Source organism: Salmo salar, chromosome 06 (genome assembly GCF_965601325.2).
Source record: "Salmo salar chromosome 06, fSalSal1, whole genome shotgun sequence".
NCBI classification, from domain to species: Eukaryota; Metazoa; Chordata; class Actinopteri; order Salmoniformes; family Salmonidae; genus Salmo; species Salmo salar.
The window spans coordinates 78,933,180-79,005,268 of record NC_138296.1 but is presented as its reverse complement, the minus strand read 5'-3'; the positions used below and the strand labels follow the sequence as shown (position 1 = coordinate 79,005,268).

General features: G+C 43.2%; 2 protein-coding genes across 3 annotated transcripts in view; one reads left to right on the top strand and one right to left on the bottom strand.

The window, feature by feature from the left end:
• The window catches only part of LOC145850239 (uncharacterized), an 11,546-nt gene extending 1,240 nt beyond the window's left edge, over nucleotides 1-10,306 (top strand). Inside the window, exons 2-9 of the mRNA XM_082976995.1 lie at nucleotides 1-92; nucleotides 227-321; nucleotides 426-471; nucleotides 5,183-5,365; nucleotides 5,573-5,684; nucleotides 5,816-5,962; nucleotides 6,646-6,798; nucleotides 7,041-10,306. The exon at nucleotides 1-92 is cut by the window's left edge and continues 807 nt beyond it. Coding sequence (XP_082833121.1) covers nucleotides 1-92; nucleotides 227-321; nucleotides 426-471; nucleotides 5,183-5,365; nucleotides 5,573-5,684; nucleotides 5,816-5,962; nucleotides 6,646-6,798; nucleotides 7,041-8,590 — 2,378 coding nt within the window. The 3' untranslated portion in view covers nucleotides 8,591-10,306. The remainder of the gene's footprint in view (nucleotides 93-226; nucleotides 322-425; nucleotides 472-5,182; nucleotides 5,366-5,572; nucleotides 5,685-5,815; nucleotides 5,963-6,645; nucleotides 6,799-7,040) is intronic.
• A 32,681-nt stretch (nucleotides 10,307-42,987) lies between these two features.
• On the bottom strand, nucleotides 42,988-55,132 carry LOC106608077 (uncharacterized). 2 transcript variants are annotated; one of them, XM_082976993.1, is made up of 4 exons: nucleotides 52,970-53,933; nucleotides 52,780-52,868; nucleotides 52,332-52,503; nucleotides 42,988-43,608 (listed from the first exon to the last, which is right to left on the bottom strand). In XM_082976993.1, the coding sequence occupies exons 1-4, from the start codon at nucleotides 53,894-53,896 to the stop codon at nucleotides 43,450-43,452; spliced, it is 1,347 nt and encodes a 448-aa protein (XP_082833119.1). In that variant the 5' UTR covers nucleotides 53,897-53,933; the 3' UTR covers nucleotides 42,988-43,449. The 2 variants fall into 2 exon arrangements, with proteins under 2 accessions (XP_082833119.1, XP_082833120.1); XM_082976994.1 differs by lacking the exon at nucleotides 42,988-43,608 and adding an exon at nucleotides 53,952-55,132 and having other exon boundaries at nucleotides 52,377-52,503; nucleotides 52,970-53,662.
• Nucleotides 55,133-72,089: the final 16,957 nt, after the last annotated feature.

Genomic DNA, 72,089 nt, shown 5'->3' with positions numbered 1-72,089 from the left:
GACATCCTGATTTTAAGGTCGAGGACTCTGATTCGGACAACTCGGAAGACTCCTCGCATGACTCGGATTCCGACAGTGATGAATATGCCAATGTAAGCGAGCTTAATCTTTGATGGTTTGATTTTAGTATTTTTTTTTATTCTGTGTGTAAACGTTCAGTGTAGTTGCACTTGGTTGGGTTGTGGTGTAGTGTTTTGTAAAGCCAGATTGTTGTCTCTCACCCCAGGAGGACGAGGAGGAAGCAGTGGACATCGAGACGGTGGAGGAGAAGAGACAGGGAATCACCATCGCTCAGATGAGGGCCGCTGCCAAACACACACAGTAAGACTGGAGTGTGTGTGTGTAGGCTATTTAGCTGTATGATTTTTTTGTGATACTATCTCAAGGAAGCTGGGGTTAATACAATTAATATTTTTTCCTAACAGAAAAACCAATCAGGATGGGGAAACGGCACTAAAACCAAAAGAAAAGGTAAGACTTCTCCCATCGGTCCATTATAACTGCAGAGCAACATCTTGTTTTGTAGTAGTCTTAGGCCCTCTTACGGAGCTGTCTAGTTAAGGTCTTAGCTCTCATGTATTGTTTAAAAGGGAATGAAAGCACTAGGCTTTAGAACACCAGCTAACTGGAATTGTAAATTGGCATTGTTGCATCACTGGCAGGATTTTCCAAAAATGGCTGAATCCCAAAAGTGTCTGAAAGACCATGAACACTGCGTGCGTTAATGAGCAAAATTGACTGGTTTCCAATCATAAATGAAAACATCACAGCAACGGCGGCTGAATGTCTGGGGCGGAAGTTGGTTGGAGTTGTCAACAAAGCAGCATGACAGAAAATAAGATGCCAAGTTTTCAAACTACTGATTGTTTCTTTAAGATATGTAGAGCGATCTGTGCATTTTTCAAATCACATTTTATTGGTCACATACACATGGTGAGCAGATGTTAATGTGAGTGTAGCGAAATGCTTGTGCTTCTAGTTCTGACCATGCAGAAATATCTAACAAGTAATCCAACAATTTCACAACAACTACCTTTTACACACAAGTGTAAAGGAATGAAAAAGAATATGTACATATAAATATATGGATGAGCGATGGCCGAACGGCATAGGCAAGATGCAGTAGATGGTATAGAGTACAGTATATACATATGAGATGAGTAATGTAGGGTATGTAAACATTATATAAAGTGGCATTGTTTAAAGTGACGAGTGATACATTTATTACATTACATTTTTTATTATTAAGTGGCTAGAGATTTGAGTCAGTATGTTGGCAGCAGCCACTCAATGTTAGTGATGGCTGTTTAACAGTCTGATGGCCTTGAGACTGAAAAACAGCTTCTGTCTCTCGGTCCCCGCTTTGATGCACCTGTACTGACTAGAGGTCTACCAATTAGGATTTTTCAACGCCGATACCGATATTGGAGGACCAAAAAAAGCTGATACCGATTAATCGGCCAACTTTATTTATTTATTTGTAATAATGACAATTACAACAATACTGAATGAACACTTATTTTAACTTAATATAATACATCAATAAAATCAATTTAGCCTCAAATAAATAATGAAACCTGTTCAATTTGGTTTAAATAATGCAAAACAAAGTGTTGGAGAAGAAAGTAAAAGTGCAATATGTGCCATGTAAGAAAGCTAACGTTTAAGTGCCATGCTCAGAACATGAGAACATATGAAAGCTGGTGGTTCCTTTTAACATGAGTCTTCAATATTCCCAGGTAAGAAGTTTTAGGTTGTAGTTATTATAGGACTATTTCTCTCAATATGATTTGTATTTCATATACCTTTGACTATTGGATGTTCTTATAGGCACTTTAGTATTGCCAGTGTAACAGTATAGCTTCCGTCCCTCTCCTCGCTCCTACCTGGGCTCGAACCAGGAACACATCGACAACAGCCACCCTCGAAGCAGCGTTACCCATGCAGAGCAAGGGGAACAACTACTCCAAGTCTCAGAGCGAGTGACGTTTGAAACGCTATTAGCGCGCACCCACTAACTAGCTAGCCATTTCACATCGGTTACACCTGCCTAATCTCTGGGGTTGATAGGCTTGAAGGTGTGGGTAGAATTTTTGTAACGTTCCAACAGGAATCTGTTCCAAAAAACGTAAAGTAAAAGGTTGCCAACCAACAACGCATACAAAGTAGCAACGCATACAAACCTAGCTAACTAGCTGCCGAATAGGCATCAACTCACCACGTAGCTTATTCTTAATGTTTGTCCATAGGCAACCAGAGAGAGGACAGACATTTTTCGGAATAAACGTTGATGAGTGAAAAACGCAATGAAATAGACCACTCCCTACCCGGTATCTTGTTCTGCCGCTATATGACTTTGTATGTGTTGTTTTTTGGCAACCTTGTTATTTACGAAGTTTTTGGAATAGATTCCTGTTGGAACGTTCCACAAATTATACCCACCCGGCTTGAAGTCATAAACAGCTTGAAGCACAGCGAAGAGCTGCTGGCAAAACGCACGAAAGTGCTGTTTGAATGAATGCTTACGAGCCCGCTGCTGCCTACCACCGCTCAGTCAGACTGCTCTATCAAATATCAAATCAAAGACTTAATTATAATATAATAAACACACAGAAATACGAGCCTTAGGTCATTAATATGGTAGAATCCGGAAACTATCATCTCAAACAAAACATTTTTTATTTCAGTGAAATATGGAACCGTTCCGTATTTTATCTAACGGGTGGCATCTAAGTCTAAATATTCCTGTTACATTGCACAACCTTCAATGTTATGTCATAATTACGTAAAATTCTGGCAAATTAGTTCGCAACGAGCCAGGCGGCCCAAACTGTTGCATATACCCTGACTCTGCGTGCAATGAATGCTAGAGATGTGACACAATTTCATGTTAGCAGGCAATATTAACAAAATATGCAGGTTTAAAAATATATACTTGTGTATTGATTTTAAAGAAAGGCATTGATGTTTATGGTTGGGTACATTGGTGCAACGACAGTGTTTTTTTCGCAAATGCGCTTGTTAAGTCATCACCCGTTTGTCGATGTAGGCTGTGATTCAATGACAAATTAACAGGCACCGCATTGAGTATATGCAACGCAGGACACGTTAGATAACTACACATGGTTGATGATATTACTACTTTAACTAGTGATTATGTGAAGATTGTTTTTTATAAGATAATTAAAAAAAAATCGGCAAATCGGTGGCCAAAAATACCGATTGTTATGAAAACTTGAAATCGGCCCTAATTAATCGGCCATTACGATTAATCAGTCGACCTCTTGTACTGACCTCGCCTTCTGGATGATAGCGGGGTGAACAGGCAGTGGCTCGGGTGGTTGTTGTCCTTGATGATATTTTTGGCCTTCCTGTGACATCGGGTGGTGTTGGTGTCCTGGAGGGCAGGTAGTTTGCCCCCGGTGATGCGTTTTGCAGACCTCACTACCCTCTGGAGTGCCTTACGGTTGTGGGCGGAGCAGTTGCCGTTTAACAGCATAAATACACCTGTTTCATTTTTGCATGTCGAAAACCGAATGACCAGTGCTGCACATCCTGCCACTTTTGAACAGATTAGATTCTACTATTTAGAATGAGCAGCCAGCTCACGAAAGAATGTAAATGTCGAAGATTTTACTGAGTTATAGTTCATATAAGGAAATCAGTCAATTGAAATATATTCATTAGGCCCTAATCTATGGATTTCACATGAATGGGAATACAGATATGCATTTGTTGGTCACAGAACTTTTTTATTAAAGTAGCGGCGTGGATCAGAAAACCAGTCAGTATCTTGTGTGACCACCATTTGCCTCATGCAGCGCGACACATCCTCTTCACATAGAGTTGATCAGGCTGTTGATTGTGTCCTGTGGAATGTTGTCCCACTCCTCTTCAATGGCTGTGCGAAGTTGCTGGATATTGGCGGGAACTGGAATAACCTGTCGTACACGTCGGCCCAGAGCATCCCAAACATGCTCAATGGGTGACATGTCTGGTGAGTATGCAGGCAATGGAAGAACTGGGACATTCTCAGCTTCCAGTAATTGTGTACAGATGTAGACATGGGACCTTGCATTATCATGCTGAAACATGAGGTGATGGCGGCAGATGAATGGCACGACAATGGGCCTCAGGACCTCTTCACGATATCTCTGTGCATTCAAATTTCCATCGATAAAATGCAAATGTGTTCGTTGTCTGTAGCTTATCCCTGCCCATACCATAACCCCAACGCCATCATGGGGCACTCTGTTCACAACGTTGACACCAGCAAACCGCTCACCCACACAGCGCCACACACGCTTTCAGCCTGGTATTGTTGAAAAGGGGATTGATCTGTGAAGAGCACATTTCTCCAGTGTGCCAGTGACCATTGAAGGTGAGCATTTGCCCACTGCAGTCAGTTACAATGCCAAACTACAGGTCAAGACCCTGGTGAGCATTCCTGAGACGGTTTCTGACAGTTTGTGCAGAAATTCTTCGCTTGTGCAAACCCAGTTTCATCAGCTGTCCGGGTGGCTGGTCTCAGACGATCCCACAGGTGACGAAGCTGAATGTGGAGGTCCTGGGCTGGCATGGTTACAAATTGTCAATATGATAATTGTATTTTGTACAGTTACATCAAAAAGACAAGATGGGGGCTAAATCAAGTAGTAGCTAGCTACCTTGCTTTGTTTTAGCTGACTGTCTACTTGGCTTGTTGTCAAGTCACATACTCATCAATCGGAAAAAATACTCTAAAATGTACAAATTATTGGATACAATTTCTTACCTTAATATTGTTTCCTGATCTCAATGACAAGCTGTCAAAAGTTGTGAGAACCCTTTCAGGTCCAGTGGAGGCGAGTCGCCTTCAGGTGGCAACATTCACTTTCAGTCCCCTGCCAAAACTCACAATTTGCCCCATCCTGCCAATGACGCGTTTGCATCAGTCGCTACTATGGCAATTCAAGATGGCGCTACCCATAACTCTAATAAACATTGTTCAATATCAAAATCCTAAAAATAGAGGTGTATATGTTAAATGCACATGTTTATTAGTGGATGGAATAAATCTCTTTGCTTAGTTTTACTTCCTAAAGTGTTTCCATTTCCCTTTGAGGTCTAAGAATACCTTGGAATACCCAATAGAATGCTCAATAACTCTCAACCTTTAACCTTTGACTCCTGTTCCCTGCAGCATCAGACGGATATGAGAGAGGAGGAGGGGTCTGGGTCTGGTGAGGGAGGGGGTCGTAAGAACCGCACCCTGACCGAGAGGCTGCGTCGCGGCGAGCACCAGAAGCTCTTCACCAGACTCAAACAGGTGCTGTTCATGGAAGAACTGGACCCCAAGGTCTCCAAGCTACACCTCCTCTCACAGGTATGGGACAGTATGTTATGTGGCTGTGTAACCGGCTATTTGTTTTGGTTAATTTTGTGCTGTACTGTGGAAGACACAATAACTATACATTTATTTTCATATCCTTTTTAATGAATAAACTCAACTTTTTCATGGTGGCATTTTTTGGTATAGATGGTTAATAATACAGGTATATAAAAGGGATTTTAACATGTATTATTTCATCAGGCTCTGAAGGAGATTCGTACCCTGTCGGTGGACTCGGAGTCTCTGGAGGAGAAGAAGAGGATGCTGACTGAGATCCAGACTGTCTATGTCAAGGAGATCGCATACATGTCTGGTGCGTCTGACTGGAGCTACTTATTTCATCACTTTCTTACTTAAACATTACTTACTTGAGATACTTGTATTATGTGATTGCAAGAAGCATATTAATGTGAACTCTGGTGTGTTTTTTAATTTGTATTGTAGGAAAGCCAGAGGAGCTGATCAAGGCCAAGCTGAAGGAGATCTGGGAGAAGAAACGGACTCTAGCTGCCCAGAGGAGAGCAGCTGTCCCCCCTACCTCTAGCCCCACCTCGTCCTCTACTTCCACCCCTAGTCCCAACACCACGACAGGTAATAATAACCTGCTTCTTATGTCTGACAACAGGAGGTATAGCACTAAGCTGGATCAATGAATTAGCCAGCTAACTTAAATAAACATTCAGATACAGCTTTGTATTTGTGACACCTTTTTAATAATGATCATTTTAATGCTGTTGGCTAAATCAGGGTCACACAGAGTGATTCTTGGTAGTCTTAGACAAATCTACGTTGAAACTAAAGTATAAACATCACAGACATGGTTATGGTCTTAAATAAAGTAGACACCTGTACCATGTCAGATATAGAGTTGAAATGTATTACATTTTGAGTTTTCATCCCAATATTACACTTTCTATACATCACAGAAGACTGAAATATAACACAAGCGTTTGACATAGAAACACCAGATTTTCTGCATGTTTTTGGAATAATGTTGATTAATAATGTTCCATCCATGAGGCCACTAGAGGGCAATTTGGTCATTTGACTGCAAGAAAGGCTATGAGGTATGGCCATGCCAGCCCCCCTAGATAGCTAGTGTCTGCAGGCTTTTGTACCATCCCTACACCTATGCACCTGATTCACCTTTTTCTGTGTCCCAGTGTCCCAAGGGAGTATGGACACTAAGCAGGATCAATGAGTTAGCCAGCTAACTTTGATAAACCATTTAGATACAGCTCTTATTTATAAATATATTTATCTGTATATCCCAGTGTCCCAGGTGTCTCAAGCTAGCTCTCTGGGTCAGGCAGGAGCAGCTAGTGGCTCTGTGAAACCAGTGGCTGCTGTTTTACGCACCAAGAGCGGCAAGATCATACTTCCTGCTTCCATGCTTCCCCCTTCCATGCTTCGTGCTTCCAAACCAGGTGAGCGCATACAGGAACAGGACACCCATATTTGGTCTCGCACTCTTGTTTAATTGGTTATGCATGTTCTATATCTAGATATGAAATATCAACGATGCTGATTTGGAAGAGCGTAAGAGATGTTTTGAGGTCCACTATATGAGTAAAATGTTCCAAGGGTTATGATTGTTAGACTGGCATTCTGACTAGAATATGTTGTTGTGAGTCTCATTCTAATGGTTGAGTATTTCCTTTATCCACAGCAGGAAGATCGGTCTACACAGTGAAAGTTATGAAGAGACCAACAGTCACCTCCCTCTCAACCCCCACCTCCTCAGCAGCCAAGGAGGTTGTGGAGAAGGAGAGAGCTGCCTCTGGCCCTGAGAAGGACCAGGGGACAGTGTCTGGGGAGGCTGAGCAGCCCTCCGACAGCCCAGCAGCAGAGAGGCCAGAACTAGGTAAGGAGGAACCACAGGCCCCTGTCTGTAATGGATCCATGGAAGAAGAGACTTCCACAGAGAAGGATAACGGCTCAACTCCAAAAAAGAAGTCACTAATCAATAAAAACTCAATCAAGAGGCTTTCTGGTATGAAGTGTCCCCTTGTGGAGATGGCTCCCCTAAACAGTGCCATCTGGAGGCCGTTGGAGGAACCGCAGATGGGGGGTGAGAGTGATGCTGGAGGCTGGGGCCTGTCTCTGACCAAGGGAGAGGCAGCCATACTGGTCAAGGCGCTCTCTGAACACAAGGGCATAGTAGTGGGGCGGAAGGGCAAGGATAGCCCGGTCCAACACAATGGAAAGAAGAGCTCTGTGACACTGAAGGGCAAGGATAGCTCAGAACTACAAAAAGAACAGGATAGCACGGTGTCACAGAAAGAAGCTGATAGCCTGGTCCCACAAAAAGGAGAGGATAGCTCGGTCACACCAAAGGAAAATGATAGCTCGATCATTCAGAAGGCAGAGGTTGGCTTGGTGACATCAAAGGAAAAGGATGGTTTGTTGACACAAAAGGGAGAGGGAGGCTCGACAGACAGCTCAGATGCTCAACTACTGAAGAGGAAACGGGGAAGGCCTCGCTTGGACATAAAAACATCACAAACTGAAGATATCACTACTAACCCTGCTCCGCGGGGTCGGCCCCGTAAAGCATCACGGATTGGGGTGAATAGCCCTGTGGTAACGACCGGTGACAACGACCAGGCCAACGTGACACAAACTGCAGGTAGTGCTAGTATCCCTACCTTAGTCACAAGAATACCCCCAGGTCGAGACACTAACACTGGGGGTGGTGAAATCCAGCTAACACCAAGGGAACGTAGCCTAAGCCCTACGAGGCGGGGTAGACGGCCTAAAGTATCTCAGGTTGGGGGTACTACTAGCCCTGTGGTGACAACTGGGCCTGGGGGTAGTACCCCTACCCCAGTGACTCAAGCAGGGGGTAGGCCTGTGAAGAGTGCTGCCGGTAGCCCTACAACTTGGGGTAGGCCACCCAAGGTGCGGAGAGCTGGAGAGGGTTCTAGTCCGGCCAAGATGACAAGGGTTGCGGTTACTAGCCCTGTAACTCGGGCTGGGTTAAACCCGGCGAGGTGGACTCGTGCTGGGGGGGGTGTCCCTGTGGTGAAGACGGAGGGCAGCCCAACCAAACTACCACGAGGAGGGGCTGGGGTTACTAGCCCTGTAGCGACGACTAAAGGAAGCCCAGGTAAAACGCCACAGGCTGTGGGTCGGCCTGGAACACGACATGTGACCCGCGCTGTATCGGTGAAGGGCCTTGTCAGTGGGAAGAGGACAACAAGGTCTGATAAGGCCTAGTGAAACTGAGACTACGGCTGCATTTCCACACTGTTTCCATTGGTGCATCTCGATACTGTAGTAGTCTAAAATGGCTTCCACAACTTGTTTTCTCTCCTCCCACTCCGATGCCACTGCATTTCAGCCTAGCTCTAACCAGAGGAGCAAGAGAATCATACTCCTAACAGACCTGCCATTAACTGTCATTTAAAGCTAGAATCCTTAGTTGCTGCATCCATTGATTCTTGAAGAATATAACTTATAATTAAATGCCTCATGAGCTTAGTTCAACTGTCATACCTCATCAGAACCCCAAATATAAGCTTGTTTTACTCCAGTGTTTGTAAAAAGTAAATGTAAACCAACGCTGTATAGCCTCAACGTGGTAAACATGTTTTATATCTTGGATGGTTAGTCATTGCATCCATAGCTTTTTCTATGAATTTGAGTGGTTACATTTCTCCAGGCCCGTCCCTCAGCTGCTTTTTATTTTTTTTACAAAACAGAGGCGGGGAATCGCTTTGTTATTGTTTCAATTAAGGATTCAAGCTTTAATTTGTGGAAAGAGGTCCTGAAATCCCATTGAGACCACCGCATGTGCCTGTTCACAAATCCAAAGGACCCTGGACAGTTATGCCTGTGTGAGTTAACCCTCTCTTAGCTTTAGCACTCATCTGCCTTCTCTGGAACACAACAAAGTAGACAATAACTTACACCTAAAGGACAGTCCATTTTCCCAACATCCTAAGTCTTTGAGCAAAACATTAAATTAATGTACTGTATGAATGTACTGCAGGTTTGACTGCTGTTTGAGCCGTTGTACAGGTACATAGGACGTTAGCCCCATATTGGGGTGAATGTGACACGTCATGCATTTTTGATGAAGTCTTGTTATTATGTTCTAGAAAGTTGATTTCTTGTTATTTAATCATCAAACCACTAATTTTTGAAGATTACGGTATAGGGAAGGTCTGTATTTTTTTTCTCTTCAGTATCACGGTTTGTTCATGACTTCACTCCCTGTGTCTTTATTAATGTAGGGGTGTGTGTTTTCTTCGATTTAACTTACAAAATAATGGACATGCATGAACATGACAACAAAACAGATCAATTACTTTCTGGCCCAATTGGCCATGATCAATAGGCCCTGAAAATCATTCATTTGAGATGTACAACATTCATGTTTGTTCATGTCAAAAACACTGTAAATGTTCTTTCTATGCCACTGTAAAGACTTTTTGTATTATAGCTGTGGTTGGTGCGTCCAGTCTTTCAATTACACTCTTGGTTCCCAGGCCTATGAATTAAAAAAAATCTGAATTAGCACTTTAAATCTTCTATAACTTCTACACTGTCACAACCATGTTGAATGTTTTGGTTTACCTTATGGATTGCTTCCCCATCTGTTTTCCAATGGTACTCATTTTTCAATGATTCTTATGTCTGATTTTTGAGGAACTTATGCATAACGTAAAAAAAACACCAAAAAAACAGTATTTGTAGTCAATACATTTGTATTTCAACCTTGTGTGTGTGCCTCATCATGACTTAATCTAAGCTATATTGTAATCTATGAAAATAACCTTTGTAAATATGTGTTTTATTTTTTATATAAGTCTGTCTTGTTGTATAATGTTCCTCTTTCCTTTTTTTGTAAAGAAATGACCGTTTTACTTAAGTCACTCAGATGTGCTGGCAAGATACTGTGGCCTTTAAAGGAATAAACCTGTACATGCATTTCTTTGCCGTGGCAGTTGTCTTAACCTCCATGAAACCCAACCACTTCACAATGTGATGGTGTAGAATATTATAGAAAAGTCATAATTTGACTAGTCATTCTAGCTGTAATTATTGCAGTTATAGGAATTAATTATTGTTTTGTTATTGGTTCTAATGGCACAAAGCTTAAACTGATATTTTAACTGTTTTAAACGTCTGTTACACTGGCGAATACGGGTAATGATTGCATTATAACACAGATTATCCATTATATTGACCAGATATTCAAGTGGCCGCTCTAACAATGAAAAGTAATTAAAAAAATGGAAATCAGTCGGGAGGAGGCAAGATCAGGTGGGATCATTCTAGCCAATTTTATTTGAATTTCACCTTTATTTAACCAGATAGGCCATTTGAGAACAAGTTCTCATTTACAACTGTGACCTGGCCAAGATAAAGCAAAGCAGTGCGACAACAACACACAGAGTTACACATGGGATAAACAAACGTACAGTCAATAACACAATATAAAAGTCTATATACAGTGTGTGTGCAAATGAAGTAAGATCAGGGAGGTAAGGCATTAAATAGGCCGTAGTGGTGAAATAAGAGTGATGGAGTGATGTGCAGAAGATGAATGTGCAAGTATAGATACTGGGGTGCAAAGGAGCAAAAAAAAGATATACAGTGAGGGGAAAAAAGTATTTGATCCCCTGCTGATTTTGTACGTTTGCCCACTGATAAAGAAATGATCAGTCTATAATTTTAATGGTAGGTTTATTTGAACAGTGAGAGCAGAATAACAACAGAAAAATCCAGAAAAACGCATGTCAAAAATGATTAAATTGATTTGCATTTTAATGAGGGAAATAAGTATTTGACCCCCTCTCAATCAGAAAGATTTCTGGCTCCCAGGTGTATTTTATACAGGTAACGAGCTGAGATTAGGAGCACATTTTCAAAGGGAGTGCTCCTAATCTCAGCTTGTTACCTGTATAAAAGACACCTGTCCACAGAAGCAATCAATCAGATTCCAAACTCTCCAACATGGCCAAGACCAAAGAGCTCTCCAAGGATGTCAGGGACAAGATTGTAGACCTACACAAGGCTGGAATGGGCTACAAGACCATCGCCAAGCAGCTTGGTGAGAAGGTGACAACAGTTGGTGCGATTATTCGCAAATGGAAGAAACACAAAAGAACTGTCAATCTCCCTCGGCCTGGGGCCCCATGCAAGGTCTCACCTCGTGGAGTTGCAATGATCATGAGAACGGTGAGGAATCAGCCCAGAACTACACGGGAGGATCTTGTCAATGATCTCAAGGCAGCTGGGACCATAGTCACCGAGAAAACAATTGGTAACACACTACGCCGTGAAGGACTGAAATCCTGCAGCGCCCGCAAGGTCCCCCTGCTCAAGAAAGCACATATACATGCCCGTCTGAAGTTTGCCAATGAACATCTGAATGATTCAGAGGACAACTGGGTGAATGTGTTGTGGTCAGATGAGACCAAAATGGAGCTCTTTGGCATCAACTAAACTCGCCGTGTTTGGAGGAAGAGGAATGCTGCCTATGACCCCAAGAACACCATCAAACATGGAGGTGGAAACATTATGCTTTGGGAGTGTTTTTCTGCTAAGGGGACAGGACAACTTCACCGCATCAAAGGGACGATGGACGGGGCCATGTACCGTCAAATCTTGGGTGAGAACCTCCTTCCCTCAGCCAGGGCATTGAAAATGGGTCGTGGATGGGTATTCCAGCATGACAATGACCCAAACACACGGCCAAGGCAACAAAGGAGTGGCTCAAGAAGAAGCACACTAAGGTCCTGGAGTGGCCTAGCCAGTCTCCAGACCTTAATCCCATAGAAAATCTGTGGAGGGAGCTGAAGGTTTGAGTTGCCAAACGTCAGCCTCGAAACCTTAATGACTTGGAGAAGATCTGCAAAGAGGAGTGGGACAAAATCCCTCCTGAGATGTGTGCAAACCTGGTGGCCAACTACAAGAAACGTCTGACCTCTGATATTTTGTAAATTACATCGCCGAAGTCAAGGATTGGCAGTCTAGTCAGTTTTACGAGGGTATATTTGGCAGCATGAGTGAAGGATGCTTCATTGTGAAATAGGAAGCCGATTCTAGATTTAATTTTGGATTAGAGATGCTTAATATGAGTCTGGAAGGAGAGTTTGCAGTCTTACCAGACACCTAGATATTTGTAGTTGTCCACATATTCTAAGTCAGAACCATCCAGAGTAGTGATGCTAGGCGGGCAGGCAGATGCGGGCGTTTAGTTTTACTTGCATTTAAGAGCAGTTGGAGGCCACGGAAAGAGAGTTGTATGGCATTGAAGCTCGTCTGGAGGGTAGTTAACACAGTGTCCAATGAGAGGTCAGATACGCGTGTGCACAACTTGGGTGTAAAGTGTTTTTCTCAAAGTTGTCACGTGTCCTACTTATATCAGTACACTCGTAACAACCAGGGATGGGCAACTGATAGGGGTGGGGCCACAAAAACAACGGAACTCATCATGGGGGGCCGCAGTGGGTCTGCGTACCCACACCATGCCTAACTTGCGAACAAAACATTTGAGTTTTAAAGTTAATTTCCTGAAATTCTACACATTTTGCCATGGGGTGGAGAGAGAATGTTGCAATTGTATAACTAATTTCATGCAATTCTACTTATTTTGCTATGGGAAGGAAAGAAAAATGTGCTGTTTTACAGCTAATTTCTTGCAATTCTACACATTTTGCCATATGGTGGAGGAAAATGTTTGCAGTTTTTAATATGATAACTGATGATCAATGGGCCCCACTTCAGTCGGTTTTACTAAAAGTTTACATAGCTGGCCGCTAGACTAACTTACCAATCAAACGTTAAAAATAATTGCTGACAATAATTTGTGACATATGCTAACTGAGTGACTGCTGTTGAACAAACAAATGTCGAAATTGCACCATGTGTATTCTATTATTCTAAGTCAACAGTAAATTTAGACCCCCACTGAGTGAAATTGCACCATGTGTATTCTATTATTCTAAGTCAACAGTAAATTTAGACCCCCACTGAGTGAAATTGCACCATGTGTATTCTATTATTCTAAGTCAACAGTAAATTGAGACCTGAGTGAAATTGGTCCACAGGCCTACAAAACGGGGTCTGCGAGCCGCCATTTGCCCGTCCCTGACCTAAGCATTACTAAACTTCTATTAGATCAAATAAGTGACATGTAGCAAAAAAGGTATTGCATTTCTTGTAAAACTAATTCGACACACTCATTGACCTCCATACAAAAACTCGCTTGGTGAGCAAAAAAAAAAAACTCTACCTGGGCCCAATTATCCCTTTCGCTTGGCCTCTTCCACTCTGATTAAAGGCCTTGTAGGCTACAGTGTTCAGTTGTAGGCTGACTTTAGTTGATCTACTAAATTCAATCATATTAATTGCACTTTCATATTAGATAAATAACATTTTATTTATTGCATGCAGATTATATTTCTATTGGGTGTCATTTTGGAAACATTTTAAAGCAACAATTTGCTTTAGTGTGGTATAAATGAACCCAGATAATAGAGTAACGTGGGGTAACTACCTCCCCCTAAGATTAGCGTCTTAAAATACATTTTGTAAATATTTGTTTGACATTTCTTTTGTAATGAACTACTAAAAGCTAAAGTCTAGGTATCTTATTTAAATTAAATCAAATAATCTCATTATTAATATCCTCACTATGGTGTTTTGCACCAAATCATGTCCAAATCATGCTAAAGTATCTAAAAAATGACTCTCAATGAAAAACAATTACTCTGTGTAACTACATTGGCTTCAGAAAGTATTCATACCCCTTGATTTAGTCCACGTTTGGTTGTATTACAGCATGAATTCAAAATAGATTAAATCGACAACTTGTAGACTTGTTTACGTGCTGCTGTGCGGTTTGTTGCTAACCTTCCTTTGCTACCTGCCAACTTTACGGTTTTAACTTTTTAATTACCGTTTATATTTGTAGTTTTTCCCTCGCTCGACTTTTTTCATTCAAGTTTTTCACCCCGGACGCTTTATCTGGACGTGGTTCGTCAGGAACTCCAACAGCCGAAGCTAAGTAGTAACATTAACATGATGCCTTCTAATTTTAGTCACTGTACTGATAATATACAGGAGAATGATCGCCTTAAGGCGAGGATAGCTCAGCTTCAGACGCAATCGTTAGGCACGGGTAATTTCAGTGTAGGAAAGGATGAAACAGCGTCTGTGCCACCAGTAAGTACAGATGGTAGTATAAATCCCCTCGCAGTCACCGCAGCCGGACAATTTTCTCATGGCTTCTGGAAGGAAATGCTGTAGGAATGCTCAACCGGTGTCGCTCATTCAGCCGACAGAAACTTTCAACCGGTTCTCCCCATTAAGCAACAGGTCGGAGTCAGAGGCCGAGCCTTCTCTGGTCTCTACTCCTCCCGTTACGGGCCGAAGCCTCCCACCATTAGCTCTGACAAATTGAAACCCCTAGTCATTGGCGACTCCATTACACACAGTTTTAGACTTAACACGAATCATCCAGCGATCATACAGTCTGGCCAAAAGTTTTGAGAATAACACAAATATTAATTTTCACAAAGTCTGCTGCCTCAGTTTGTATGATGGCAATTTGCATATACTCCAGAATGTTATGAAGAGTGATCAGATGAATTGCAATTAATTGCAAAGTCCCTCTTTGCCATGCAAATGAACTGAATCCCCCAAAAACATTTCCACTGCATTTCAGCCCTGCCACAAAAGGACCAGCTGACATCATGTCAGTGATTCTCTCGTTAACACAGGTGTGAGTGTTGACGAGGACAAGGCTGGAGATCACTCTGTCATGCTGATTGAGTTCGAATAACAGACTGGAAGCTTCAAAAGGAGGGTGGTGCTTGGAATCATTGTTCTTCCTCTGTCAACCATGGTTACCTACAAGGAAACACATGCCGTCATCATTGCTTTGCACAAAAAGGGCTTCACAGGCAAGGATATTGCTGCCAGTAAGATTTCACCTAAATCAACCATTTATCGGATCATCAAGAACTTCAAGGAGAGCGGTTCAATTGTTGTGAAGAAGGCTTCAGGGTGCCCAAGAAAGTCCAGCAAGCACCAGGACTGTCTCCTAAAGTTGATTCAGCTGCGGGATCGGGGCACCACCAGTACAGAGCTTGCTCAGGAATGGCAGCAGGCAGGTGTGAGTGCATCTGCATGCACAGTGAGGCGAAGACTTTTGGAGGATGGCCTGGTGTCAAGAAGGGCAGTAAAGAAGCCACTTCTCTCCAGGAAAAACATCAGGGACAGACTGATATTCTGCAAAAGGTACAGGGATTGGACTGCTGAGGACTGGGGTAAAGTCATTTCCTCTGACGAATCCCCTTTCCGATTGTTTGGGGCATCCGGTATAAAGCTTGTCCGGAGAAGACCTGTGCTGTGTCATGCCAACAGTAAAGCATCCTGAGACCATTCATGTGTTGCTTCTCAGCCAAGGTGTTACGGATACTTTCAACATGTGTATGTATCCTGTGTGTGTATTTCTTTTCTCTCCTTCGCCCCTCCTCACAGGTGGCAATCATCATTCCCCAATCAGTCACCAATCAGTCGCTAATCAGAAGACACCTGCTCCTTTTCCCCACCCAATCACATCCCCATTCCCTTTGTTTAAAAACCCAGTCAGTTGTTTTCTCTGGGGCTCGATCTCTCTCTGTCATTCAATCTCTGTGTCCCCATCGCTCTCTATGGATTGAGCTCACTTTTGTTTTTGCAACTACGTGTCACTTTGTCCGCCTGTGAGTATTGTTTTGTTATAGTATTTGACTGTTTGTTTGATGGTGGGAAAAGGGGGGTACCCAGACCAGTCGCCATGGGCCTACATTACCCGTTGGAATACTTTGTCTAAGTACCCTAGTTAGAACTGGGCGGACCACCCACTGTATTTTTGGTTAGTTAGCTGGCTGTTGTTGAAGCAGGTAGACTGGCTTAGGGGTGTTTTTGAATAATTATTATTTCTTTCCTTGGGTCTAGCTCAGCCCCTTTTCCCGCCCCCCTTTACCGTGTGTTTAACAATAACCCTATAGTGTTTGACGGTAGATTTAAGTTGTCTGTGGTTTTTGTTCTCACTGTTCGTTTTCACTGTTATAATTTGCATGAGTTATGTTACGGGTCTCGTTTCCATCCCCCCCCCCCCCCCCCCCCCCTAGACTGCAAGGCCAAAGGACTAAGAACACAGGACTAAGAACACAGCCATGAATAAAGAATGGTACCAACACATCCTCCGAGAGCAACTTCTCCCAACCATCCAGGAACAGTTTGGTGACGAACAATGCCTTTTCCAGCATGATGGAGCACCTTGCCATAAGGCAAAAGTGATAACTACGTGGCTCGGGGAACAAAACATTGATATTTTGGGTCCATGGCCAGGAAACTCCCCAGACCTTAATCCCATTGAGAACTTGTGGTCAATCCTCAAGAGGCGGGTGGACAAATTAAAACCCCACAAACTCCAAGCATTGATTATGCAAGAATTGGCTGCCATCAGTCAGGATGTGGCCCAGAAGTTAATTGACAGATTGCAGAGGTCTTTAAAAAGAAGGGTCAACACTGCAAATATTGACTCTGCATCAACTTCATGTATTTGTCAATAAAAGCCTTTGACACTTATGAAATGCTTGTAATTATACTTCAGTATTCCATAGTAATATCTGACAAAAATATCTTATAGTCAATTAACTAATCACTGATCATAATCTTGATGTGATTGGCCTGACTGACACATGGCTTAAGCCTGGAGACCATATCCCCCTGCATCCCGCAAAGGCGGTGTTGCTAACATTTACATTTTTTACATTTACATTTTAGTCATTTAGCAGACGCTCTTATCCAGGGCGACTTACAAATTGGTGCATTCACCTATAATATCCAGTGGAACAACCACTTTACAATAGTGCATCTAAATCTTTTAAGGGGGGGGTTAGAAGGATTACTTTATCCTATCCCAGGTATTCCTTGAAGAGGTGGGGTTTCAGGTGTCTCCGGAAGGTGGTGATTGACTCCGCTGTCCTGGCGTCGTGAGGGAGCTTGTTCCACCATTGGGGTGCCAGAGCAGCGAACAGTTTTGACTGGGCTGAGCGGGAACTGTGCTTCCTCAGAGGTAGGGAGGCGAGCAGGCCAGAGGTGGATGAACGGAGTGCCCTTGTTTGGGTGTAGGGCCTGATCAGAGCCTGAAGGTACGGAGGTGCCGTTCCCCTCACAGCTCCGTAGGCAAGCACCATGGTCTTGTAGCGGATGCGAGCTTCGACTGTAAGCCAGTGGAGAGAGCGGAGGAGCGGGGTGACGTGAGAGAACTTGGGAAGGTTGAACACCAGACGGGCTGCGGCGTTCTGGATGAGTTGTAGGGGTTTAATGGCACAGGCAGGGAGCCCAGCCAACAGTGAGTTGCAATAATCCAGACGGGAGATGACAAGTGCCTGGATTAGGACCTGCGCCGCTTCCTGTGTGAGGCAGGGTCGTACTCTGCGAATGTTGTAGAGCATGAACCTACAGGATCGGGTCACCGCCTTGATGTTGGTGGAGAACGACAGGGTGTTGTCCAGGGTCACGCCAAGGCTCTTAGCACTCTGGGAGGAGGACACAAGGGAGTTGTCAACCACGATAGCAAATTTCAATTTACAAAAAAACCCTGAATGTTTCGTCTTCTGAGGCTCTAGTCATGAAATCAATGCAGCTTACGCAAACACTTTTTATAGCTACTGTTTACAGGCCTCCTACAGCGTTCCTCACTGAGTTCCCTGAATTCATATGGGGCATTGTAGTCATGGTAGATAATATAATTTTTTTGGGTAACTTTAATATTCACATGGAAAAGTCCACAGACCCACTCAAAGGCTTTTGGAGCCATCAACTCAGTGGGTTTTGTCCAACATAAGGTGACCAGATTTCTGAAATGAAAACTGGGGACATTTCCAGTTCGGCGGTCAATAAATAATTAAAATATCCAATGTTTTTTATCTGTGAAATAAAAAAGGGGATAATTCCGGTTTCATGTATTTAGTCTAACAGGCACACTGTGATGGAGAAAACAACTATATTACAGATGCACTACAGACAAGACAGAACTGTCCGATCTGAACAGCCATTCAGTGGTCCTGGTAGTCTGGGTAGAATAAGAGCAGAAGAGAACATGAGCAAAATTTTAAAAACAAGACTATAGTATATGTGAAATACTTAACATAATAAAGAAAAAAGATAATGATGAGATTGGTAATGACATAATATACTTATACCTACCTAATCTGTATATTTCTCAGAAGAATGTATCTTCTTCAGGATTGCTGTCTTTGGCCAGCTTCTCCATGAACTCCTGGCAGGGGAGGTTGAAGTTTGTCTTCACAATAAGCATGGCCTTGATGGTAGGAACAGTGAACCTATTTCTTGCTGCTGTCCATGTATCATTCATTTGGGAGAACACTCTCTCGACTGGTGCATTACTTCCAGGTAAGCACATGACAACAGACGCTAATCTAGCCAGGTTAGTGTGTGGGATGACGTTCTCTTTGAAGTGGGTAACCACCGTGCTCCATCTCTGACTAAGCGGTGTCTCAGATGTTTTCCATTCTTCATGCGATCTCCCCCTTTAGGAACTCTTGCAGGCCAGTAACCTCGTCAAACAATGCATCCTCATTGATGGTCACATTGGGGCATTTTTCCTGCAGTGTGCCTGCTGCCTTCTGGATCTCTTCACACAGAGGTTGCCTTTTTAAAAGGAGACAATGTAAATCTTTTAGATTATCTGTGTGCTTTCCCCATGCTTGCAAGTAGTTCACAGCCATAGTGAAGAATGATTTGGATGTTTTGAGAAAGTTCTCTTTAGACATGGCTCCATTTTCCGCAGCGGACTCCACAGCACAGCGGTCCTGGCCTCCAAGCATCTTGATCGTGTCACTGAATACGGTAAAGTTTCCATGGACAAAGGCCAGCCAAAGTTCAGTCAGTGGATCTTCGAACATTGTTCGCAGGACAACAGTGCATTTGTCTTCAGAAAGAAAAAGGGATTTCAATGGCACATACATTTTCAGCACTATTTCCAGAGCAGGGAGCATGGACAGCCAGCGAAAATTGCTATGTCCTAAAATGTTATGGTACTCCTGGCCAACAAAAACTCTTCAGTCTTTCTAGTCTGATGGTGAAAATATGAAAATATCCAAATATCTTTGTGAGCAGGTACTCAACATTTCCAAAGCTGTTCTGGCTGTGTTATGAATAATGTGGGCAGGACAAACTAAGCCAATCACCTCCCGCTGCAGAGCATTTTTAACTTTGGTATGGACATTGACCCTCCCCAGCCTATTCAGTCCTCCAAAGTTGGTATTTGTTGTCGGCAGAGAATGTTTTCCAGGTTACATTTTTGGATGACCACCAGGACCTCAGCTGCAATTTCCTCTGCTGTTTCTCCGTTCAATTCAACAAAATCAAGCAGTTTTGTTTACACAGATGTGCTGCCATCATATACAGCTGAAGTCGGGAGTTTACATACACCTTAGTCAAATACATTTAAACTCAGTTTTTCACAATTCCTGACATTTAATCCTAGTAAAAATACCCTGTCTTAGGTCAGTTAGGATCACCACTTTATTTTAAGGATGTGAAATGTCAGAATAATAGTAGAGTGATTTATTTCAGCTTTTATTACTTTCATCACATTCCCAGTGGGTCAGAAGTTTACATACTCATTTAGTATTTTGTAGCATTGCCTTTAAATTGTTTAACCTGGGTGAAACGTTTCAGGTAGCCTTCCACAAGCTTCCCACAATAAGTTGGGTGAATTTTGGCCCATTCCTCCTGACAGAGCTGGTGTAACTGAGTCAGGTTTGTAGGCCTCCTTGCTCGCACATGCTTTTTCAGTTCTGCCCACAAATTGTCTATAGGATTGAGGTCAGGGCTTTGTGACGGCCACTCCAGTACCTTGACTTTGTTGTCCTTAAGCCATTTTGCCACAACGTTGGAAGTATGCTTGAGGTCATTGTGCATTTGGAAGACCCATTTGCGACCAAGCTTAAACTTCCTGACTGATGTCTTGAGATGTTGCTTCAATAAAACCACATAATTTTCCTGCCTCTTGATGCCATCTATTTTCTGAAGTGCACCAGTCCCTCCTGCAGCAAAGCACCCCCACAACATGATGCTGCCACCCCCGTGCTTCACGGTTGGGATGGTGTTCTTCGGCTTGCAAGCCTCCCCCTTTTTCCTCCAAACATAACTATGGTCATTATGGTCAAACAGTTCTATTTTTGTTTCATCAGACCAGAGGACATTTCTCCAAAAAGTACGATCTTTGTCCCCATGCGCAGTTGCAAACCGTAGTCTGGCTTTTTTATGGTGGTTTTGGAGCAGTGGCTTCTTCCTTGCTGAGTGGGCTTTCAGGTTATCTCTATAGGACTCGTTTTACTGTGGATATAGATACTTTTGTACCTGTTTCCTCCAGCATCTTCACAAGGTCCTTTTGCTGTTGTTCTGGGATTGATTTGCACTATTCGCACCAAAGTACGTTCATCTCTAGGAGACAGAACGCGTCTCCTTCCTGAGCGGTATGACGGCTGCGTGGTCCCATGGTGTTTATACTTGCGTACTATTGTTTGTTCAGATGAATGTGGTGCCTTCAGGTGTTTGGAAATTTCTCCCAAGGATGAACCAGACTTGTGGAGGTCTACAATTTTCTTTCTGAGGTCTTGGCTGATTTCTTTGGATTTTCCCATGATGTCAAGCAAAGAGGCACTATGTTTGAAGGTAGGCCTTGAAATACATGTACACCTCCAATTGACTCAAATGATGTCAATTAGCCTATCAGGAGCTTCTAAAGCCATGACATAATTTTCTGGAATTTTCCAAGCTGTTTAAAGGCACAGTCAACTTAGTGTATGTAAACTTCTGACCCACTGGAATTGTGATACAGTGAAATAATCTGTCTGTAAACATTTGTTGGAAAAATGACTTGTGTAGTAAATGTCCTAACCGACTTGCCAAAACTATAGTTCGTTAACAAGAAATTTGTGGAGTGTTTGAAAAACGAGTTTTAATGACTCCAACCTAAGTGTAACCTAACCTGGTCTAGGTCCTGTGTTACCAAAGTAGTTGCCCATGTTGCAAACACGTTACTCACTATGGCGTCACATTTTGTCCTAGCACGTAAACTTTGGCTCAGTAAACATGTAAACTTTGTCAGTTGTGCTGTGCAGTCCATAGATCTGTAACTATGATTGTGTCGCATAGTGTGGTATGCAAAGACACCCTCCTGCACAGCTAAACCATATTCTTCTTGGGAAGGCTCTACCTTCTTGCAGAATGTGGTGACAGAGGGCATACCAACACGGGCAATCAGAGAGGCTTTATGCTTTTTAGTCTGTTGATGTTCTACCACTGCCATTCTTCTCCGGCTGCCAATTGAAAGAGAGGAATTACAAAGGGTGCAGTGAACCATTCTATCGTCTTGACTGAGTGTATAAATGGAAATTCTCTCATGTTGTCATAAAAAGTGCATTTCCGTTTCTTGGAAATTGTTCATTGTACCTCCTTCTGCTCTTCTTCATTCTCCTTTTGTCACTCTTCTTACTCTCAACTTTTTCTTCTCCTCTAATCTTTCTCCTCGTCTTTCTTCCTTTCCTTCTCTTTACCTTTCCACCTCACTCTTCTACACTCTCTTCGCTTCACTCTTTTTTTCTCCCTTAATTTTTCCTTCTCCTTCCTCTCCAATCTTAAATAATAAATAGTACACTATTCGATAAATTACTTTGGTTAACAAATTCCCATTGCTTGCCTAATTTTTGTATTTTATCTCAAAAACATTGTTTGGAACAATAAATTGGCAGGCTCTGTAATCATATCTGTGGTCCCGTGTGGCTCAGTTGGTAGAGCATGGTGTTTGCAACGCCAGGGTTGTGGGTTTGATTCCCACGGGGGACCAGTACGGGGGGAAAAATGTATGAAATGTATGCATTCGCTACTATATGTCGCTCTGGATAAGAGCGTCTGCTAAATGAGTTAAATGTACAAATTATATCTTTACCCTTCATTCTTCTTCCTATCCAGTCTTCCTCCTCTCCACTGCTAATGTTATCCATGAACATTTCAAAATATATTTTCACACTACTTATTATAATGCCAAACCATTAAAATTGTAATCTACAAAAATATTCTCATAATTAATTGTGCATTCAGTTAATATAATCATATTTTCAAAATAGCCCGTCCACTGCATGTTTACAGCAGTTTTCTCTAAAACTAGCCCGAGCAAGTAGTTAGTAGAAGAAGAAGAGTGAATGAAGCTGCTATAGCGAGCAGCCCCCTCTGTTGGCCAAAACCAGACGCAGGCCTCCTTACTGTCCCTAGAATTTCTAAGCAAACAGCTGGAGGCAGGGCTTTCACCTACTAGAGCTCAATTTTTATGGAATGGTCTGCCTATCCATGTGACAGACGCAGACTCGGTCTCAACTTAAATTTTTTTATTGAAGACTCATGTCTTCAGTAGGTCCTGTGATTGAGTGTAGTCTGGCCCAGGAGTGTGAAGGTGAATGGAAAGACACTGGAGAAACGAACCGCCCTTGCTGTCTCTGCCTGGCCGGTTCCCCTCTCTCCACTGGGATTCTCTGCCTCAAACCCTATTACAGGGGCTGAGTCACTGACTTACTGGTGCTCTTCCATGCCGTCCCTAGGAGGGGTGCGTCACTTGAGTGGGTTGAGTGACTGACGTGATCTTCCTGTCCGGGTTGGCGCCCCCCCCCTTGGGTTGTGCCGTGGGGGAGATCTTTGTGGGCTATACTCGGCCTTGTCTGTAAGTTGGTGGGTGAAGATATCCCTCTAGTGGTGTGGGGGCTGTGCTTTGGCAAAGTGGGTGGGGTTATATCCTGCCTGTTTGGCCCTGTCCGGGGTATCGTCGGACGGGGCCACAGTGTCTCCCGACCCCTCCTGTCTCAGCCTCCAGTATTTATGCTGCAATAGTTTATGTTTTGGGGGGCTAGGGTCATTCTGTTATATCTGGAGTATTTCTCCTGTCTTATCCGGTGTCCTGTGTGAATTTAAGTATGTGCTCTCTAATCCTCTTTCTTTCTTTCTTTCTTTCTTTCTTTCTTTCTTTCTTTCTTTCTTTCTTTCTTTCTTTCTTTCTTTCTTTCTTTCTTTCTTTCTTTCTTTCTTTCTTTCTTTCTTTCTTTCTTTCTCTCGGAGGACCTGAGCCCAAGGACCATGCTTCAGGACTACCTGGCCTGAAGACTCCTTACTGTCCCCAGTCCACCTGGCCGTGCTGCTGCTCCAGTTTCAACTGTTCTGCCTGCGGCTATGGAACCCTGACCTGTTCACCGGACGTGCTACCTGTCCCAGACCTGCTGTTTTCAACTCTCTAGAGACAGCAGGAGCAGTAGAGATAATCTGAATGATTGGCTATGAAAAGCCAACTGACATTTACTCCTGTGGTGCTGACCTGTTGCACCCTCTACAACCACTGTGATTATTATTATTTGACCCTGCTGGTCATCGATGAACATTTGAACATCTTGGCCTTGTTCTGTTATAATCTCCACCCGGCACAGGCAAAAGAAGACTGGCCACCCCTCATAGCCTGGTTCCTCTCTAGGTTTCTTCCTAGGTTCTGGCCTTTCTAGGGAGTTTTTCCTAGCCACAGTGCTTCTACACCTGCATTGCTTGCTGTTTGGGGTTTTAGGCTGGGTTTCTGTACAGCACTTTGTGACATCAGCTGATGTAAGAAGGGCTTTATAAATACATTTTATTGATTTGTTTTCTCACCCGTCTACACAATATGCCCCATAATGACATATACCCCATAATTAGAAAACACACACATTTACTAAATAAAATACAGACATTTCGAATTTACATAAGTATTCACACCCCTGAGTCAATACATGTTAGAATCACCTTTGCAGTGATTACAGCTGTGTCTTTCTGGGTACGTCTCTAAGAGCTTTGCACATCTGGATTGTACAATATTTGCCCATTATTATTATTTAAAAAATGATTCAAGCTCTGTCTGATAATTGATTGTTGATCATTGCTAGACAATCATGTTCAAGTCTTGCCATCGATTGTCAAGCAGATTTAAGTCAAAAGTATAACTCGGCCACTCAGGAACGTTCACTGTCTTCTTGGTAAGCAAGAAACAATGGCTGTGATAGGAAATAACTGAAAATGAATCAACAGCATTGTCGTTACTCCACAATACTAACATAAATTATAGAGTGAGAAGATGGATGCCTGTACAGAATACAAATATTCAAAAACATGCATTTGTTTGCAATAAGGCATTACTGCAAGAAATGTGGCAAATAAATAATATTTTTGTCCTGAATGTTTGGGGCAAATCCAACGCAACACATTGCTGAGTAACACTCTTCATATTTTCAACCTTGGTGGTGGCTGCATCTTCTTATGTGTATGCTTGGGTAGGAGGAAATGGAAAAGAGTTAAGCACAGGTAAACTCCTAGAGTAAAACTTGGTTCAATCTGTTTTCCAACAGAAACATGGAGACAAATTCACCTTTCAGCAGGACATTTACCCTAAACACAAGGCCAAATATACATGTTCCTGAGTGGCCTAGTTACAGTTTTGACTTAAATCGGCTTGAAACTTTGTGGCAAGACTTGAAAATGGCTGTCTAGCAATGATCAACAACCAACTTGACAGAGCTTGAAAATGTTTTAAAAGTATAATGGGCAAATATTGTACAATCCAGGTGTGCAAAGCTCTTAGAAACGTACCCAGAAAGACTCACAGCTGTAATCGCTGCCAAAAGTGATTCTAACATGCATTGGAGGGGTTAAATCTGTTCAATACACTTTATCTCAGTTTCTTGATCTCTGACAGATGAACATGACAAATCACCAAATCAGAAAGGTGGCTTTAGGCTTAAAAAAATTCCTCAGCTCAGAGTGTCAGAGATGACTGACACTTTTCCATTGCATGAGGTTGAGTCAGTGGAGCCTCCATCTGATCATGTGATCTATTGTTGAGAAAACCAAGAACAGAACAGCACACACTAACAGTGTGCTAACTAATCAATCAAGCCTCCTCTCATACTGTATCGATAATAGATGCAATTCAATGTCCAAACATTCCAGTGAGGTATTAAAGTGTTTATTTACCTGTCCAGACCCCAAAAGCTGTTTAAAGCATCACCATTTGTCCATCAGGACTAATCTTCCTGGGTTCATAAACAAACATGCAATACCTACCTATAAAACCCTCTCAGAACTCCACTAGTGCATAATGATTACAGGCTAGGGGCCAGGGATCGGGGGCTATGGGTCGATTTGGGAATGGGAAAAATGTTTGTTAAAATGGCAACTCTCTGTCTCCCCCTGTATGTGACTCTGGAGAGGGTCCTGGGAATCAAAGCATCTGACAACAGTGGTCTGACCTGTGACCACCACTCTGGTTTGGTGGCCTATCCTGCTGGGTGAGGAGAGAGAGAGATTCGTGCTTGTATTTGTAAACAACAAAAGAGAGATTGCTGTCACAGTACAATGAAACAGTGCACTGTTTGTGGTAACTGTGTGTGTTGTGTGCTATCATGGAGAAACCAAGTTTTTCCTCTGTTCTGACAGTGCTCATCGGATGTTTAAACCCATCAAGATGGCTCTGTAATACTCTGCCTTTATCCCGGGACTCATTTCCTACATTTGTTCCTCTGTTCTGAGGTTTTGCTTAGCTGTGCTCTACACAAAGTTGCTGTTGCCTCATGCAGATTATGCAAGGTCCTGGCTCAACATTAGCAGTGCTGAATGAGTCCACACTAAGATTGGCTGGGGTTAGAGTGATGGACAAATGAAGTACTTAGTGGATAGTCAGAGTTTCTCAGGGTTGCTGCTAACACTGCCTGTAAGCAGAAACATTAAACAGAGGCAGAAATGCAGTAAGTAGGCTCTCCTTCCTAAAAACCTCTGTCATAACCGTATTATCATGCCAATGCCTGGAACAACAAGATCATTAGGTCCTTGGACTAGCTCTGTGCCAAGGACTGTGTGTGTGTGTGCGTGTGTGCGTGTGCGTGTGCGTGTGTGCGTGTGTGTGTGTGTGTGTGTGTGTGTGTGTGTGTGTGTGTGTGTGTGTGTGTGTGTGTGTGTGTGTGTGTACTGCATGCTCCTGGTACACTTAATAGTCCAGGGACCTGGTTCACGCAGAGCTGTGTTAAATATTAAGAGCTGCCAGGGTGTCTGCAACCCCATAATAACTGTGATCTGGAAGTGGTGATAGCAGGAAGTGATAGACATGCATTATGATGGGGACTCAGGAATCAGATTTGAATGGCAGGCAGGTAGAAGCTCAAAGAGTTTCACACGATTATCAGCCTGGCTTAGCTATACTGTTTAGGATCAATGGAAGCTTTGCAGTATTAATACTACTTTACATATTACATAGTCAGGATTAAGAGAAGCATTGTTGCAGGAATCAGAACAGTAGAATAAACAGCCCTTTGGAATCCTGTTAGTTAACTAACACACCTGTTGGGTTGCTAGTGTTACTTCAGACATAGCCCTACTGTTCTGTCCCTTCTGTATTCATAAAATACCAAACCACAGCCTTTTTGGAAACGCAAATTGCCTTTATGTCATGTAGTTATTCTAGACAAGGCATGAGAGGCAATTTTTGAAAATGACACTGCATTGGCAAGTTCTGGTTCAATAAAGTTAACAGTATAGTAGTTACAGTAGTAAAGACTACTGTGTAACCCTGGGGTGTGTGTGTGTGTGTGTGTGTGTGTGTGTGTGTGTGTGTGTGTGTGTGTGTCTGTGTGTGTCTGTGTGTGTGTGTGTGTGTGTGTGTGTGTGTGTGTGTGTGTGTGTGTGTGTGTGTGTGTGTGTGTGTCTGTGTGTGTGTGTGTGTGTGTGTGTGTGTGTGTGTGTGTTGGAGAGTTCTCCAACTCTCTCTTCTTCACACTTAGTTAGGCAGCTTAGCAAAACAAAAAGCACCACATTTAGCACAGATGTATATCTATGTACTCTTAAAAGTCTACTCTCTCTCATGTTGCTTTGATTTTAATCCTCAAAAGCTGATTAGCGGGTTTGCTTGAATATCTCCCTGTGTTGTACAGTACAGTAGATGTGTTAATGTTATCGCTCCATAATGTTGTGTTGATCTTCTGCGACGCGTTAGCCTAATCCGTTTTGTCACCAAAGCCTCATATACTACCCACCACTGCGACCTGTATGCTCTCGTTGGCTGGCCCTCGCTTCATATTCGTCGCCGAACACACTGGCTCCAAGTCATCTATGTCTTTGCTAGTTAAAGCCCAGCCTTATCTCAGCTCACTGGTCACTATAGCAGCACCCACCCGTAGCACGCGATCCAGCAGGTATATTTCACTGGTCACCCCCAAAGCCAATTCCTTTCCTTCCAGTTCTCTGCTGCCAATGACTGGAACGAATTGCAAAAATCACTGAAGCTGGAGTCTTATATCTCCCTCACTAACTTTACGCCTCAGCTGTCAGAGCAGCTTACCGATCATTGCACCTGTACATAGCCCATCTGTAAATCGCCCACCCAACTACCTCATCCCTATATTATTATTTATTTTTTGCTCCTTTGCACCCTATTATCTCTTCTTGCACATTCATTTTCTTCACTATCCATCACTCCAGTGTTTAATTGCTAAATTGTAATAATTTTGCCACTATGGCCTATTTATTGCCTTACCTCCCTAATCTTACTACATTTGCACACACTGTATATAGATTTTTCTATTGTGTCATTGACTGTACATTTGTTTATCCCATGTGTAACTCTGTGTTGTTTGTGTCGCACTGCTTTGCTTTCTCTTGGCCAGGTCACAGTTGTAAATGAGAACTTGTTCTCAACTGGTCTACCTGGTTAAATAAAGGTAGCCTACCTGGTTAAGTAAAGGTGAAATATATATTTTTAATCCCTGCTAGCCAATCAGAGCCGATAAAATCTCCCTCGCTGTCAGTGGATGAGTGCTCCGGAGTTGCCATAGCAGCAGGGGTCAAAGTACCAAGTACCATGCCCATAGGACTGCTATTGGTTATTTTGAGGAGGGTATGTCAATTGAATGCTTCCTAAATGTCCTTTTCATTTGGGTCATGGTTGAAGACTATAATATCCCAAATTGACTCTGTGATTATATTGATTGAAGTCCCCTACTATGAGGTGATGATAAATCTGTTACTGGAAGCAGAACAATCAGTAGGATGTGTCAGAGATAAAGTTGATGTCATAATCTTCGTCTTCTGAGGAGTAAGAAATATCGGACCAATACGCAGCGTGGTAAGTGTCCATACTTATACTTTTATTTTTTAAATGTGAACACTAAAGAAAACAAACGCCAGTCCTGTAAGGCTACACAGCTATACAAAGGAACAACACCCACAAACACAAGAGAAAATAAACCCACTTAAATATGGCCTACAATTAAAAGCAATGCCAACCAGCTGCTTCTAATTGGAGGTCGTTCCCAAAACTAACATAGAAATAGACAAACTAGAAAACCCACATAGAAATAGAAAACATAGAACATAAACCAAAAACCCCGAAACACACAAAACAAACACACCCCTGCCACGTCCTGACCAACTACAATAGCAAAATGACCCCTTTACTGGTCAGGACGTGACAGTTGAGGATATCCCTGCATCCCTGAGAGGATGATCTGACAACACACACACACAGGAGCTGATCCACACACAATGTTTTTCATAGAGTCCCTGTATCCTCGGTTGACCCTGTCCTGAACTCTGACGTGGCCACAGTCAGGTTAAAGTAACAACCTCTAGACCTCTGATAGTGTGTGAGATGGTTCAGACAGAGTATATTGTGGCTGACACAGCATGTGTAATATCACTGTGACTTTATCCTTTTACCCATTCTAATTTGCCCTGTGTGACATTTCTGTGAATCAATAGTATCTACCCTTCCGCTATACATGTTGTGTTTGCAGAAGAACACAGTAATTGCTGCTAACAAGGTGTCCAGTAAGGTGGCAGCGGTGTTCTTCTCTGAGGACAGCTCCTACTTTGTGACAGCAGGGAACAGACACGTCAAGTTCTGCTACCTGGACCACCCCAAATCTATCAAGGTACTTCCATCTTTTTGTTTTCACTGCAGCGTTTGTGTGCAACAGTCACCAACCCTGGTTTGGATGAACCTGATGAACTCTTTGGTCTCTCTATAGGCCAGTGCTCCAGTCTCCTGATACTAACACCTATTAGCTAATAATACTACCACAGGAGGTTGGTGGAACCTTAATTGGGGAGATTGGGCTTGTTCTAATGACTGGAGCAGAATAAGTATAATGGTATCAAATACATCAAACACATGGTTTCCAGGTGTTTGATGCCATTCCATTTGCTCCTTTCTGGCCATTATAATGAGCCGTTCTCCCCTCAGCAGCCTCCTGTGAATACTACTAATAATACTAATAATACTAATAACACTAGTGTTTCTGTTGTCTCTCTACAGGCCAGCGCTCCAGTCCCTCTGCTGGGGCGTTGTGGTCTCCTGGGGGAGCTGAGGAACAACTTATTTTGTGTTGTGGGTTTGGCTATAAGGCAGACAGCACCTTCAGCATCACATTCACAGGCCCGCTCTGTGAGCTCAACAGCAAGAGGATGCTGGACCAGTGGGTGGGTCTATGGGTGAGTCACTGCGTTTACACAAGCAGCCCAGTTCTGATCTTTTTCCCCCTGGGGAGGGGCTTGGTGAATGACATTGGAGTGTGAAGATGCCTTTAACAGGTGGCTTCATGCTAAGACATGGCTGGCGTGTGTCTGTTGTGTGAAAGGGGTTCATGTCTGTCTTTGGTATGGACTCTGTCCAACTGTAGGCTCTATAGAGGTTTGTGTGTGTCCTGTGTCCTGCCAGCGATAAGGGGATCACAGAGAGATAATAGTTAGGGACGGGGACAGGATGTGTTTGTAACTCTTCCAATGGGAACACCTTCATCCATCCAAGTCCAACCAGGAGTGAGGCCAGGACACTGAGCTTAGATGTAACCTAGAACATTACTGACTGGATCCTTGTGTCCTTTAGACTAGATTTTCTCTGTTGCATCATTTCCGGTCTGTAGACCTCTATGTCTGAGAAGTACCTCCAAGTTACTTTTTAATGATATTGATTGATTAATTGGTAGACTGATTGACTGGTTGATTGATCTCCTCCTGCCCCTGTAGACCAGTGTGGCCAGGTCTCTGTGTGTGTCAAAGGAGCTGGTCTTCTGTGTCTGTGCTGATGGCATGGTGTGAGCCTTCAGCCCCGCTGACCTGGGCTTTCATCTGTACGCTGCCACGACTACACCACCTCGGCACTGACGTGTCCACTGTTACACAGGCCAGGTGTGACACACACACACACACACACACACACACACACACACACACACACACACACACACACACACACACACACACACACACACACACACACACACACACACACACACACACACCCACCTTTGGCTAAAAGTTACCCTTAGGTACAGATCTAAGAACATCTTACCTTTCCCAATGCTAACCACCATTTTTATATCAGTGTCTATGGGCAACTTCACATCCCTGTTTTACAAACACCATATTATGAGATGAATGAAGCAGGTTCCTCCTGGTATACCATGCATTAATATTAGTCACATATTCCTTCCTTCCTCCCATCAGCCACCTGTTCACTAAAAAGATGGCCGCCCGCTACCCTGACTTGGTGGCAGTGACCTATGACCCGGTCAGTCATTAGTTGAGCTGTGAGCTGTGTGTATAACAACCACAGCCTGTATGTGTGGGACGTCAGGGACCTCCATAGAGTGGGCAAGGTGCACTCTGTTCTCTATCACGCTGCCCGTGTCTGGGACCTGCAGGTAAGAAAAAGAATGGCAAGATATCAGAGTGACGTGACGGCTGTAGAAATGATTCATTGTGCTGTGGTTGAGGGTATAAGGAAGTACCTCAGCACTATACAGATTGTGTTACTATACTTTTCCATCGTATCCTTCTCCATTACTTTTTTCTCCCCGCGCTGCTGATGGCTATTTTGGTCCGCTCCTACAGGAGTAATAAAGTAATTCTACTTCCCGCCGCTATGCTCTCTGTTCTCCAGATGTTCCCAGAGGTCTCAGAGGACCCAGAGTCTGGCTTGTCTTCTGGAATGTTCCTCAGCTGTTCAGCAGACAACACAGTCAGACTGTGGAGTTTAGAGGGTCAAGGACACACTAAAACACACCATGTTCTCTGTAAGGTGAGTGTTCCACGTCTCACAATGTAGTCAGGTAGATACACTATTGCTGCTATAACAGCCTCCACTCTTCTGGAAAGGCTTTCCACTAGATGTTGGAACATTGCTGCGGGGACATGCTATCATTCAGCCACAAGAGCATTAGTGAGGTCGGCCACTGATGTTTAGGCCTGGCTCGCAGTCGGCGTTCCAATTCATCCCGAAAGGTGTTCGAAGGGGTTGAAGTCAGGGCTCTGTGGAGGCCAGTCAAGTTCTTCCACACCGATCTCGACAAACCATTTCTGTATGGACTTCACTTTGTGCACGGCGGCAGTGTCATGTTGAAACAGGAAAGTGCCTTCCCCAAATTGTTGCTACAAAGTTGGAAGCACAGATTTGTCTAGAATGTCATTGTATGCTGTAGCGTTAACATTTCCCTTCACTGGAACTAAGGGGCCTAGCCCAAACCATGAAAAACAGCCCCAGACCATTATTCCTCCTCCACCAAACTTTACAGTTGGCACTAAGCGTTTGGGCAGGTAGCGTTCTCCTGGCATCCACCTAACCCAGATCCGTCCGTCGGACTGCCAATTTCCACTTCTCCAGATTCCAATGGCGGTGAGCATTATTTACACCACTCCAGCGGACGCTTGGCATTGCGCATGGTGATCTTAGGCTTGTGTGCGGCTGCACGGCCATTGAGACCCATTTCACGAAGCTCCCGACAAACAGTTCTTGTGTTGACGTTGCTTCCAGAGCCAGATTGGAACTTGGTAATGAGTGTTGCAACCAAGGACAGACGATTTTTAAGCGTTATGTGCTTCAGCACTCGGCGGTCCCATTCTGTGAGCTTGTGTGGCCTATCACTTCGCGGCTGAGCCGTTGTTGCGCCTAGACGTTTCCACTACACAATAACAGCACTTACAATTGACCAGGGCAGCTCTAACAGGGCAGAAATTTTACGAACTGACTTGTTAGAAAGGTGGCATCCTATGACGGTGCCACGTTGAAAGTCACTGTGTTCTTCAGAAAAGCCATTCTACGCCAATGTTTTCCTATGGAGATTGCATGGCTGTGTGCTCTAATTTATATACCTGTCAGCAACAGGGGTGTCCACATACTTTTGTATACATAGTGTAGCAACCCACCTCTTCACGTGAAAAGCTGTATTGTGTTGAGATAAACTGTTAAACATCTTGCTGTATTGGTTCCTGGGAGTATTCATGTTCCCTCACTTCCGCTGCACTCCAGCCATCCTTACTTCATTCATCCACCTCTCTACCCCTCAGGACCTGTTGAAGGTGATCTATATGGATGGAAACACCGCCGCCCTGGTGGATACAGAGGGAAGTGCGTCAGTAAGCACAGAGAAGACAGACAGTCAGACAGCAGAGACCAGGACAGGCATCAGGACCATCTGTGTCAGCCCCAATGGGAAACACCTGGCGTCTGGAGATCGCAACGCGATACTGAGGTGGGGAACGGGATCAGAACAGGATAAAAAATGGTATTGGGATGGAATGGGGATGGGATGGGGATGGAATGGGATGGGGATGAAATGGGGATGGAATGGGGATGAATGGTATGGGGATGGGGATGGGATTGGGATGGAATGGGGATAGAATGGGATGGGGATGGGATGTGGATGGGGATGGGATGGGATTGGGATGGGATGGGATGGGATTGGGATGGGATGGAATGGGATGGGGATGGGGATGGAATGGGATGGGATGGGATGGGATGGGATGGGATGTGGATGGAATGGGAATGGGGATGGGGATGGGATTGGGATGAGATGGAATGGGATAGGATGGGGATGGGGATAGGATGGGGATGGGGATAGGATGGGGATAGAATGGGATGGGGATATGGAATGGGATTGGGATGGGATTGGGATGGGATGGGATGGGATGGAATGGGGATGGGGATGGGATTGGGATGGGATGTGGATGGGATGGGATGGAATGGGATAGGATGGGGATGGGGATAGGATGGGGATGGGGATAGAATGGAATGGGGATGGGATGTGGATGGGAATGGGATTGGGGTGGGATTGGGATGGGATGGGATGGAATGGGATAGGATGGGGATGGGGATAGGATGGGGATGGGGATAGAATGGAATGGGGATGGGATGTGGATGGGAATGGGAATGGGATTGGGGTGGGATGGGATGAGATGGGGATGGAATGGGATGGGGATGGGAATGGAATGGGGATGGGAATAGGATGGGATGTGGATGGAATGGGGATGGGGATGGAATGGGGATTGGGATAGAACGGAATGGGGATGGGGATGGGATTGGGATGGGATGGGGATGGGATTGGGATGGGAATGGGATGGGATTGGGATGGGATGTGAATGGGATGGGTTGTGAATGGGATGGGTTGTGGATGGAATGGGGATGGGATAGAATGGGATGGGGATGGGATGTGGATGGGATGGGAATGGATGGGGATGGGATTGGGATGGGATGGGGATGGAATGGGATGGGGAGGTGATATGGATGGGATGGGGATGGGATGGGGATGGGATGGGATGGGTGATCAGTCCAGATTACGGTGATCAGTCCAGATGAGAAAAGGGTGGCGCGCCCCCTCAAGCCAATGTCTCCACACCTTCAGGGCCCTGACCACGGCTAGCAACTCCCTGTCCCCCACATCATAGTTACGCTCCGCCGGACTCAGCTTCTTAGAAAAGAAAGCACAGGGGCGAAGCTTCGGGGGCGTGCCCCACCCCAGCCTCGGACGCGTCCACCTCCACTATGAATGGCAAAGAGGGATCTGGATGCGCCAGCACTGGAGCATCGGTAAACAGAGCCTTCAGCCGACTAAAAGCCCTGTCCGCCTCCGCCGACTACCGCAATCGCACCGGCCCCCCCATCATCAGTGACGTAAAGGGAGCCGCCACCTGCCCAAAGCCCCGGATAAACCTCCGGTAGTAATTGGCAAACCCCAAGAACCCGCTGCACCTCCTTCACCGTGGTAGGAGTCGGCCAATTACGCATGGCCGAAATGCGGTCACATTCCATCACCACCCCGGATGTGGAAATGCGATACCTCAGAAAAGAGACGGCTGGTTTAGAGAACTCACATTTCTCGGCCTTGACATACAGGTCATGCTCCAACAGTCTCCCAAGCACTTTGCGCACTAGAGACTCATGCGCGGCGTGTGTGGTGGAGTAGATCAGAATGTCATCGATGTACACCACCACACCCTGACCGAGCAGGTCCCGGAGAATCTCGTCCACAAAGGATTGGAAGACGGCTGGAGCATTCTTCAACCCATACGGCATGACGTGGTACTCATAATGGCCAGATGTGGTACTAAATGCGGTTTTCCACTCGTCTCCCTCTCGGATACGCACCAAATTGTACACGCTCCTGAGATCTAGTTTTGTGAAGAAGCGCGCCCCGTGAAATGACTCCACCGCCGTGGCGATGAGAGGTAGCGGATAACTGAAACCCACCGTGATGGAATTTAGACCTCTATAGTCAATGCACGGACGCAAACCCCCCTCCTTCTTCTTCACAAAAAATAAGCTCGAGGAGACAGGTGATTTGGATGGCCGAATGTATCCCTGCCTCAAGGACTCAGTGACGTATGTCTCCATAGCCACTGTCTCCTCTTGAGACAGGGGATGCACGTGACTCCTGGGAAGCGCAGCGTGAACCTGGAGGTTTATCGCACAATCTCCTCGTCGATGAGGTGGTAATTGAGTCGCCTTCGTTTTACTGAAGGCGATAGCCAAATCGCCTGTATCGACTAGCGCCTAAAGCTGGGAGTGAGGGGAAAACTCAGGAAAGGAAACTAACGCATGCATATGGCCGACAGGGGGCTCTGGGTGAGGCTGGTGCTGACTCACCTGAGATGTCGAAGGAGTGCTCTGCCTGCCCTCTGGACTCCCGGACGAGCTTCTCCAGCACCGGTCAGCAGTTTGCCCTCTGCGACCACAGTGGGTGCAGGAGAAGGCTCCCCCTCCAGTCTTCCTGGCTGCAGCCCCTATCTCCATGGGCGTTGGAGCAGGAGGGCTGGGAGGTGGAATGAACAGGGCCTGGTTCAGACGCCCGCAGCCGGCCAGCAGGTTGTCCAGTCTGATGGACAAATCAATGAGCTGGTCCAGGGTGATGGTGGTATACCGACATGCTAGCTCCCGGTGGACGTCCTCCCTCAGACTACAGCGGTAGTGATCAATCAGGGCCCTCTCATTCCACCCCGCTCCAGCGGCCAGGGTCCGGAACTCCAACGCAAAGTCCTGCACGCTCCTCGTCTCCTGTTTCAAGTGGAACAATCGCTCACCCGCCGCTTTACCCTCCGGTGGATGATCGAATACAGCACGGAAGCGGCGGGTGAACTCCTGGTTGTGGTCCCTGGCCGAGTCCGGACCGTCCCAAACGGCGTTGGCCCATTCCAGGGCTCTACCAGTGAGACACGAGACAAGGACGCTGACGCTCTCCTCTCCCGAGGGAGGGGGGCGAACGGTCGCTAGGTACAGCTCCAGCTGGAGTAGGAACCCCTTACACCCAGCGGCCGTCCCATCGTACTCCCTCGGAGGGCGCGAGTTTAACCCCACTGGTACTGGGTGCTGTCGGCGCTGGTAGGGGCGCAGGCTGTAGAGCAGCCGCGTTAGTGGGGGAGGGAGCGCTTCTCTCGCAGCTCTCCAAACGTGCCAACACCTGGTCCATGGCGGTGCCCAGACAATGGAAGATGGTGGAGTGTTGGGCAAGCCATTCCTCCATGGACGGGGTTGGCGCTTCAGCTCCTGCTGACTCCATTCTGTGGTGCGGGATTCTGTCAGGAACTCAAAGCAGCAGGAGGGGTGAAGTCAGGCGCAGGAGACCAAGATCCGTGAACACACGTTTTAATAGGCAATAGACCAAACTGCCACCAACATGTAAGGCAGGGCGAAAATACAACACAGTAGAGCCCGAAAAAGCAGAGTAGGGCGTAGCCCAAAACTAGTAGCCTTACTATACAAAAATGCAGAGGGAAATGCCTAAAACCCCAACCTAACCAAACCAGACAAAAACAATCCCGCACAATACCCAAACCTAAACAGAGAGACTAAATACCCCCCCACTAACGATCTAACACAACACAGGTGCACACATGAACCAGACCTCACCAAAAGAAAAAATGAAAAGAGGATCGGTGGCAGCTAGTAGGCCGGCGACGACGACTGCCGAGCGCCGCCCAAACGAGGAGAGGCGCCACCTTCAGTCGACGTTGTGACACTGGTATGGAAAATCTGTATCAATATCACTTGCGTTTTTTCGATCCGATATCAATATCATATCAGTTTGAATGAATAACATTGCAACTGTGTGGACTTTACTTCCACGGCTTAGTGAACTTCATACAACTGTGTGGACTTTACTTCCACGGCTTAGTGAACTTCATACAACTGTGTGGACTTTACTTCCACGGCTTAGTGAACTTCATACAACTGTGTGGACTTTACTTCCATGGCTTTGTAAACTTCATACAACTGTGTGGACTTTACTTCCATGGCTTAGTGAACTACATACAACTGTGTGGACTTTACTTCCATGGCTTAGTGAACTACATACAACTGTGTGGACTTTACTTCCATGGCTTAGTGAACTACATACAACTGTGTGGACTTTACTTCCATGGCTTAGTGAACTTCATTCAACTGTGTGGACTTTACTTCCATGGCTTAGTGAACTTCATACAACTGTGTGGACTTTACTTCCATGTCTTAGTGAACTTCATACAACTGTGTGGACTTTACTTCCACGGCTTAGTGAACTTCATACAACTGTGTGGACTTTACTTCCATGGCTTAGTGAACTTCATACAACTGTGTGGACTTTACTTTCACGGCTTAGTGAACTTCATACAACTGTGTGGACTTTACTTTCACGGCTTAGTGAACTTCATACAACTGTGTGGACTTTACTTCCACGGCTTTGTGAACTTCCTACAACTGTTTGCTGGTTGCCCATTGGGCCAAGTTTGAATGTTCTGGGGGCTTACCCAAGAAGTTAGAATACAATGAGAAGCCTGTTGATGGCCCAGTTAAGTATGCTAAGTTGAGAACCTGTGAGAACAGTCATGTATTTAGGAACAGTCATGTATGTATGCTCTTTTACATAATAATGTTGGTTAACAGCAAGGATGAACCGATATCACCACATTCCTTGCTCATATCGATATCAAATCGAATTATTGGTGTGGGTATCCACCACTTTTCAACCTTTTTGTTGTGCCCTATGCAGGTGCAGACTGATCCGTCTGCACAGTATGTTGCCACTAGCTGCTCTGATAAGAACATCAGCGTCTTTGACACTATGTTTGGACCCTCTGGTAACACATCATGCCATACTGTATACTGCACACACACACCACAACACAACATACATACACAGTATGAAAACAGCCAGCTGCCAGCTCAGTATCTCTGAGTATCTCTCTCTTCCTGTTCTCAGAAGTAGTGACTGGGATGAAGTTCACCAACGACTGTAAACATCTCATGTCTGGGGACAGGCATGACCCCCCTGTCATAGTGGCAGGAACATGTGTGTCTTTGTGTCTGTCAAAGCTGTCATGGTGGCTAGATATATCTCCCTGATCGCTGGATCTTTGTGTGGCGTCTGGCTCCAGAGCTGGCAATGAATATGAGAAAAGTCTTTCCCAGCTCAGACAAACCCCCCTCACACCCCTCTGCAACACCTCCACACTCAGGTAAAGGATTGGATATCTCAAGTCTATCCTGGACCTGAGAAAGCTAGACGCCTTCTCCATCACCGGCTCCTCCCATAAAAAAGGCTCTGCCTCAAGGTTCAGAGAGAAGCAGGGAGCACCTCCAGCCTGCACAGGGCCTCTGTGAGTAAAGAGGGAGAGAGAAGCAGGGAGCACCTCCAGCCTGCACGGGGCCTCTGTGAGTAAAGAGGGAGAGAGAAGCAGGGAGCACCTCCAGCCTGCACGGGGCCTCTGTGAGTAAAGAGGGAGAGAGAAGCAGGGAGCACCTCCAGCCTGCACGGGGCCTCTGTGAGTAAAGAGGGAGAGAGAAGCAGGGAGCACCTCCAGCCTGCACGGGGCCTCTGTGAGTAAAGAGGGAGAGAGAAGCAGGGAGCACCTCCAGCCTGCACGGGGCCTCTGTGAGTAAAGAGGGAGAGAGAAGCAGGGAGCACCTCCAGCCTGCACGGGGCCTCTGTGAGTAAAGAGGGAGAGAGAAGCAGGGAGCACCTCCAGCCTGCACGGGGCCTCTGTGAGTAAAGAGGGAGAGAGAAGCAGGGAGCACCTCCAGCCTGCACGGGGCCTCTGTGAGTAAAGAGGGAGAGAGAAGCAGGGAGCACATCTAGCCTGCACGGGGCCTCTGTGAGTAAAGAGGGAGAGAGAAGCAGGGAGCACCTCCAGCCTGCACGGGGCCTCTGTGAGTAAAGAGGGAGAGAGAAGCAGGGAGCACCTCCAGCCTGCACGGGGCCTCTGTGAGTAAAGAGGGAGAGAGAAGCAGGGAGCACCTCCAGCCTGCACGGGGCCTCTGTGAGTAAAGAGGGAGAGAGAAGCAGGGAGCACCTCCAGCCTGCACGGGGCCTCTGTGAGTAAAGAGGGAGAGAGAAGCAGGGAGCACCTCCAGCCTGCAAGGGGCCTCTGTGAGTAAAGAGGGAGAGAGAAGCAGGGAGCACCTCCAGCCTGCACGGGGCCTCTGTGAGTAAAGAGGGAGAGAGAAGCAGGGAGCACCTCCAGCCTGCACGGGGCCTCTGTGAGTAAAGAGGGAGAGAGAAGCAGGGAGCACATCTAGCCTGCACGGGGCCTCTGTGAGTTAAGAGGGAGAGAGAGGGGGAGGTACCTTAATAGAGGTCATATCTATAGCCAATAGATCACTAATAGATCCTCAACCCCACTCTGCTGACCCCTAACCCTAACACCCCTAACCCTGACCCTGACCTGGGCTCCCAGGGGACTGATGGAGGTGTGCTGTACCCTGAGGGGAGCGAAGACGCTGCCAGTGGATGGTGCAGGTAATCCACACTCACACATAAGGACACATATATTATGCAGATAAACACACCACTTCTACCTTCAGAATTCCGCCTTTTATTTTCCTCTTTATCTGTCCTCTTGCTGTCTCTGTGTTTCTCTCTATTTTTTGCCCTGCTGTACCAATGTGGTGCCTAAATATTCCTTCTGCCTTTTCGCTGTTCTCTCCTCTCTCAATTCTATTCAATTTAAGGCGTTTTATTGGCATGGGAAACATATGTTAACATTGCCAAAGCAAGTGAAATAGATAATAAACAAAAGTGAAATAAACAATGAAAATGAACAGTAAACATTACACTCACAGAAGTTCCAAAAGAATAAAGACATTTCAAATGTCATATTATGTATATATACAGTGTTGTAATGATGTGCAAATAGTTAAAGTACAAAAGGGAAAATAAATAAACATAAATATATGTATTTACAATGGTGTTTGTTCTTCAATGGTCGCCATTTTCTTGTGGCAACAGGTTACAAATATTTCTGCTGTGATGGCACACTGTGGTATTTCACCCAGTAGATATGGGAGTTTATCAAAATTGGGTTTGTTTTCAAATTCTTTGTGGATCTGTGTAATCTGAGGCAAATATGTGTCTCTAATATGGTCATACATTTGGCAGGAGGTTAGGAAGTGCAGCTCAGTTTCCACCTCATTTTGTGGGCAGTGTGCACATAGCCCATCTTCTCTTGAGAGCCAGGTCTGCCTACGGCGGCCTTTCTCAATAGCAAGGCTATGCTCACTGAGTCTGTACACAGCATTCTAGTTTGCTCATTTTGCTCTGTCTGTCTGTCTGTCTGTCTGTCTGTCTGTCTGTCTGTCTGTCTGTCTGTCTGTCTGTCTGTCTGTCTGTCTGTCTGTCTGTCTGTCTGTCTGTCTGTCTGTCTGTCTGTCTGTCTGTCTGTCTGTCTGTCTGTCTCTCTCTCTCTCTCTCTCTCTCTCTCTCTCTCTCTCTCTCTCTGTCTCTCTGTCTGTTTGTCTGAGTCACCCCATGGCCTGGGTAGGGGGAAACGTTACCCGAAGAGCGAGGACAGCCAGGATGACAGTCACCATGAGACCTACCCACTAGATGACAGTCACCATGAGACCTTCCTTAACTTGCACTTTCAAAAACTGGCTGAGCCCAGCAATATGGCTAAGAGAGAACACAGGCACACACTCACATTTTGTTAGTAGAGGTGATATTTTACCTCTTAAACGTTGAAATGATTTGCCGCCTCCCCAGCGGAGCACAGCAGAGCTCTCAGTAGCAATATGTCAGCACCATTCCTGGCCAGAAGCTCAAACAACATGTAACGGGACAGACAAGGGATCCTTTAAAGGGAGATTCTCCTACTTACCCAGAGTCAGATCAACTTGTGGATACCATTTTTATGTCTCTACTTGCAGTATGAAGGAATTTAGAGGTAGATTTGTGAGCCAATGCTAACTGGCATTAGCGCAGTGACTGGAAGTCTACTGGTAAGGTAAAATACGCTGTGTCACATTAAGACATTATCACACATACTTCTTGAAGCGCATTTATACTTTCACATGTACGCAACAACAACAATGCTTTTTTTCATTGTCTAGAGTTGCGTTCACACTGCCTAGTACAGAACTGTACACTGTTACCAGGTGATGTTCCACTCTCTACAGGAGAATCCCTCTGTTTGCCAAAGCCCATGAGAGGGAGCAGAGGCCTTTGGTGTCCAAGGTGAGGCCCCTGATCGAGGGGGCACAGGGGAAGGGCCACGAAGACAGGGAGAGGTCCATGTCCCCAGGGAGAAAGCAGAAGGGGAGAAAGTAAGTAGCTATAGAGAGGATAAAAGACTCTTTACACAGGTTATTTGTTTTGTTGTAAAAAAGGTATAATATATTTGTAAAAAAGCATTATACAAAGGAAATGTGATTGATTGCTTGATTGATTGACTGAATTTATTGATATTTAAAAGTAGTAAGCTGCTCCAGCCGGATACATAAAAAAATGATCTAGGATAAAAACACAATAAAGGCTTATTTCCATTGTGGTCCTCATTTTTCAGCAAGATGACAGAAGGGCAAGACCGACACTACACATGCACTCAATGCAACTAAAACAACAACAATAGCAATTTACAACAATGGATTGTTGAAGCTTCTCTCCACGTGTCAGGCTGGAGGTGTGTGCTCCAGAGAGGGGCCCTGTGCTGCGCTTCCACCCCCAGAAGAAGAGGCCTCTTGGGGATCACCTGTGGAGGATGTCAAGCCCCCTGGACAGAGCTCCAGCCTTTCTGGACCGAGAAATGGTGGACTAGAAAAGTCCCAGTCTGCACAGAACCTGGCCACAGAGGGTGTTGCTCAGTTCCTCTGATGTTCAGTACAGCACATACAGTACATTCTACTACTGTAGGTAATAATAACCTAGCCTCAGAGGACGAGTACAACAGCTTCACAAGACACATGATCTTGGAGGTGATATTTGTAAACACCTGTCTAACACTGACATTCTGTCTAATTGACAGTAAGCAGTAAAATCATTGTACTTCTATCTAGCCAGTGTATTTCTACTTTACTGCTGCTCTACCCACCCGTAGCTCCCCGCTCCCCCAACCCCTCCAGTAATAGAGGAGAAAGTTTACATTAACTGACACTTTTGTGCAATGGAGTACTGATACTTTTCTCAACTGATCGTACTATTTGTCTTACTCTACTTGTGTTTCAGAATGGATGCTGAATGTCTATTTCTCCTGATTTTACTGATTTGATTTGATTTACTAGGATCCCTATTAGCCGACGCAAATGGCAACAGCTAGTCTTACTGGGGTCTGACACATAACGAAAAAGACAATACAGACAAAAGACTACAATTTACATAAATGTAAAAACATGAACATGTAGTATGTGTGTGTGCATCTATCAGTTACACGTACCTGCCATTAACGTGTGTGTGTGTGTGTGTGTGTGTGTGTGTGTGTGTGTGTGTGTGTGTGTGTGTGTGTGTGCGTGTGCGTGTGTTTTACACATACCTGTGAGTACATACAACAAGTAGGTCACATGGGGAGAGGCGTGGTGCCGTGAGGTGTTGCTTTATTTGTTTTTTGAACCCAGGTTTGCTGTTCACTTGCGCTATGTAAGATGTGAGTTCTGTGCGCTCATGGCTCTGAATAATACTGTATGTTTCCTTGAATTTGTTATGTACCTGAGGACTGTGAAAAGACCCCTGGTGGCATGTCTGGTGGGGTAAGTGTGCGTGTCAGTGCTGTGTGTAAGTTGACAATACAAACAATTAGGAATTTCCAAAACAACGTTTGTTATAAAAACAAGAAGTGACGCAGTCAGTCTCCTCGATTCTTAGCCAAGAGAGAGAGGCATACATAGTATTAATATCAGCCTTCTGATTGTAATGGGATGTTAGTTGTGTGCATTGAATCCTGACAGTCAAGTCAGTCTTGATATTGCTGATATTGAGGTCTGATACAATAAAAGATGTAAAACTTCATTCAATTTAATGGTTTTATTTCGTACAATTTTTGTTATTTACTACCCCTGTAGGGCACTGAATGCCCTCATATGTAGACCTTCAGTGAATCAGTGTAATGCACTGTATCTACTGATACCTTGAGTCAGAAAGGCATCATAAGCATAAAGTATGTTTATTTACATAGACGTTCAACAGAAAATAGATATAAAATATTATACACATTTAAATGAAATGGCATTGCTTAATTCTTAGTCCTTCATACCTTGTAAATTTCACACATTTGCAAAAGGATTGTTTTTTTGTAGAGTTAGTGGGCATTAATGCAGTATTATGTTTGCAGCTCGTCACTATCATAATCATCACCATTATCACCATCATAATGAGAAAAAAGTTGCAAAGACTAACTGCAGATTGATGCCATGTTATGCATGTAGCCTATGCTGAGTGTTGTATAATATAGCGATGTCATGGGTATGGTTGTCATGGTATCGTGTCTACGTTGACAGAGGTGATGATGACATCATGGAGGATGTTGATGCGATCGATCTGGTTGAGTTCTCTGATGCGGTGTTTAAACTCAAACAGCTGAGTTCCGTTCACAGCCACCTTAAACTCGCCGGACGTAACCAAAATCTTCATCTGAAACACAGGACAGAAACACTGGTGGCCAGATTGTCTTTGCAAAATAACCTGGTTAGATAAAGGTCTGTGAAAGCTACATCTGACCACCTCTCAGACACTCAACTGTACATGGACTCAACAAAAGCTTTCATCAGAAAAATACAAATGATTGATGTAGAGGATATCAGACAGTGCTGATCTATAACCCACTTTAACTACTTTATCCCTGTATTCACCATTACTAGTAGAGAACTGGCCATTGGTAACATTAACAATAGAGATGTTAGTCAGCACAGTATTGGTTGTTAGTCAGTACAGTATAGGTTAGAATTGTTAGTCAGTACAGTATAGGTTGTTAGTCAGTACAGTATAGGTTAGAGTTGTTAGTCAGTACAGTATAGGTTGTTAGTCAGTACAGTATAGGTTAGAATTGTTAGTCAGTACAGTATAGGTTGTTAGTCAGTACAGTATAGGTTAGAGTTGATAGTCAGTACAGTATAGGTTGGAGTTGTTAGTCAGTACAGTATAGGTTGTTAGTCAGTACAGTATAGGTTAGAGTTGTTAGTCAGTACATTATAGGTTGTTAGTCAGTACAGTATTGGTTGTTAGTCAGTACAGTATAGGTTAGAGTTGTTAGTCAGTACAGTATAGGTTAGAGTTGTTAGTCAGTACAGTATAGGTTAGAGATGTTAGTCAGTACAGTATCGGTTAGAGTTGTTAGTCAGTACAGTATTGGATGTTAGTCAGTACAGTATAGGTTAGAGTTGTTAGTCAGTACAGTATAGGCTGTTAGTCAGTACAGTATAGGTTAGAGTTGTTAGTCAGTACAGTATAGGTTGTTAGTCAGTACAGTATAGGTTAGAGTTGTTAGTCTGAACAGTATAGGTTAGAGTTGTTAGTCAGTACAGTATAGGTTGTTAGTCTGAACAGTATCGGTTAGAGTTGTTAGTCAGTACAGTATAGGTTGTTAGTCAGTACAGTATAGGTTGTTAGTCAGTACAGTATAGGTTAGAGATGTTAGTCAGTACAGTATCGGTTAGAGTTGTTAGTCAGTACAGTATAGGTTAGAGTTGTTAGTCAGTACAGTATAGGTTGTTAGTCAGTACAGTATAGGTTGTTAGTCAGTACAGTATAGGTTAGAGATGTTAGTCAGTACAGGTTAGAGTTGTTAGTCAGTACAGTATAGGTTGTTAGTCAGTACAGTATAGGTTGTTAGTCAGTACAGTACAGGTTAGAGTTGTTAGTCAGTACAGTACAGGTTAGAGTTGTTAGTCAGTACAGTATAGGTTGTTCGTCAGTACAGTATCGGTTAGAGTCGTTAGTCAGTACAGTATAGGTTGTTAGGTATAGGTTGTTAGTCTGAACAGTATAGGTTAGGTTGTTAGTCAGTACAGTACAGGTTAGAGTTGTTAGTCAGTAGAGTATAGGTTGTTAGTCAGCACAGTATAGGTTAGAGTTGTTAGTAAGTACAGTATAGGTTGATAGTCATAACAGTACAGGATAGAGTTGTTAGTCAGTACAGTATCAGTTAGAGTTGTTAGTCAGTACAGTATAGGTTAGAGTTGTTAGTCAGTACAGTATAGGTTAGAGTTGTTAGTCAGTACAGTATAGGTTAGAGTTGTTAGTCAGTACACTATCAGTTAGAGTTGTTAGTCAGTACAGTATAGGTTAGAGTTGTTAGTCAGTACAGTATAGGTTGTTAGTCAGTACAGTATAGGTTAGAGTTGTTAGTCAGTACAGTATAGATTAGAGTTGTTAGTCTGTACAGTATAGGTTGTTAGTCATTACAGTATTGGTTAGAGTTGTTAGTCAGTACAGTACAGGTTGTTAGTCAGTACAGTAAAGGTTGTTAGTCTGAACAGTATAGGTTAGAGTTGTTAGACAGTACAGTACAAGTTGTTAGTCAGTATAGTATAGGTTGTTAGTCAGTATAGTATATGTTGTTAGTCAGTACAGTATAGGTTGTTAGTCAGTACAGTATAGGTTAGAGTTGTTAGTCAGTACAGTATAGGTTGTTAGTCAGTACAGTATAGGTTAGAGTTGTTAGTCAGTACAGTATAGGTTGTTAGTCAGTACAGTATAGGTTGTTAGTCAGCACAGTATCGGTTGTTAGTCAGTACAGTATCGGTTAGAGTTGTTAGTCAGTACAGTACAGGTTGTTACTCAGTACAGTATAGGTTGTTAGTCAGTACAGTATCGGTTAGAGTTGTTAGTCAGTACAGTATAGGTTGTTAGTCAGTATAGTATAGGTTGTTAGTCAGTACAGTATAGGTTGTTAGTCAGTACAGTATAGGTTGTTAGTCTGAATAGTATAGGTTAGAGTTGTTAGTCAGTACAGTATAGGTTGTTAGTCAGTACAGTATAGGTTAGAGTTGTTAGTCAGTACAGTATAGGTTGTTAGTCAGTACAGTATAGGCTGTTAGTCAGTACAGTATAGGTTAGAGTTGTTAGTCAGTACAGTATAGGATGTTAGTCAGTACAGTATAGGTTGTTAGTCAGTACAGTATAGGTTAGAGTTGTTAGTCAGTACAGTATAGGTTAGAGTTGTTAGTCAGTACAGTATAGGTTGTTAGTCAGTACAGTATAGGTTAGAGTTGTTAGTCAGTACAGTATAGGTTGTTAGTCAGTACAGTATAGGTTAGAGTTGTTAGTCAGTACAGTATAGGTTGTTAGTCAGTACAGTATAGGTTAGAGTTGTTAGTCAGTATAGTATAGGTTAGAGTTGTTAGTCAGTACAGTATAGGTTGTTAGTCAGTACAGTATAGGTTAGAGATGTTAGTCAGTACAGGTTAGAGTTGTTAGTCAGTACAGTATAGGTTGTTAGTCAGTACAGTATAGGTTGTTAGTCAGTACAGTACAGGTTAGAGTTGTTAGTCAGTACAGTATAGGTTAGAGTTCTTAGTCAGTAAAGTATAGGTTGTTAGTCAGTCCAGTATCGGTTAGAGTTGTTAGTCAGTACACTATCGGTTAGAGTTGTTAGTCAGTACAGTATAGGTTAGAGTTGTTAGTCAGTACAGTATAGGTTAGAGTTGTTAGTCAGTACAGTATAGGTTATTAGTCAGTACAATATCGGTTAGAGTTGTTAGTCAGTACAGTACAGGTTGTTAGTCAGTACAGTATAGGTTGTTAGTCAGTACAGTATAGGTTAGAGTTGTTAGTCAGTACAGTATATGATAGAGTTGTTAGTCTGTACAGTATAGGTTGTTAGTCAGTACAGTATTGGTTAGAGTTGTTAGTCAGTACAGTACAGGTTGTTAGTCAGTACAGTAAAGGTTGTTAGTCTGAACAGTATAGGTTAGAGTTGTTAGTCAGTACAGTATAGGTTGTTAGTCAGTACAGTATTGGTTAGAGTTGTTAGTCTGTACAGTATAGGTTGTTAGTCAGTACAGTATCGGTTAGAGTTGTTAGACAGTACAGTACAAGTTGTTAGTCAGTATAGTATAGGTTGTTAGTCAGTATAGTATAGGTTGTTAGTCAGTACAGTATAGGTTGTTAGTCAGTACAGTATAGGTTAGAGTTGTTAGTCAGTACAGTATAGGTTGTTAGTCAGTACAGTATAGGTTAGAGTTGTTAGTCAGTACAGTATTGGTTGTTAGTCAGTACAGTATAGGTTGTTAGTCAATACAGTATCGGTTGTTAGTCAGTACAGTATCGGTTAGAGTTGTTAGTCAGTACAGTACAGGTTGTTAGTCAGTACAGTATAGGTTGTTAGTCAGTACAGTATTGGTTAGAGTTGTTAGTCAGTACAGTATAGGTTGTTAGTTAGTATAGTATAGGTTGTTAGTCAGTACAGTATAGGTTGTTAGTCAGTACAGTATAGGTTAGAGTTGTTAGTCAGTACAGTATATGTTAGAGTTGTTAGTCTGTACAGTATAGGTTGTTAGTCAGTACAGTATGGGTTAGAGTTGTTAGTCAGTACAGTACAGGTTGTTAGTCAGTACAGTAAAGGTTGTTAGTCTGAACAGTATAGGTTAGAGGTGTTAGTCAGTACAGTATAGGTTGTTAGTCAGTACAGTATTGGTTAGAGTTGTTAGTCTGTACAGTATAGGTTGTTAGTCAGTACAGTATCGGTTAGAGTTGTTAGACAGTACAGTACAAGTTGTTAGTCAGTATAGTATAGGTTGTTAGTCAGTATAGTATAGGTTGTTAGTCAGTACAGTATAGGTTGTTAGTCAGTACAGTATCGGTTAGAGTTGTTAGTCAGTACAGTATAGGTTGTTAGTCAGTATAGTATAGGTTGTTAGTCAGTACAGTATAGGTTGTTAGTCAGTACAGTATCGGTTAGAGTTGTTAGTCAGTACAGTATAGGTTGTTAGTCAGTATAGTATAGGTTGTTAGTCAGTACAGTACAGGTTGTTAGTCAGTACAGTATAGGTTGTTAGTCAGTACAGTATCGGTTAGAGTTGTTAGTCAGTACAGTATAGGTTGTTAGTCAGTATAGTATAGGTTGTTAGTCAGTACAGTATAGGTTGTTAGTCAGTACAGTATAGGTTGTTAGTCTGAATAGTATAGGTTAGAGTTGTTAGTCAGTACAGTATAGGTTGTTAGTCAGTACAGTATAGGTTAGAGTTGTTAGTCAGTACAGTATAGGTTGTTAGTCAGTACAGTATAGGTTGTTAGTCAGTACAGTATAGGTATTTAGTCAGTACAGTATCGGTTAGAGTTGTTAGTCAGTACAGTATAGGTTGTTAGTCAGTACAGTATAGGTTAGAGTTGTTAGTCAGTACAGTATAGGTTGTTAGTCAGTACAGTATAGGCTGTTAGTCGGTACAGTATAGGTTAGAGTTGTTAGTCAGTACAGTATAGGATGTTAGTCAGTACAGTATAGGTTGTTAGTCAGTACAGTATAGGTTAGAGTTGTTAGTCAGTACAGTATAGGTTAGAGTTGTTAGTCAGTACAGTATAGGTTGTTAGTCAGTACAGTATAGGTTAGAGTTGTTAGTCAGTACAGTATAGGTTGTTAGTCAGTACACTATAGGTTAGAGTTGTTAGTCAGTACAGTATAGGTTAGAGTTGTTAGTCAGTACAGTATAGGTTGTTAGTCAGTACAGTATAGGTTAGAGATGTTAGTCAGTACAGGTTAGAGTTGTTTGTCAGTACAGTATAGGTTGTTAGTCAGTACAGTATAGGTTGTTAGTCAGTACAGTACAGGTTAGAGTTGTTAGTCAGTACAGTATAGGTTAGAGTTCTTAGTCAGTAAAGTATAGGTTGTTAGTCAGTCCAGCATCGGTTAGAGTTGTTAGTCAGTACACTATCGGTTAGAGTTGTTAGTCAGTACAGTATAGGTTAGAGTTGTTAGTCAGTACAGTATAGGTTAGAGTTGTTAGTCAGTACAGTATAGGTTATTAGTCAGTACAATATCGGTTAGAGTTGTTAGTCAGTACAGTAAAGGTTGTTAGTCAGTACAGTATAGGTTAGAGTTGTTAGTCAGTACAGTATATGTTAGAGTTGTTAGTCTGTACAGTATAGGTTGTTAGTCAGTACAGTATTGGTTAGAGTTGTTAGTCAGTACAGTACAGGTTGTTAGTCAGTACAGTAAAGGTTGTTAGTCTGAACAGTATAGGTTAGAGTTGTTAGTCAGTACAGTATAGGTTGTTAGTCAGTACAGTATTGGTTAGAGTTGTTAGTCTGTACAGTATAGGTTGTTAGTCAGTACAGTATCGGTTAGAGTTGTTAGACAGTACAGTACAAGTTGTTAGTCAGTATAGTATAGGTTGTTAGTCAGTATAGTATAGGTTGTTAGTCAGTACAGTATAGGTTGTTAGTCAGTACAGTATAGGTGAGAGTTGTTAGTCAGTACAGTATAGGTTGTTAGTCAGTACAGTATAGGTTAGAGTTGTTAGTCAGTATAGTATAGGTTGTTAGTCAGTACAGTACAGGTTGTTAGTCAGTACAGTATAGGTTGTTAGTCAGTACAGTATCGGTTAGAGTTGTTAGTCAGTACAGTATAGGTTGTTAGTCAGTATAGTATAGGTTGTTAGTCAGTACAGTATAGGTTGTTAGTCAGTACAGTATAGGTTGTTAGTCTGAATAGTATAGGTGTAGAGTCGTGTTAGTCAGTACAGTATAGGTTGTTAGTCAGTACAGTATAGGTTAGAGTTGTTAGTCAGTACAGTATAGGTTGTTAGTCAGTACAGTATAGGTTGTTAGTCAGTACAGTATAGGTATTTAGTCAGTACAGTATCGGTTAGAGTTGTTAGTCAGTACAGTATAGGTTGTTAGTCAGTACAGTATAGGTTAGAGTTGTTAGTCAGTACAGTATAGGTTGTTTGTCAGTACAGTATAGGCTGTTAGTCGGTACAGTATAGGTTAGAGTTGTTAGTCAGTACAGTATAGGTTGTTAGTCAGTACAGTATAGGTTGTTAGTCAGTACAGTATAGGTTAGAGATGTTAGTCAGTACAGTATAGGTTAGAGTTGTTAGTCAGTACAGTATAGGTTGTTAGTCAGTACACTATAGGTTAGAGTTGTTAGTCAGTACAGTATAGGTTAGAGTTGTTAGTCAGTACAGTATAGGTTGTTAGTCAGTACAGTATAGGTTAGAGTTGTTAGTCAGTACAGTATAGGTTGTTAGTCAGAACAGTATAGGTTAGAGTTGTTAGTCAGTACAGTATAGGTTAGAGATGTTAGTCAGTACAGTATAGGTTAGAGTTGTTAGTCAGTACAGTGTAGGTTAGAGTTGTTAGTCAGTACAGTATAGGTTAGAGTTGTTAGTCAGTACAGTATAGGTTAGAGTTGTTAGTCAGTACAGTATAGGTTGTTAGTCAGTACAGTATAGGTTGTTAGTCAGTACAGTATTGGTTAGAGTTGTTCGTCAGTACAGTATAGGTTAGAGTTGTTAGTCAGTACAATATAGGTTAGAGTTGTTAGTCAGTACAGTATAGGTTATTAGTCAGTACAGTATAGGTTAGAGATGTTAGTCAGTACAGTATAGGTTGTTAGTCAGTACAGTATAGGTTAGAGTTGTTAGTCAGTCCAGTATAGGTTAGAGATGTTAGTCAGTACAGTATAGGTTAGAGTTGTTAGTCAGTACAGTATCGGTTAGAGTTCTTAGTCAGTACAGTATAGGTTGTTAGTCAGTACAGTATAGGTTAGAGTTGTTAGTCAATACAGTATAGGTTAGAGTTGTTAGTCAGTACAGTATAGGTTAGAGTTGTTAGTCAGTACAGTATAGGTTGTTAGTCAGTACAGTATAGGTTAGAGTTGTTAGTCAGTACAGTATAGGTTAGAGTTGTTAGTCAGTACAGTATCGGTTGTTAGTCAGTACAGTATAGGTTAGAGTTGTTAGTCAGTACAGTATAGGTTAGAGATGTTAGTCAGTACAGTATAGGTTAGAGTTGTTAGTCAGTACAGTATAGGTTAGAGTTGTTAGTCAGTACAATATAGGTTAGAGTTGTTAGTCAGTACAGTATTGGTTAGAGATGTTAGTCAGTACAGTATAGGTTGTTAGTCAGTACAGTATCGGTTAGAGTTGTTAGTCAGTACAGTATAGGTTGATAGTCAATGCAGTATAGGTTAGAGTTGTTAGTCAGTACAGTATAGGTTAGAGATGTTAGTCAGTACAGTATAGGTTGTTAGTCAGTACAGTATAGGTTGTTAGTCAGTACAGTACAGGTTAGAGATGTTAGTCAGTACAGTATAAGTTAGAGTTGTTAGTCAGTACAGTATAGGTTAGAGTTGTTAGTCAGTACAATATAGGTTGTTAGTCAGTACAGTATAGGTTGTTAGTCAGTACAGTATAGTATAGGTTAGAGTTGTTAGTCAATACAGTATAGGTTGTTAGTCAGTACAGTATAGGTTGTCAGTCAGTACAGTATAGGTTAGAGATGTTATTCAGTACAGTGTCGGTTAGAGTTGTTAGTCAGTACAGTATAGGTTAGAGTTGTTAGTCAGTAAAGTATAGGTTGTTAGTCAGTACACTATCAGTTAGAGTTGTTAGTCAGTACAGTATAGGTTAGAGTTGTTAGTCAGTACAGTATAGGTTGTTAGTCAGTACAGTATAGGTTAGAGTTGTTAGTCAGTACAGTATAGGTTAGAGTTGTTAGTCAGTACAGTATAGGTTGTTAGTCAGTACAGTATAGGTTAGAGTTGTTAGTCAGTACAGTATAGGTTGTTAGTCAGTACAGTATAGGTTAGAGTTGTTAGTCAGTACAGTATAGGTTGTTAGTCAGTACAGTATAGGTTAGAGTTGTTAGTCAGTACAGTATAGGTTGTTAGTCAGTACAGTATAGGTTAGAGTTGTTAGTCAGTACAGTATAGGTTAGAGATGTTAGTCAGTACAGTATAGGTTAGAGTTGTTAGTCAGTACAGTATAGGTTGTTAGTCAGTACAGTATAGGTTAGAGTTGTTAGTCAGTACAGTATAGGTTGTTAGTCAGTACAGTATAGGTTAGAGTTGTTAGTCAGTACAGTATAGGTTAGAGTTGTTAGTCAGTACAGTATAGGTTGTTAGTCAGTACAGTATAGGTTAGAGTTGTTAGTCAGTACAGTATAGTTTGTTAGTCAGTACAGTATAGGTTGTTAGTCAGTACAGTATAGGTTAGAGTTGTTAGTCAGTACAGTATAGGTTAGAGTTGTTAGTCAGTACAGTATAGGTTAGAGTTGTTAGTCAGTACAGTATAGGTTAGAGTTGTTAGTCAGTACAGTATAGGTTAGAGTTGTTAGTCAGTACAGTATAGGTTAGAGTTGTTAGTCAATACAGTATAGGTTAGAGTTGCACTGCTATTAAGAATCTTCCCACTGACCTCGAAGGACCGTCCGGCCATGAAGGGGAAGCCTCCATGTGTGTACCTCTCCTCCTTCCCCCAGTGCTCTCCCACCTTGTGGTTCCTCACCACTGCCTGCTTGCCCCCCTCATTGAACCGAGAGTTGAGGTGGAAGGCGATGTCATTACCTCGCAGGAAGTTCACCGTGAACCTAAACAAGTTAGGATAAAAACAGTTTAATTGATCATATTGAAAACACAGGTCAAGACATTAGATAGTGAAAAACTACAGTCATCAGGTTAATAGGCCCACTCTTCCAGGATCGTGATGTATTAAAGGCAGCTGACATTCAATATAGTAAAATGACTTATTACATCAGTTGTATTCAAATAACATACTGTTAATGTGTACTGTACATCCAATGCTTCCCCTGGGTATCTCAGGGATCTTATTAATCCCAGTAGACTATGGTAGTTGATGAACTCACTGCTTAGCGTTTGGTTTGACCTGGCCCTTGATGGAGAGCATCATCTTGTCGTAGAGGCCTCTTTGTAGGTTCAGGTTGTAGGGCACATTCTATACACCAACACAACACACAGACATTTAGGATATGGTGCTATCTTCACACCAACACAATGATTATGCCAATTCCGTTCCTCCCTCCCTAACTCTCTCACCTGTCCAGTTGGTGTCGGATTCCACTGTGTTGTAGGTGTGAAGCCACCTGGGTCCTGATCAGGCCAACTAGACTGTCCACCTGGGTCCTGACCAGGGCCGAATGGCCATCCAGACCCTGGGTTAACGCTTGGGACTGGCCACCCTTGGGGACTGGGCTGGCTGGGGCCCTGGGCCTGGGCTTGAATTGGGGCTGGGGGTTGATAAGGCTGGGGTGCAGGCTGGGGTGCAGGCTGGGGCTGTAATTGGGGAGGCTGGGGCTGGGGTCCAGGCCAGCATGGCTGGCAGGGATGGGTTGGGGCTGGTTGGGTATGTTGTGGTTGAGTACCAGGCCAGTTTTGGGCTGGAGCTGGGGATGGTTGTGATGGTTGAGGACCAGGCCAGTTCCAGTTTTGGGCTGGAGCTGGGGATGGTTGTGATGGCTGTTGCCCAGGCCAGTTTTGGGCCGGACCTGGGGCTTGTTGGGATGGCTGTTGCCCAGGCCAGCAAGGGGTGTTCGGGTGCCCAGGAAAGCAAGGCATGGGCTGAGGTTGAGCTGGGGCTGGTTGGGATGATTGAGGACCAGGCCAGCAGGGGATGCTGGGCTGCTCAGGCCAGCAGGATGGGGGTTGGGGTTGGGTGGGCTGTTGGCTGGGCTGCGTTGGCCAGACAGGACCCACTGGTTGCTGTTGACTGGGCCAGATACTGTTGCTTCCCTGGGGGGTAGAACCAGAGGACGGACAGCCACACAGAGCATCAGAGAGCTGGGGGGGACAAAATAAGTACACACACATACAGTCAAAGATACACACATTCATACATGCACACTGGCACCGACACGTTTGCACACACTCCCATACACACAGACACAGACAAATAACACAGAATGAGACACATACAGAGACAATTTCCACACAATACTTCAAGAATACTGAGCATGTTCCTGTCATTGAGTTCTCAGTTGCTAGTTGTGAGTGTAGAGGTTGAAGGAGGGGAGGTACTTACTTCCATAGTATCTGTAAGTAAAGAGAGAACAGCATCACTACGTTTTTTCATCTTCATCAGAAACGGAAGCATTAGAACCCCTAACAAAACACAAATCAGTATAGCAACTCACCCCTGTTGGATCACAGGTTAAGAAGATTTTCACTTTAGGAACTTGTTTGCTCCAGTTTCATCCCTGATTATTCCAGCTGATACTGAGGGACATTTGAGAGGGACGGCTGTTCTAGACATGACCACTAGATGGCCCCAGTGAATTACCTCAGCAAATTAAAATCGTCTCACTCCCATGATTATTATAGACCAAGTCCCACACTACTCAGTACTCATACACAGAGTATGATGGTAGAAGGCCATGTCATATGGAACATAATGCATAATAAAGCCCTTCCTAAGGAATGTGTATGGAACTGTGAATCTGTTGTCTGTAAACATTCTGCCACAGTCGCACAAGTGACTGTCTTCTCTTAGCACAGCGGATTGTACAGATACCTATTCACCAATAACATAATTACCTGATTACCTGCCCTCAGTCTGTATAGCCTATATGTTGTGCATGGTCTTTATAGACAATACATGATGACTCTGCAATAGGCCTCCAAACCATACATGTTCTAAGTACCCACTATTAAAAGCAACAATTCGGTGTAACACATTTGCTCTGCATATTTCCTTCTTTGTCATTCAGAATGGAATATTCAAGCCATAATGTCTAAGAGTTCTTAGGCCTAGATTAAATCCGGACTGCGGTAGACTTGCGTTGTGTGATTGACATTTAAAACCAAATTTTCGATTGCAGAATCCACGAACACAGAAACATTGCCTTTAAAAGTGGGTTGATGTCTAGATGGGATACAGCTTTTGTCCAATTTAACGTCAAATCAAATGCTATTGGTCACATATACATATTTAGCTGATGTTATTGCGGGTGTAGCGAAATGGTTGTAAAACCAAATACTGCAAAGTTGCTTAGGAACTAGAAGCAGAGCTGCCATGTCTGTCGGCGCCATCTTAAACAACCATTGTCAACGGGTTTTTTTTGTGCATTTTAGCTAACCCTAAACCTAACCATTTTCCTGACTTTCATTTCGTTCTAGTAACCTGCTACGTTAATTATTCCAACCTGCTGCGTAAGTTCTCCTAAAACCTGCTAAGAAAAGTCAGTTCTGACAAAAGCTGTATGCTTTCTAGACAGAACCTTCAAAAGGTGCATAGCCCAAAAGGGGTTTGACTAGATGGGATGCAGCTAATGGCAGAAGTGACTTTCAAATCAAATCAAATTTAATTTGTCACATGCTTTGTAAACAGGTGTGGACTAACAGTGAAATGCTTCCTTACGGGCCCTTCCTAACTATGCAGAGAGAAAGAAAATATAGACGTAATAGAAAAGTTAAACAGGTCATAATAAAAGCAGGCACAATGAGCAACGACAACTTGGCTATGTACCAGGAATACCAGTACCAAGTCCATGTGCAGGGGTAATTGAGGCAGAGATGTAGGCTATATAGGGAGAACTATAAATAAATTGACAGAGAGTTAAAAGCAGCAACAGCATACAGTGTGTGATGAGTCAAAAAAAGTGAGTGCAAAAAGGGTCAATGCAGATAGTCTGGGTAGCTATATGGTCAACTATTTATCAGTCTTATGGCTTGGGGGTAGAAGCTGTTCAGGGTCCTGTTGGTTCCAGACTTGGTGCATTGGTACCGCTTGTCGTGAGGTAGCAGAGAGAACAGTCTATGACTTGGGTGGCTGGAGTATTTGACTATTTGTAGGGCCTTCCTCTGACACTGCCTGGTATAGAGGGAAAGGGGGATACCTAGTCAGTTGTATAACTGAATGCATTCAACTGTAATGTGTCTTCCACGCTTAACCCAACACCTCTGAATCAGAGAGGTGCGGGGGCTGCCGTAATCGACAGCTACGTCATCAGCGCCCGGGGAACAATGGGTTAACTGCCTTGTTCAGGGACAGAACGCCACAACAGATTTCTTCCTTGTCAGCTCGGGGATTCCATCCACCAACCTTTTGGTTACTGGGCTAACGCATCTACCCGCCAGGTTACCGGTCCTGGATGGCAGGGAGCTTGGCCCCAGTGATGTACCCTCTGTAGGTTCTGTAGCTCCTCGTTGTGGTCCGATGCCAAGCAGTTGTCATACCAACCGACTTTTCGTCGCAGGTTAGGAGAATTTACACGCCAGGTTAGGATAATTAACATTGCAAATTAGGAGAATTAGATTAAGATTAGGAAAACAATTAGGGATAACTAAAATTGTAAAATTCTCACTGACGTGACTCAAACATGCTACTTTTGACGTCACTTTGACATTAGCTGCATCCCTTCTAGCCATGACCACTGAAAGTGGCGATCAGATTGAATCTAGCTTTCCCTCAGTAAGTGGCCTACTTTTGAACATCCCATAGACCAGCAGTATGCAGAACATGTCAAATCTGTCTCATATAAAATGTAGGTGGATCATCGTACAATTAATTATCCTATTCAGCCAAAATGGAGGTTAGTGGAAGATACACTCTATAAGCCAGGGCTTTTCACACTGCAAAATGTTGGTTTAGCAAATGACCTCTTTTAGACTGCAGCATAGCTAAGAAACATTTAATACTTTCACACTCTAAAGTGCATAACACCAACCTTAGCCCAGGACTAAATTGGCCCTGCTGCAGAGCAGAGTAAGTACCAGCTTTTGGAGGGGGAAGCAGCAAGCCTATGACAGAGATCAGCCAAAATTGTATTTGAATATTCTATGTATCATCAACTATGATCCCAGACAGCTGGAGCTAGATCAAATCAAACTTGATTTAAAGTGCATTTAAAATTGCAACACACAGTAAAGTAAAACAATAAAACAATAAAATAAGGTAAAAGCTCCCTTGTCAAAGAGAAGTCTAACTCACCAATGGGACAATAGAGATTTTCTGGATCTCAGGCTCAATGGAACTAACCTGGATAAATAAGAGCTATATAAATGTATAAAACGTTACATTACCGGTTGTTGTGTTGTTGAGGTGAAAGCTAGACAGCTACAGTAGGAATTCACACACACTCCTTTATGTACTCCTCTATACATTCCCTTCTTTATTTGGCCACTCCTTTATTCCCAACTTTCCTCTACTGGGAAACCACACCCAGGGGGAAAGATTCCCTGCAAAATACTGTCGTAGAGCAGCAGACTGATGTAGTTTTGTTGAACTGTTGGTTGGTTCATAAATTGACTTGGACATACTTGAACAAATGATGGAAGTTTGCAATATCTAAGGGAGGATTATATAGCAATGTCCCTATAATATATATAAAAACACATCTTCCCTGGTGTTTCTGCTCTGAAACTGTCATGGGGGTTCCTGGAATGCAATAACAGTTTGTTTGTTTTTTTTCGAGAGGGAGAGAGAGAGAGCGAGAGAGAGAGAGAGAGAGAGAGAGAGAGAGAGAGAGAGAGAGAGAGAGAGAGAGAGAAGGAGAGAGAGAGAGATGAGAGAGAAAGAAAGAGAGAAATGGGAGAGGGAGATAGAGGGAGAGATGGGAGAGGAGGAGAGAGAGAGATGGGACAGGGAGAGAGAGAGATGGGACAGGGAGAGAGAGAGAGATGGGACAGGGAGAGAGAGATGGGACAGGGAGAGAGAGAGAGATGGGACAGGGAGATAGAAAGATGGGACAGGGACAGAGAGATGGGAGAGAGGAGAGAGATGGGAGAGAGAGAGAGATGGGAGAGAGGAGAGAGAGATGGGACAGGGAGAGAGAGAGCTGGGACAGGGATAGAGAGATGGAACAGGGAGAGAGAGATGGAACAGGGAGAGAGAGAGATGAGAGAGAGATGGGAGAGAGAGAGAGAGAGAGGTGGAACAGGGAGAGAGAAAGATGGGACAGGGAGAGAGAGATGGGAGAGATGAGAGAAAGAGATGGGACAGGGAGAGAGAGATGGGACAGAGAGAGAGAGAGAGAGAGAGAGATGAGAGAGAGAGATGGAAGAGGGAGAGAGAGAGATGGAAGAGGGAGAGAGAGAGATGAGATATGGGAGAGGGAGAGAGAGAGAGAGAGATGGGAGAGAGGAGAGAGAGAGAGATGGGACGGAGAGAGAGAGATGGGACAGGGAGAGAGAGAGCGATGAGAGAGAGAGAGACAGGTAGAGAGAGAGATGGTAGAGAGAGCGAGAGAGAGAGAGAGATGGGTCAGGGAGAGAGAGATGGGAGAGAGGAGAGAGAGAGATGGGACAGGGAGAGAGAGAGATGGGACAGAGAGACAGATGGGCGAGATGGGAGAGGAGGAGAGAACAGTGAGAGAAACACAATATTTAAATGTTGCCATAGAAACCAGGGAATCTTGTCTGTGTATGGTTGTGTTGTATGTGTGTATGTGTGTGTGTGTGTGTACGTTTGTGCTTGCGTGTGTGTGTGTGTGCATGCGTGCGTGCGTGTGTGTGCATGTATGTGTGTGTGTGTATGCACATGCGTATTTGTGTGGGTGTTACAAGTGAGAAGGGGTAACCAGGGGGTGCCTAACTCTCAAGCCCAAGGTGTTTCTCAAGACAGCCATGGTTTTCATTTAGCACGAAAGCAACCCGTTTGAGTACGTACCCCCATTTCCAAACACAACGAACACAGTGTGATGGGCTGCTGTTGGTAACGTGGTTGACTTCATTGCTCAGCAGCCAGTCATGAGACTGTGTCTCACAGACGATAACTAACTCCCTGACATGGTCTCTGTGCCAGGGACAGTAATGTCATTAGAACAGACAGACACCTTCGCTGTGTCAGACCTGGGGCTGGTTCCATTGCAGTCAGGGTGAAAGTCTGTAACACACCATGAGAGGGGCCAGTCTAACAGGTCCCCCGGTAACGGTGATAAACATCATCAACTCTGTTTATTCTTCTCTCAAAGTCAAAGTTTCCCCATCTGCTATGACAGTGTTATGACAGTGTTATAACAGTGTTAAGAACTCCTTAACAGCTTCTACCCCCAAGCCATAAGAGTGCTACAACTAGTCCAATGGCCACCCGGGCTATTTGCATTGATCCCCCCTGTAACCTGTACACATTGACTCGGTACCGGTACCCCCTGTAACCTGTACACATTGACTCGGTACCGGTACCCCCTGTAACCTGTACACATTGACTCGGTACCGGTACCCCCTGTAACCTGTACACATTGACTCGGTACCGGTACCCCCTGTAACCTGTACACATTGACTCGGTACCGGTACCCCCTGTAACCTGTACACATTGACTCGGTACCGGTACCCCCTGTAACCTGTACACATTGACTCGGTACCGGTACCCCCTGTAACCTGTACACATTGACTCGGTACCGGTACCCCCTGTAACCTGTACACATTGACTCGGTACCGGTACCCCCTGTAACCTGTACACATTGACTCGGTACCGGTACCCCCTGTAACCTGTACACATTGACACGGTACCGGTACCCCCTGTAACCTGTACACATTGACTCGGTACCGGTACCCCCTGTAACCTGTACACATTGACTCGGTACCGGTACCCCCTGTAACCTGTACACATTGACTCGGTACCGGTACCCCCTGTAACCTGTACACATTGACTCGGTACCGGTACCCCCTGTAACCTGTACACATTGACACGATACCGGTACCCCCTGTAACCTGTACACATTGACTCGGTACCGGTACCCCCTGTAACCTGTACACATTGACTCGGTACCAGTACCCCCTGTAACCTGTACACATTGACTCGGTACCAGTACCCCCTGTAACCTGTACACATTGACTCGGTACCGGTACCCCCTGTAACCTGTACACATTGACTCGGTACCAGTACCCCCTGTAACCTGTACACATTGACTCGGTACCAGTACCCCCTGTATATAGCTTCATTATTGTCATTTTATTGTGTTAATTTTTATTTTTTTACTTTAGTTTATTTAGTAAATATTTTCTTAACTCTGTTTTCTTAAAACTGCATTGTTGGTTAAGGGCTTGTAAGTAAGCATTTCATGGTAATGTAACTTGCATTTAGCGCATGTGACAAATAAAATTTGATTTGATTTGAAATGTAAACAATGTTCATTTAAAGGAACATTTCAAAAATGTTCAACTACATATTCATTATCTTCAGCACCACCCCAACATCAAATATGTGAAAATTGTGCGTTTCTATGTTTTGTAGTAAAAAACAAATGTCAATGACATCATCGGTGTGCGTTGTGTAATTTTAACCAATTATGAATAGACATTGCCAACTAATTATCTACTAATTGGTTGATGATGTCATTGGAAACACTTACCTTCTATCTTCTCTCCATCCATGATTAGATTATCTGTAGGTATCGAAACTCCTTGCACCTATAATCTCTGACCCTAGCTGTAACCTCTGACCTCTAGCTGTAACCCCTGACCTTTAGCTGTAACCCCTGACCTCTAGCTGTAACCCCTGACCTCTAGCTGTAACCCCTGACCTCTAGCTGTAACCTCTGACCTCTAGCTGTAACCTCTGACCTCTAGCTGTAACCCCTGACCTCTAGCTGTAAACCCCTGACCTCTAGCTGTAACCCCTGACCTCTAGCTGTAACCCCTGACCTCTAGCTGTAACCCCTGACCTTTAGCTGTAACCCCTGACCTCTAGCTGTAACCCCTGACCTTTAGCTGTAACCCCTGACCTCTAGCTGTAACCCCTGACCTTTAGCTGTAACCCCTGACCTTTAGCTGTAACCCCTGACCTCTAGCTGTAACCCCTGACCTCTAGCTGTAACCCCTGTCTGTAGGTATGGAAACCTAGCTTGGTACCAGATCTGTTTGTGCTGTCTTGCCACTCGTATGTTGTCACGCCAAACAATGACAATAAGAGTTGGCAAGACAGCACAAACAGATCTGGGATATCCCCTGCATCTAACCTCTGTCACTAAAATGTGTTTCTCTAATCCAATTCCTAATTACTGTAGATTATATGGTGCTGAGGGGGAGGGTCATGGTCAAACTAACTCTCTACTATGTCCATGGTAACAACAACACAACCAACACACAATCCCAACATGCACACTTACTACTTATTCAGAGTGGTGAAAGTTAACCAACCTGGTTAGATTCTGAAGACTACCCCCGGAGGGCGCTGAATCCAGTGAAATACAATGACGGCCCAGTCCCAAACTGACCCCTAGACTGTAAACCCTATGTGCTTGGAGACACCTGAGATGATTTGATTGGTATTAGCAATATGGTGAAACTTCCACTTAGCCTATCAGAGGGCAAGTTGGTTACACCAGTCAATTCCTCTTAGATCTCCACAACTGTATACAGTAGGGTTATTCAACTCTTACCCTATGAGGTCCAGAACCTGCAGGTTTTCTGTTCTACCTGATAATTAATTGCACCCACCTGGTGTGCCAGGTCTTAATCAGTCCCTGATTAGAGGGGAACAGTGAAAACAAGCAGTGGAACTGGCTTCGGTGTCCAGAGTTGAGTTTGAGGTATAGGGCATAGGATCTAGGGGTCAATTTGGTATTGGGCCCATTAGTGCACCTAAAGGTTTGTATAAGAGCACTTCATCTACTGATGTCTTCAGTCAGTCATTCAACAGTAAACATGTTTAATTACATATACACTGAGTGTACAAAACATTAGGAACACCTTCCTAATATTGAGTTGCACTGCTTTTTCCACAGGGACGCTGGCCCATGTTGACTCCAATGCTTCCCACAGTTGAGTCAAGTTGGCTGAATGTCCTTTGAGTGGTGGACCATTCTTTATACACACAGGAAACTGTTAAGTATGAGAAACCCAGCAGAGTTGCAGTTCTTGACACAATCAAAGTGGTGCGCCTGGCACCTGCTACCATACCCCGTTCAAAGGCACTTAAATCTTTTGTCTTGCCCATTCACCCTCTGAGTGGCATACATACACAATCCATGTCTCAATTGTCTGAAGGCTTACAAATCCTTCTTTAACCTGTCTCCTCTCCTTCATCTACACTGATTGAAGTGGATTTAACAAGTGACATCAATAAGGAATCATAACTTTCACCTGGGTTCACCTGGTCAGTCTGTCATGGAAAGAGCAGGTGTTCCTAATGTTTTGTACACTCCGTGTACATTCAACACATTTTTCTTGCGAAATGCACTAACACCATCAAAACTTTAAATACATACCACAAAATAAAATAACTTTTTCAAAATAGCATAATTTGTCAAAATGCTAAATAAACGAATATCCACAAAACTTAGAATACATCTAACAAAACTTGCTGAATCCATCAAAACAGTATAATTTGTCATCATATTATACATTTGATAATGGCTCCAAAAGTATTAACTATAGCCATCAATAGATCATCCTTTTCTATGAAAAATAGTAAAATGGTATGAGATGGTAATCAAACATTTTAAGTGAGCTATTCTTGTTCTCTGAATTAGGACCAAATACTAAAGCAGAAGGAATTTCACTAAAAGGTCAAATAAAACATGGTTTGGAATTGTTTACGTGTTAAATGCTGTGTATGGTAATGCTGTTTTAAATGTTTTATAATACAGCAAACATAAATCAAATCCACTCTGTCTAAAGTACTCAGAACCAAGCAGGTAGTTATGGAACTACGAACCAAACACGTTACTGTCAGATACTAAGGCCTACTGTGTAACGCAAGGCTAGGCTTACATGACAAAGACCTCCTACTAGGATGGAGCCACTGCAAAAGAAATATGGAATACAGCAATATTTTTTATTTAACCTTTATTTAACCAGTGATATTGAAAGTAATTACAAGTATGAAACAGAGAAAACACTTTGTTTTTTATAGTAACTGATGAGGTGCTGCTTTTAGTATATGTGTGTCCTTTGTTGTGTTTTATTGTGTATTTATTGATGTTGAATGTATTGGCTGGTGCAATCAAATTTCCTCTTTGGGGCATTAATAAAGTAATATCTTATCTGATCTTAATCACTGTACAAAAGAAGTGACTGAAATGGTTGTTCAATTAAATGTCCTTCCTATGTCTGGAGGCCTTCCATCAGCAAGTGGAAAAACAATCCCGAATAGAAATTAGGAAAGGTGAATACAGAGGAGGAACACAAGTGATATGAATGAACAGGCCTCAACCTACACAAATGCTCTCCAATGGAAGGTCACAATGTTACTTAGAAGTAACCTAACTTTATTCTCTGCATCGTAAAAAAAATGTTTACAAAAAAATGACAACCTTCTCTCTTCTGATGAAAGCAATGTGTTACATTAAAGAACATTGCTTAATTTGTTGTCCTACATACATGCTAAGACCACACGGATTTGCACATGGAGTGGTTATTTTAGTAAGTGGGAATTAATGCGGTATTATGTGTGCAACAGAGAAAGAGCGCAGCTCATCATCATCATCATCTTTATCTTCATCAGCATCATCATAAAACATGTGCAAATAGTTACTTCTATGTATGTAGCCTATGATGGTTGTTGTATAATGTATATAAGGATGTCATGTGTGTGGTTGTCATGGTATCGTGTCTACGTTGACAGAGGTGATGATGACATCATGGAGGATGTTGATGCGATCGATCTGGTTGAGTTCTCTGACGCGGTGTTTAAACTCAAACAGCTGAGCTCCGTTTACAGCCACCTTAAACTCCTCAAACATAATCAGAATCTTCATCTGAAACACAGGAGAGGGAGGAAGAGGAGAGAGGGGAGGAGAGGGAGAGCGGATTGAAATAACGTGTCATTTAGCCGCAGACACCCGTAAAGTGTCAATTGCAGTTGATTTGTTAGTCAGTACAGTATCGGTTAGAGTTGTTAGTCAGTACAGTATCGGTTAGAGTTGTTAGTCAGTACAGTATCGGTTAGAGTTGTTAGTCAGTACAGTATAGGTTAGAGTTGTTAGTCAGTACAGTATAGGTTAGAGTTGTTAGTCAGTACAGTATAGGTTAGAGTTGTTAGTCAGTACAGTATAGGTTAGAGTTGTTAGTCAGTACAGTATCGCTTAGAGTTGTTAGTCAGTACAGTACAGGTTGTTAGTCAGTACAGTATAGGTTAGAGTTGTTAGTCAGTACAGTATAGGTTAGAGTTGTTAGTCAGTACAGTATAGGTTGTTAGTCAGTACAGTATAGGTTAGAGTTGTTAGTCAGTACACTATAGGTTAGAGTTGTTAGTCAGTACAGTATAGGTTGTTAGTCAGTACAGTATAGGTTAGAGTTGTTAGTCAGTACAGTATAGGTTAGAGTTGTTAGTCAGTACAGTATAGGTTGTTAGTCAGTACAGTATCGGTTAGAGTTGTTAGTCAGTACAGTACAGGTTGTTAGTCAGTACAGTATAGGTTAGAGTTGTTAGTCATTACAGTATAGGTTAGAGTTGTTAGTCAGTACAGTATAGGTTAGAGATGTTAGTCGGTACAGTATAGGTTGTTAGTCAGTACAGTATCGGTTAGAGTTGTTAGTCAGTACAGTACAGGTTGTTAGTCAGTAGAGTATAGGTTAGAGTTGTTAGTCAGTACAGTACAGGTTGTTAGTCAGTACAGTATAGGTTAGAGTTGTTAGTCAGTACAGTATAGGTTGTTAGTCAGTACAGTATAGGTTGTTAGTCAGTACAGTATAGGTTAGAGATGTTAGTCAGTACAGTATAAGTTCGAGTTGTTAGTCAGTACAGTATAGGTTAGAGTTGTTAGTCAGTACAGTACAGGTTGTTAGTCAGTACAGTATAGGTTAGAGTTGTTAGTCAGTACAGTATAGGTTAGAGTTGTTTGTCAGTACAGTATAGGTTAGAGTTGTTAGTCAGTACAGTATAGGTTGTTAGTCAGTACAGTATAGGTTAGAGTTGTTAGTCAGTACAGTATAGGTTAGAGTTGTTAGTCAGTACAGTATAGGTTGTTAGTCAGTACAGTATAGGTTAAATTGTTAGTCAGTACAGTATAGGTTAGAGTTGTTAGTCAGTACAGTATAGGTTAGAGTTGTTAGTCAGTACAGTATAGGTTAGAGTTGTTAGTCAGTACAGTACAGGTTGTTAGTCAGTACAGTATTGGTTGTTAGTCAATACAGTATAGGTTAGAGTTGTTAGTCAGTACAGTATAGGTTAGAGTTGTTAGTCAGTACAGTATAGGTTAGAGTTGTTAGTCAGTACAGTACAGTATAGGTTGTTAGTCAGTACAGTATAGGTTGTTAGTCAGTACAGTATAGGTTAGAGTTGTTAGTCAGTACAGTATAGGTTGTTTGTCAGTACAGTATAGGTTGTTAGTCAGTACAGTATAGGTTAGAGTTGTTAGTCAGTACAGTATAGGTTGTTAGTCAGTACAGTATAGGTTAGAGTTGTTAGTCAGTACAGTATAGGTTAGAGTTGTTAGTCAGTAGAGTATAGGTTGTTAGTCAGTACAGTATAGGTTAGAGTTGTTAGTCAGTACAGTATAGGTTGTTAGTCAGTACAGTATAGGTTAGAGTTGTTAGTCAGTACAGTATAGGTTGTTAGTCAGTACAGTATAGGTTAGAGTTGTTAGTCAGTACAGTATAGGTTGTTAGTCAGTACAGTATAGGTTAGAATTGTTAGTCAGTACAGTATAGGTTGTTAGTCAGTACAGTATAGGTTAGAGTTGTTAGTCAGTACAGTATAGGTTGTTAGTCAGTACAGTATAGGTCAGAGTTGTTAGTCAGTACAGTACAGGTTGTTAGTCAGTACAGTATAGGTTAGAGTTGTTAGTCAGTACAGTATAGGTTAGAGTTGTTAGTCAGTACAGTATAGGTTAGAGATGTTAGTCAGTACAGTATAGGTTAGAGTTGTTAGTCAGTACAGTATAGGTTAGAGTTGTTAGTCAGTACAGTATAGGTTAGAGTTGTTAGTCAGTACAGTATAGGTTGTTAGTCAGTACAGTATCGGTTAGAGTTGTTAGTCAGTACAGTACAGGTTGTTAGTCAGTACAGTATAGGTTAGAGTTGTTAGTCAGTACAGTATAGGTTAGAGTTGTTAGTCAGTACAGTATAGGTTAGAGATGTTAGTCGGTACAGTATAGGTTGTTAGTCAGTACAGTATCGGTTAGAGTTGTTAGTCAGTACAGTACAGGTTGTTAGTCAGTACAGTATAGGTTGTTAGTCAGTACAGTATAGGTTGTTAGTCAGTACAGTATAGGTTAGAGATGTTAGTCAGTACAGTATAGGTTGTTAGTCAGTACAGTATAGGTTGTTAGTACAGTATAGGTTAGAGTTGTTAGTCAGTACAGTATAGGTTGTTAGTCAGTACAGTATAGGTTGTTAGTACAGTATAGGTTAGAGATGTTAGTCAGTACAGTATAGGTTAGAGTTGTTAGTCCGTACAGTATAGGTTAGAGTTGTTAGTCAGTACAGTACAGGTTGTTAGTCAGTACAGTATAGGTTGTTAGTCAGTACAGTATAGGTTAGAGATGTTAGTCAGTACAGTATAGGTTAGAGTTGTTAGTCAGTACAGTATAGGTTAGAGTTGTTAGTCAGTACAGTATAGGTTGTTAGTCAGTACAGTATAGGTTGTTAGTACAGTATAGGTTAGAGATGTTAGTCAGTACAGTATAGGTTAGAGTTGTTAGTCCGTACAGTATAGGTTAGAGTTGTTAGTCAGTACAGTACAGGTTGTTAGTCAGTACAGTATAGGTTAGAGTTGTTAGTCAGTACAGTATAGGTTGTTAGTCAGTACAGTATAGGTTAGAGTTGTTAGTCAGTACAGTATAGGTTGTTAGTCAGTACAGTATAGGTTAGAGTTGTTAGTCAGTACAGTATAGGTTAGAGTTGTTAGTCAGTACAGTAAAGGTTGTTAGTCAGTACAGTATAGGTTAGAGTTGTTAGTCAATACAGTATAGGTTAGAGTTGTTAGTCAGTACAGTATAGGTTGTTAGTCAGTACAGTATAGGTTAGAGTTGTTAGTCAATACAGTATAGGTTAGAGATGTTAGTCAGTACATTATAGGTTAGAGTTGCACTGCTATTAAGAATATTCCCACTGACCTCGAAGGACCGTCCGGCCATGAAGGGGAAGCCTCCATGTGTGTACCTCTCCTCCTTCCCCCAGTGCTCTCCCACCTTGTGGTTCCTCACCACTGCCTGCTTGCCCCCCTCATTGAACCGAGAGTTGAGGTGGAAGGCGATGTCATTACCTCGCAGGAAGTTCACCGTGAACCTAAACAAGTTAGGATAAAAACAGTTTAATTGATCATATTGAAAACACAGGTCAAGACATTAGATAGTGAAAAACTACAGTCATCAGGTTAATAGGCCCACTCTTCCAGGATTGTGATGTATTAAAGGCAGCTGACATTCAATATAGTAAAATGACTTATTACATCAGTTGTATTCAAATAACATACTGTTAATGTGTACTGAACATCCGATGCTTCAACTGGGTATCTCAGGGATCTTATTAATCCCAGTAGACTATGGTAGTTGATGAACTCACTGCTTAGCGTTTGGTTTGACCTGGCCCTTGATGGAGAGCATCATCTTGTCGTAGAGGCCTCTTTGTAGGTTCAGGTTGTAGGGCACATTCTATACACCAACACAGCACACAGACATTTAGGATATGGTGCTATCTTCACACCAACACAATGATTATGCCAATTCCTTTCCTCCCTCCCTAACTCCATCCCTCCATCCAGCCCTCTACCCAGCCCTCCATCCATCCCTTCATCCAGCCCTCCATCCAGCCCTCTATCCATCCATCCCTTCATCCATCCATCCCTCCATCCATCCAGCCCTTCATCCATCCCTCCATCCAGCCCTCCATCCAGCCCTCCATCCAGCCCTCTATCCAGCCCTCCATCCATCCATCCCTCCATCCGCTGAGGCTACACTACAGCTTCTCCAGACCCTTCTCGTTGTCTCTCATCAGATGTCCAGTTTGTGTCGGGTTCCACTGTGGAGCAGGTTTGAAGCCACCTGGGTCCTGACCAGGACTGAAAGGCCATCCAGACCCGCCTCAGTTAAGGCCAGGGTTAAGGCCTGGGTTCTGACCAGGCCAACCAGACTGACCAGGGCTGAACGGCCATCCAGACCCTGGGTTAAGGGCACTAGACTGGTTGGGGACCTCAGAAGAAGCCGGGGCAGGGGCGGGGGCTGGAGCTGGAGATTGAGAAGGCTGGGGTGCAGGCTGGGACAGGGGAGCCTGGGCCTGGTACTGGGGTCCAGGCCAGCATGGCTGGCAGGGATGGGCTGGGGCTGGTTGGAGTGGTTGTGGTTGGAGACCAGGCCAGTTTTGGGCTGGAGCTGGGGATGGTTGGGATGGTTGAGGACCAGGCCAGCAGGGGATGCTGGGCTGCTCAGGCCAGCAGGATGGGGGTTGGGGTTGGGTGGGCTGTTGGCTGGGCTGTGTCGGCCAGACAGGACCCCCTGGTTGCTGTTGACTGGGCCAGATACTGTTGCTTCCCTGGGGGGTAGAACCAGAGGACGGACAGCCACACAGAGCATCAGAGAGCTGGGGGGACAAGATAAGTACACACACATACACAGTAAGAGACACACACACACACACACACACACACACACACACACACACACACACACACACACACACACACACACACACACACACACACACACACACACACACACACACACACACACACACACCACACACACACACACACTCATGCACACAAGAAAACAGGCATACACACACACATTCAGTGTATATACATAGAGGCCTATTCAGACATGACATTCAAGAATTCAAGAAGTATCCCAGAATACTTTAATAACAGTAAATCATTTAAGAATACTGAGCCAGTTCCCTGCTATAGAGCTGAGTTCTCAATTGCTAGTTGCCAGTGTAGAGGTTAGAGGAGGGGAGGTACTTACTTCCATAGTATCTGTAAGTACCGAGAGAACAGCATCACTACCATTTTTCAACTTCATCAGAAACGGAAGCATCATTCAAGGCTATAATTGAAAAAAGTATCATTAGGAACTCACCACTATCAGATGGCCCCAGTCCCTAAGTCCTAACCCTAACCTAAACCCTAATTTTAACCCTAACCTTAATCCTAACCTTAACCCCTAACTCTAATGCCTAGCATAGCTAATGTTAGCGTTAGCCAAGCTAGCCACCTAGCTAACGGTAGCTACAACAAATTGGAATTCGTAACATATCAATAAGTTTCAGAAATTCTTAACATATTGTATGAATTGCAATTTGTAACATACCATACTAATTGTAATTCGTAACATATCATATGAAATGGATGATAGACATCCACTAATTAATACGAAACATAAGATGTTATACTAATTTACTTTTACTATGTTACATCTACCACTGAGTCCAGGTTGAAGTATCACTGACATCTTGGGCAGTTTGGAAACTTTCCTCAGGGAATTAACATGGGCTCACAAACTCAATGCCACTTGAATTAAAGACCCAAGTCCCACACTACTCATACACTGAGTATGAAGGTTAAAGGTCACCTTAAAGACAATTGTAACCCAAATTGTCATTTGGCACATGATGCACCATAAAGTCCTCAGTAAGGAGTATGTATGAAACAGTGAATATTTTGTCTGTTATCATTCTGCAAAATTCACAGAAGCCTGGGGTTGTCCTCTTCTCTTAGCACAGCAGATTGTATAGATAGCTGCTCACAAATAACATAAATACCTGATTACCTGCCCTCAGACGAGGAAGCATTGTCTTTACCTTATAGAGTACAGTGGAGGCTGCTGAGGGGAGAACAGCTCATAATAATGGCTGGAAAGGAGCGAATGGAATGGAACCCATGTGTTTGATGTATTTGATACCATTCCAATCATTCTACTCCAGCCATTACCACAAGCCTGTCCTCCCCAATTAAGGTGCCACCAACCTCCTGTGATAGAGTACAACATGACTGCAATTATGATATGGATACATAGTATAAGATACTATCTTATAATAGGCCTCCAAACCATAAACACGGTCATGCCCAAATAAGTTGATTACCTGTACACGTGATCTACTATGAGAAGCAACAATTCAGTCTTTAGCTCTGGATATTTCATTGTCTAATTAAATATAAAAGTTAGCACCAACTTTATGGGGGTCAAGCCCATCACAGAGATCAGCAATCACTTAATAAGAATATCCTATGTCTCATCAAATAAGATTCCACAACGCTTGAGTTTGAATAAGTAAATCAAATCAACTTTATTTAAAATCGCTGCACGCTTAAGAGTAAATCAATAAAATAAGGTAAGAGCTCCCTTGACAGATGTCTAACTGACCAATGGGACAATACATATTTTCTGGATCTCAAAGGGACTAACCTTGATAAATAAAAGTTGAATTAATTGAGAAAATGTTACGTTACCTGTTATTTGCTGCACTCCTCAGATGTAACTGTAGACCCAGAGGGTTGTTGTGATGTTGAGGTGACAGCTAGACAGCTATAGCAGGAACTTTATGTACGCCTTTATACATTCCCTTCTTTATTTGGCCACTCCTTTATTCCCAACAATTAAAAAATATATATATTTTACCTTTATTTAACTAGGCAAGTCATTTAAGACAAATTCTTATTTACAATGACCAAAAGGCAAAAGGCATCCTGCGGGGACGGGGGCTGGGATTAAAAATAAAAAATAAAATAAAAATATAGGACAAAACATACATCACGACAAGAGAGACACCACAACACTACATAAAGAGAGACCTAAGACAACAACATAGCATGAACTATCCTCTACTGGGAAAACCACACCCAGGGGGAAAAATGCCACAACATTTCCCTTATCAAACTATGTTCTTCATTCTTAATAAGAGTACATCAATATATATAAATGTTCTGTCTTAAATGAAAATCCATCAATCGGATATAGGATAAAAGACTGGTGACAGTTTGTGAAAATATACTTTAGCAAACTACTGTTGTAGTGCAGCAGAATGATGTGGTTTTGTTGAACTGTTGGTTGGTTCATAAGTTGACTTGGACAAACTTAAAGGAATGATGGAAGTTCAATCTGAAAAAGGTCTAGATAAAATATCTAAGGATTGTCATGAGCGTGGCTGGAATGTACCCTTTTTCTCCACCTCCACCAGAACACAGTTAGAGAGAGGGAGGAGAGAGAGAGACACAGACAAAGAGAGAGAGAGTGCCCACAACACATGACACAAGGTTTAAATGTTGCCATTGAAACCAGGACATCTTGTCTGTGTATGGTTGTGTTGTGTGTGTGTGTGTGCATGCGTGTGTGAACACATGCGTGTGTGAATGTGAGAAGGGGAAACCAGGGGGTGTTAAGACATGTCCAAGGTGTCTCACTCCTCCCCAACTCTACTCCTAACCTCACAAACACACACAGTGTGATGGGCTCTGAGGCTGCTGTTGGTAACGTGGTTGACTTCATTGCTCAGCAGCCAGTCATGAGACTGTGTCTCACAGACGATAACTAACTCCCTGACATGGTCTCTGTGCCAGGGACAGTAATGTCATTACAACAGACAGATACAATACCTCCGCTGTAGCTGTAAACCTGAGAGGAGCTCTGGAGTGGAGTCAGGCTGACGGTTGGTTCCCTGTCCTGGTGGAAAGTCTGTCTCACTGCATTGAGTCTGTCCCTGATTCCAAATGGCACCCTATTCCCTTTATAGCGCACTACTTTTGACCAGGGGTTCAGAAGAACCAGTCTAACAGTTCTCCAAACGGTAATGAACATCATCAACTCTGTTGATCCATCTCTCAAAGCAAAAGTTTCCCCATCTGTTATGTCATCGTTGTAACAGTGTTATGACAGTTTATTTTACCTTTATTTCACCAGGTAAGTTGACTGAGAACACATTCTCATTTACAGCAACGACCTGGGGAATAGTTACAGGGGAGAGGAGGGGGATGAATGAGCCAACAGAGCGTTAGAGTAAATTGTAGCTAACCATCCCAGCGAGCTGTAAAGCGGAATGTAATTGATAACTAAAACATAAACAATGTCAAATTAATTGATTATCTCCCAGATTGATCTTGGTCCTAATTGTCAATTCTAATTTGTTTTAATTGACTGTTTTGTATGTCAATGTGTATTTAATGTGTATATTGTGTATATTTTATCTATACTTGCCTATTGATGTGTTTGTTTTTGTATTGTGAAGGGCTCATTTGCCAAAGAGACTTTAGTCTCAACATGACTTCCCTGTTGAAATAAAGGTAAATAAAACAAATATAATCCTCTCCATCTGTGATCAGATTATGATCTCTGTAATCTCTTTCTGT

Excerpts from the sequence above, each read along its gene's own strand:
- LOC106608077 (XM_082976993.1), bottom strand. The coding sequence starts at position 53,896 with ATGACAGGAACATGCTCAGTATTCTTGAAGTATTGTGTGGAAATTGTC. Across the intron at positions 52,869-52,969 it reads ATCCGACACCAACTGGACAG|AATGTGCCCTACAACCTGAA; the intron begins GTGAGAGAGTTA and ends GTTGGTGTATAG. Across the intron at positions 43,609-52,331 it reads TGGCCGGACGGTCCTTCGAG|ATGAAGATTTTGGTTACGTC; the intron begins GTCAGTGGGAAG and ends CCTGTGTTTCAG.